The sequence below is a fragment of the Crinia signifera genome, chromosome 8 (assembly GCF_055691185.1).
Source record: "Crinia signifera chromosome 8, ASM5569118v1, whole genome shotgun sequence".
Lineage (NCBI taxonomy): Eukaryota > Metazoa > Chordata > Amphibia > Anura > Myobatrachidae > Crinia > Crinia signifera.
The window spans coordinates 51,284,045-51,356,133 of NC_139224.1; the positions used below are offsets into that span (position 1 = coordinate 51,284,045).

Consider the following 72,089-nt stretch of genomic DNA (forward strand, 5'->3'; position numbering starts at 1 on the left):
TATATGCCGGGTCAGTTAAAGTATTATAGATAGACCAAATGTATATAAATGATAATAATAATAATAATAATAATAATAAATTATATATATTAATATATATGCACACACACACACACACATACATACATATATATACATACAGGGGCGTCAACAGCAGTGTAGACCTCTGGGCATAGCAATGTATTGGGGCCCCTACCGAACCTCCAGCGGTAGGGGTGGGGGAAGCTTTGATGTCCCGCGGGTGGTAGGGGGTATTATATCAACCGCTCAGCATGTAGGGCCTGGATCAGTAATTTCCACTAATTACCCTTTACTGCACAGATGGTGGGAGATGGGGTGGGAGAAGGGGGAATTGGGCTGAAAGAAGGGGCCCTGATACATAACTTCCAGGGTGGTAGAGGATGTTTAATATGCAGAGGAGGGGTGTATAGTGGAGTGGGCTTATTATTCATAATTTTCTGGTGGGAGGACAGCTTGCTTGACTGCAGATATCTCCAGTTCCCGGAAATAGATTTCTTTGATTTTAAAGGAATTAACTAGAGAAACCCACCTACCAAATGGTATTGGGCAGCACATTTAACAGCCCTTGCAGTAAAAAAAAAAACACCTTATTTTTATTTTCATTAAAAAAAAAAGGCAGCTCCCCTGGTCTGAAACGGGACACATGGGGGCACCCCTGGAATTATACGGCACACATGCGGGCACCCCAGGACTGATACAGGACACATGGGGGCACCCATGGAATTATGTGGCACACATGCGGGCACCCCTGGACTGATACAGCATACATGTGGGCACCCCCTGGACAAATACAGCACACATGCGGGCACCCCTGGATGGATACAGTACACATGTGGGCACCCCTGGACTGATACAGCACAAATGTGGGCACCAATGGACAAATACAGCACACATGTGGGCACCCCTTGATATATACAGTACACATGCGGGCACCCCTGGACTGATGCAGCACACATGCGGGCACCCTAGGCACTGGCAGCAGTAATTAAAAAAAAATTTGCTTTGAATTTTTTTGTAGCACTAGCAGCCCCCTCTATGTATTAATCATCCCCCCCCCCAGCAGGATTCCCCCTCACACCCCTCAGCAGACAGCAGGGACACATCCGTGCTGTCTGACATCACCAGCCTGTTGGCGCCGACCGCCGGGAACTATATATCCCCAGGTCTCGCGAGAATCCGACGCGGGATGATGACGTTTTAGCCTCGATTTGGACTCGGAAAGATGGTGGGAACCGGCGAACTCCTCGGATCAGGCCTCGGATCAGGTAAGTTCGTGGGGGTTCTGATCTCTAGGATCCGAACCCGCTCATCTCTATTGTATACACATATCTATAGATTGTAAGCTTGCGAGCAGGGCCCTCTGTAAATTCCCAGTTTGTTGTTTCACTGGGGCAGATGTATCAATAATATTTTAACGTTAGTTAAATAACGAGTCCCGCTTCTCCTGCATAACGAGGAGAAGCGGGCACTCGTTATGGGGAGATGTATTAACATCCCCCAAGCCGATAAGGAGAGCCGTTATGCCCAGCGTTAACGGCTCTCCTTATCGGCTCCCTCGCCGCCCCGCACATGCGCACTCGCCGTCGCCCCCCCTGCCCGGCTTACTGGGCATGCGCGAGATCTCGCAAAAAACGCGAGATCTCCAGCGCAGCCCTAGCCAGAAGCAGGGCTAGCGTTGTCCCCACAGTGGGGGATAGGACAACGTTAGCCCTGAGCTGGCGAAGCGGCCGGGGCGAATTAACGCCTTGAAGGCTGTTAATACATCGCCCCGGCCGTTAATCCCTGGGGAAGATTGCAGGGACAGCCCCGCCGAGCGTAACTCGGCGGGCTGTCACTAGCGCACGTTAGGTGCGCTAGTAATACATTAGGGTCAGACGTAATCCCCCCCAGTTAACCAGCGTTAAGTGCATTTTTGCACTTAACGCTGGTTAATACATCTGCCCCATTGTCTCCTATTGTAAAGCGCAATGGAATATGCTGGGCTATATAAGAAACTGTGGTACTTATATGTTAGTTGGGCGCCCAATTAGCATACGTACGTTACCGTAGGGAAATTGCATCGCATCGCATCCGATGTTTTGCATGTGATGCGATTTTTCCATAGGGTTCTATGTTAGTGACTTTACTATACAATATTGGGTGCCATGGCATCCGATAATCGCATCACATCGCATCCGATGTTTCCGATGCGATGCGATTTTTCCATAGGGTTGTATGTTAGTGAATTTACTATACAATATCGGGTGCCATGGCATCCGATAATTGCATCGCATCCGATGTTTTGCATCCGATGTTTTGTATGCGAAACATCGGATGTGATGCAATGCGATTTTTCCATAGGGTTGTATGTTAGTGAATTTACTGTACAATATCGGGTGCCATGGCATCCGATAATCGCATCACATCCGATGTTTTGCATCCGATGTTTTGCAAGCGAAACATCGGATGCGATGCGATTTTTCCATAGGGTTGTATGTGAATTTACTGTACAATATCGGGTGCCATTCAGAGTGATAAACCACCAACCAATCATCTCCTGCCTGTCATTTTTCAAACACGGTCAGTGACATGGCATGTAGGAGCTGATTGGATGGCTGTTTATCACTCTCCATTTTATCACTTTTCAATCTTATTGTTTCTGGGCCCCAGTGTGGTGACTCCTGAGCACTAATATGTCACTTCCCACTGATTCCCCAACTGTGTTACTGTGTAATATTAGTGGGAAGATGATGTGGGTTATGGGGCAGAGAGACCAACTGCCATTTCCAACTGCTGCCCGCATGCCACATGCCAGGTATAAAACCTCAGTGTGCTGGCCTCTCACTGTCATTTCTTGAGCAGAGGCAGAGGTGAGTGCAAGAAAAAAAGACCCCCCCTAGAGAGAACCAGTTTTACAGAGTTTACTCCAGGTGATATCAGTGATCAGTGATCAGCGCACATTAACATCTGTGTTTCTTTTTTTTATTTTTTTGTGCACCTTTGGTGCAATTTACCACCAACGATGAGCCGGAGGGAATTGGCCCAGTTAACTGGAACTGGGCCATATCCGAACACCTCCTGGCTACGGTCAGGGCGCAGCAGACCATCTTCTGGTGTACCATCTGCAGCAGCCCCAACATCAGGAGGACCAGTAGCAGCAGCAGTGCCGTCCTCAGGAGCACCAGCAGTGGCAGGAGCACGAAGACCAGCAGTCATCCTTGCCCGCCTTCCATCCTACAGGAGATGCACCTTTACAGAAGGAGGCGCTGTAGAGTCCTGCCCCATCTGCATCTCCCAGTTTCGGATTGGAGAGGAAGTGGCAGTCACATCCTGCAGGCATGTTTTCCACATCTCATGCCTGACACAGTGGCTGGACATTAACACCATCTGCCCCCTGTGCCGCTCCCGATGCCTGAGCAGACTTTTCCTGCGTCATCTTTAGAGGAAATCCGAGGACGTAAGTACTGTTACAGCTGGTCGTGTCCTTGTTGTCTTGTCTCCCCCTGTCTACCCTACTCGGGGATTAGCTACTTGCTGCTGTTGTCAGCAGAGGTCTTGAGGGATTTTACCTTTTTTACCTGAACTGACGGACTTAATTTGGCTCATTGAAATTTGGCTAATTGGCAACAATTCAAATTCCTCAGTCCCTCAGCAGGGTTTTGGGTTCACCTCTTGCCGAGTTTTACTTGTGTTATCCTTTCTCTCCCCCAACCCCCTTTCCCCTCATGTGTCATTATATTGCTTCTGATTGGCTGTGAAGCTTGTCTTAATTCGACTAATTGGCATTCAATGAAACAAAAGATTTTTTTTTGTTTTTTTTTGGCAGATCATCCATTTAAGTTTTAATTTCTTTGGCAGCTATTCATGAAGCAGTGAAAGAGGGGAGAAGTGTGATTGGTTGCCATGGGTAACATCTCCTCTGGCTCACCCCTCCACTCTTCTCACTGATTCCCGAATAGGCCCCTTTGCCACCAAACTTTATATTTAAATAATCCTGATGTGTTTTAAATAAATTCCACCTTTTGTTCTGCCAAATCCATGTCTCCGAGTCTTTATTCATATTATGGTTACTTACGAGTGTGTGATTATATGGTATATATTATATGGTATATACATGGGACACCCCTCAGATGGTGGAAGGTTATGGACATCTTTGCCACCAGACATTTCCTAATCGATTTAATTATAATAAATAAATACCCATTACTGGCAATCACGGTGTCTGAGTCTTTCTGTTTATTAATGGTATTTTACTGTTATATTATTGTTTTGTGACTAGTGTCGCGGTCAGTTTAAAAGATGTTTAATCCTATTTTGCATATTGACTGTGTAAGGGTGAAGTGGGCGTTTGGGGTGGAAACCTGCCGTTTTCCAGGTGCCCAGGCATTTATGGGGAGGGTATGTGATGTCAGCGATGACCGCTTCCGCCCCGTCACAGTCATTAATTAGTGGAAGGGTCAGCGTTACTCCCAATTGCACAGACTGCAATATAGATGCAAGATTTGCATATTGCTGCCCATGTTCTCTCCCCCACATGGTCCCGTCACTCGCAGCACATGAATAGGCTGCTGATAATCGCTCATTCCAGCTGTTGTTCAACTACACATCCCAGCATGCCCTGCATCAGTTTTAGCATGGGCAAATAGCAAAACTGTAGCAGGGCATGCTGGGATGTGTAGTTCAACAACATCTGGAGTGTCAAGGTTAGCCATCACTGGCTTAGGTTGACACATGACATACGTCGACATGGTCGGAAGATCAAAAAAGCATTAGATCGAAAATGGGAAGTCAACAGTCAAAAGGTGGACATTAGTTTTTTAATTTTTTTGTCCCGAATGATGACGTAAGTCAACATGGATACCGTCTCTGTATACCGCGTCCCCTCGCATGGCTCAGTGCGCTCGCTATGCTTCGGACACTATTGTATTCTCCCTCCACGCCCTAATGGGTGTTAGGGTATGAAGTACCACCTGTTTTTTTTTTTATGTGAAAAACTCATTTTGACTGTCGACCTTTCCATTGTTGACCTAATGCTTGTGTCAACATTCAACCCTATCAGCCTTGCGTCGACCCTATTTCACGTGTCAACCTAAGCCAGGCATGTCCAAACTTTGTCCCTCCAGCTGTTGTGAAACTACACCTCCCAGCATGCCTTGCTATGGTTTTAGCATTCTCTAATAACCAAACTTACAAGGCATGATGGGACTTGTAGTTTTACAATAGCTAGAGGGCCATAGTTTGGACATGCCTGACCTTAGCCCTGTCCACCTTTAGTGGTCAACCTAAATTATGTCGACCTGCATAGTGTCGGCCTAGGGACCATATCCCTGGGCAGTGTAGTGTCCATGATTGAGCGATCTTATTCTAGTCACTACTCTATAATGCTATACAGCAGTGGTGTCAAACTTATGGCCCTCCAGCTGTTGTGAAACTACACATCCCAACATGCCCTGCCACAGTTTTAGCAATCCATTATATAAAATCTGTTGCAGGGCATGCTGGGATGTGTAGTTCCATAAAAGCTGGAGGGCCATGAGTTTGACACCACTGCTATACAGTATCCACAGTTTTCAGACACTTTCACCTTTGTCATTCTAATGAGCAGGAAATGGTCTCATTAGCACAATAGTGAAAGTCACTTTTTGTAGAAATCTTATTGTCCTTTTTTTCCATGTTACAATTTGATATTGCTATTTTGAAAACATAGAAACCTATCCTAGCGCATGTGGATTATTAGGTTTCCCGTTAGGTTGGCCATTATTGATCGACAGCGAGAATATCCACATAGGAAAAAGTGGACATGGACAAAATGTTGATACAAGCAAACGCCAATATGGAAATGGTCAACATGATTTTTTCCAGATGTTTTTGCATCTATGTCAACATCTGTCAACATGGACGCCCAATGAGTGGAACGCATACCCTCGCGTGGCTCTCTTCACTTGCCATGCTTCGTGTGTGGTGCCTTGCTTTGCACAGCACACTTTTCGGTTCCCAATTGTTCTCCACATGGATCGTAAAGTGTGAACAAGAGTGAAGAAAATCGTGAAAAGCTCCCTTCAACCTTTTCATGTGACGATCATTGCCATGTCAGCTTATTGCTTGTGTCGACCTTTTGTCAATGTTGACCCAGTTCATAACGGCCTTGTGACCATAATTGGCTGGTACTTTATCTATCTCCATGGCTTAGTAAATAGACCCCAAACTCTCTGATGCAAGGCCAGCAAAAGATGCAAACACTGCAGTGCCAGATCCGTGGCATTCAATTGTTCCTCTTCAAAGAATGTAAATAGTCGACATGTGAAAGGTAGACAGCGCTTAAGGTCCACAGGTTTACATTGTCTACATGACAATACTCAACACAAATTTGGTCTACACAAGTTCTTTATTTTTTTTTTTCATAATTATATATTCATAATCTATGGGGTGGGCAACAGGCGGCCCGCGGGCCACATGCGGCCCGCGAAACGCTCGCATCTGGCCCGCCACTCCTGCATGATTGTACCATCCCCACACAGCACAGGGACTTTTTAAAGTGCCTTCGTTGTTGCTCTGTGCTCTCCTAACTAGTTCCGCTGCCGCCGATGCATGACAGCGCCGCGCCATCCCCGCACAGCACTACTGGGAGTGTGGGAGGGGACGCGGTCACGCAGTGGCCACACCAACCAATGGCAGGGAGGCGGCTGCTGCATGACCGCATCCCCTCCCACACTCCCAGTAGTGCTGTGCGGGGATCGCGCGGCGCTGTCATGCATCGGCGGCAGCGGAAGCGGAACTAGTTAGGAGAGCACAGAGCAGCAACAAAGGCACTTTGATCAGGACAGGAGGATCCTGACTTTTTAATCAGGGATCCATCACTATACTTGGTTGGAGACACTCGTCTCAACCTCTGGCACACATGGATGTCTCTCCACTTAGTCCACAGGACAGCTCTCACCTTCCACTGAAGCACCAGGCAGTACTCGCTGTTCTGCTGCAGGACATCACACTGTACTGGTGATCTTCTCAATGCAGGTACACTACAGCCAAATGCATTCCCCTCTTGTCTTCTGCAAGGGCTCCTTCTCTCACTGTGTATCTCTTAGCACTGCCTACCATTATACTTTGGGGGACTCTTCACAGGGACCCTTTAACAAACAGAGCATCCCCTTCTGCTGTGATGTGGGGGACACTCTTGTATGCACCCATGGGCTCCTCGTAGTTGCTGGGTATTTCCTAATGCCGTCTGGGGCTTTGCCCCGCAGGCCGCCTGTTACCCACCCCTGTCCTATGTACTAGTCATCAATGCGTTATGCCTCCCAGGGATGTCACATATAAGCCACTAGGAGGGCAAAAGGGAAGCTGGCTAAATGAGGCATGGCCTGGCAGAACCTCCTGTCCTGACTGCCCTCTGGCAGGCTCCACCACAGTAAAAGTAACTCACTGCTGCAGCGTTCAATATGTATATGTATATATATATATATATATATATATATATATATACATACACACACATAATGTACATGGTTGTGTAGGTAGGGGCCCCACTGCACTGGGGGCAACACATAATGCTGTTAAGATGGCCCTGCCAACCTGTGCTGCCACTAAGAGAGCCGGGGTATTTCCTCCCTCCTCCTGTGATTTGAGTGACAAGCTGAGATGCTAGGAGGCAGGTGGGGCGGAGCCAAAGAGCCAGTCCTGGAAGACGCTGGGCGGCTTGTGGGGCAGCACTATGCTTTGATTGACAGATATTTTGTGTGCGGCCCTTGAATATTTATTGGAAGTGTAAAGCGGCCCCCCAGCCAAAATAGTTGCCCACCCCTGATCTATGTGGACTTTGAATGGGAATAGTAACCTGTACCATGTGCAGCTGCAGTGGTGTGTGGCTAATAACGTGAGCCACTGTTTAAACATGTTTCCAATCATTTGGAAAATTACAAAAAAAAAAGATAATTGTCCACCATTTGTTGGCAAAAAGAGATGTGAGTGTTCCCTTCTACAGGCGCCTGAGACCCCAATGAGAGAAAGAGTACCACCCTGTGTGTAAATAGGCGATCCTCTTCTCCGTAAAGGGGTCACTTGAGAGAAGACTATATCAAGATACTTCACTTCCCTCCAAATCTAGTAGCGTATCCTTTTCTCCGTAAACGTGTAAACATAAGATATCTTTTCACTCCTCACAGATATGGGTATTCATGAGAATTCACAAATCCAATCTCCAACGAATGACCCAAAACAGATGGAAACACAGGTATATGGTGCAATACCACTTTATTCACATCAAACCATATACAAACACGTAAAACAAAAAGGACATGAGTAAGATAGTGGCCAATTACCGGGATGGTGGAGAACTGGGGTAAGCAGCTCTCATCTGCGCTTGTTACAAGGAGGATTTACCCGGGGAATACCTCCAGAACTAGGCAGAACAGGCTATCGGTCCACGGTCCAACCCACGTTCCATAGGAATCCGACTAGAAGCTCCTTCAGCATCTGGATACTTCAGCAGCCTTTTTGTATTGATTCTCTATTGAGTGCATATTGAAGAAATAGACCTTGTCCGTGTCAGGGGCTGGCTGGCAACTTTTATGTAAGGAAAATGGCCCTGGCTTTTCTACCTGTGCACAGCAATATAAAAATGGGTGAGAGCTATTCATTACAAGAGAATCTCCGCTTCTGGCTGATGGGGCATAACTTGGCTACAACAGGCAATCTCACTTAAAGCTTAGTGAGGGTGTTCTGATGGAAATGAGGGCAACGGAGTAGACCTTGAACATACATATGCATGTTTCCGAGGACATCTTCTACAGCAAGATAGCTGTTTTTTGATGGAGTCTTTATTATGGGAGTAGGTCCTGGCATAGACTTATAAAAATGGACGATAGTGTCTCACTGACACTTTAGCTGCAGGCTAAAGCACAAAAGAGGAGAGGAAAGATTGTCAACAGATTCGTTAAGCCATGCCGCCCATCAGATGTCAGCTGGAGAGAATGGAGAGTAAGGTATCGGTCTAGTGCTGACCTGATGATTCAGTCCGGGGGGAAAGGAGCTAGTGGTATCCAGGACAGAGCTCCAGCTCATCGCTGAGTCCTCCAGTGTAGCAGACTGCAGCCACAGTGTGGTGCTTAATACGGCCATGTACAACCCACCTCTCAATTGAACCACAGTCTACATCTGACAAAGCTCAATTGCTATCAATCTCAGTGATGTTAAACATCTCCCTAACTTAATAAAGTAATACCCCAGAACTGGGGCCCAAACCGGACAACTACCCCCAATCCCTCCATGCAAATAATGCTCCATACCTAACACCCCCCTCTCATACTTATCCCTCATTGAAAAACAGTGCCAATCCTGAATACCCCCATCTCCTCAATGAAAAGTCTGCCCCAGAACTGTGTCATGATAACCCCCCTCCCTGTGTGATAAAGATTCATTTAGAATGAGATATAAAGGCCCCTACACTCTAGACGATGCCGATATTAACTGCGTCTGGGACCCGGCGGGGTGCCAGCATTGACAAGTGCATACAAACCTGCCGATGCCAGCTCTGAAGGGATCGACTCCGGTGTGGGGAGGGGTGGTGGTGTGGGGAGCGACTGGGACCTCCCTCATCTGAACATGCAGGATGAGGGAGGGGGGTCATTAATGATGCATGGGAGTGCTCATCATTACCTATATTGTGTGTACACACCCAAGCCTTCTCTGAGCGACATTGTTCACAATATCAGCTAGTGTGTATGGAGCTTAAGCTCTATGAGACAGACTAACACATCTAACCACTCTTCTTCAGTGCTGCAGTCCTTTCAGTCTGTGGGTCTCTGTGCGAGGTTGAGTGTTAATCAGAGGTGTAAGTTCTTCCCAGCAGACTGGAGGTAAGGTGAATAATTTAATATGTATGATCTGTAATATAAAACCCACACAATTTACAGAAATATATAGATCTCTCAGTCGGTCTACAAGGACCGGAGTCTGCAGTGAACTTACAGGGATCCAGCTAAACTGTGTGACAATGGCTGGTGGGTCAAACTCAAGAAATTCAGCCATCTGCAGCATGCAGATCCAGCTTTTACTGGCGGGTCCTTTCTCACAGTACAGCAGCAGCGGGTGCATCATTGCTTGCTGCAGAGAAGGCTGAGTGGTACCACTTGGGAGATTTATTAAGCCTGGTGAAGTGATAGTGAAGTGGCTGGTGATAATGCAGCAGCCAATCAGCTCCTACCTGCCAGGTTACAGGCTGATTTTGAAAAATGTCAATTAGGAACTGATTGGCTGCTGCGTTATGGCCTTTATCACTTCACCAGGATTAAAATCTGCCCCAGAGTTAATGAACTATGCAGCAGCATTGGATGCTGCACAGAGCTCCATTGGAGCTCTTATATCACTCTGGTGCTGTACATAAAGGTGTCCCTCCAGGCCTTGGCGGCAGGTGTCTCCGTTGCCTCTGAGAGTTATGCCTCTGCCTGGTGTCCCACTCTCTTGGGTGACTAAACTGGGATAGGTGACAGACTGCCAGTATAGTGCTCATGGTGGCCACAATGGAGAAAAGTACCCTATATGAGACTATCGGACAAAATGAGGCAGACAGCTACAGAAGGAAATACTGTTTATTCGTAAGGCACCACAGATCTCTGCTGCATCGAAAGCCATAATAGGAGATATCGTGCATAAAAACAAAATGAGCACACACTGAGCCTGGGAGAGAAGAGAGTGGAAGAAAGTACCCAACTTGACACGAAACCCTAGCCCCACATGGCATGTACAGTATGAGCAATGACTACATTGATACAGTGTATGTCTTGTTTAAAATGTATCAATGTACTACATTGTTCTGGGTTGTCTAAGTGCTACTAATGTACAGTATCATCACCAATATAAAGAACGCATGGCACTGGGTGCTTGCTTGTTGGAAGTTCTGTGATGTTGTGGGGTGCAAATTCATATCATGTTCTGGGTTCAGCCACTCCCTTAAAAGCAAGCATAATGTTTCTTTCCTGACAGGATGGGAGTCTCTCAGGATTACTGTGTTCTAGGGGCCTTCGAGCAGGGGCAGAATGCGCAGTGAGCATCTGCCTCCAGAGTAGAGAATATCAGAGCAGCCAGCAACATTCTCTTCCTGCTTCACAGTCAGCATCTACACAGGGAATGGCTGTCAGCATGCTGATTGGTGGATGGCAGGTGCTATCCTCCAATCAGAGTGCAACATTCTCCTCCTGCTTCCCAGCCTGCAGCCAAACAGTGAATGACTGTCAGCATGCTGGTTGGTGGATGGCTGGAGTTATCCACCAATCAGAGGGCTGACAGCCATTCACTGTATGGAAGAAAGTGGAGAAATGGTGCAGGACTGGAGCCCCCGTACATTGCTTTGCCTTGGGCCCATCCCCCAGAAGTACAACATTGCTATAGGAGTCTCCCAGAAGTACATTACTTTCCTGACTGGAAAGGGACAGGAATCTCCCAGCAGTGCAGCTGACTGGAATGGAAAATCCCAGAATTACACCATTACTTTCCTTTACTTTGCTGACAGGACGGGAGTGTTCCAGGATTACAGCGTTACTTTTCTGACAAGTCAGAAATCTCCCAGGATTACAGTGTTTCTTTCCTGACATGAGGGGAGTCTCTCAGGATTACAGTGTTTCTTTCCTGACATGAGGGGAGTCTCTCAGGATTACAGTGTTTCTATGTTGACATGAGGAGAGTCTCTCAGGGTTACAGTGTTTCTTTCCTGACATGAGGAGAGTCTCTCAGGGTTACAGTGTTTCTTTCCTGACATGAGGGGAGTCTCTCAGGATTACAGTGTTTCTATGTTGACATGAGGGGAGTCTCTCAGGATTACAGTGTTTCTTTCCTGACATGAGGGGAGTCTCTCAGGATTACAGTGTTTCTGTCTTGACATGAGGGGAGTCTCTCAGGGTTACAGTGTTTCTTTCCTGACATGAGGGGAGTCTCTCAGGGTTACAGTGTTTCTATGTTGACATGAGGAGAGTCTCTCAGGATTACAGTGTTTCTATGTTGACATGAGGAGAGTCTCTCAGGATTACAGTGTTTCTTTCCTGACATGAGGAGAGTCTCTCAGGGTTACAGTGTTTCTTTCCTGACATGAGGAGAGTCTCTCAGGATTACAGTGTTTCTTTCCTGACATGAGGAGAGTCTCTCAGGATTACAGTGTTTCTATGTTGACATGAGGAGAGTCTCTCAGGGTTACAGTGTTTCTTTCCTGACATGAGGAGAGTCTCTCAGGATTACAGTGTTTCTTTCCTGACATGAGGGGAGTCTCTCAGGATTACAGTGTTTCTATGTTGACATGAGGGGAGTCTCTCAGGGTTACAGTGTTTCTTTCCTGACATGAGGGGAGTCTCTCAGGGTTACAGTGTTTCTATGTTGACATGAGGAGAGTCTCTCAGGATTACAGTGTTTCTATGTTGACATGAGGAGAGTCTCTCAGGATTACAGTGTTTCTTTCCTGACATGAGGAGAGTCTCTCAGGGTTACAGTGTTTCTTTCCTGACATGAGGAGAGTCTCTCAGGATTACAGTGTTTCTTTCCTGACATGAGGAGAGTCTCTCAGGATTACAGTGTTTCTTTCCTGACATGAGGAGAGTCTCTCAGGATTACAGTGTTTCTATGTTGACATGAGGGGAGTCTCTCAGGATTACAGTGTTTCTTTCCTGACATGAGGGGAGTCTCTCAGGGTCACAGTGTTTCTTTCCTGACATGAGGAGAGTCTCTCAGGGTCACAGTGTTTCTATTTTGACATGAGGAGAGTCTCTCAGGGTCACCGTGTTTCTTTCCTGACATGAGGAGAGTCTCTCAGGGTCACCGTGTTTCTTTCCTGACATGAGGAGAGTCTCTCAGGATTACAGTGTTTCTATGTTGACATGAGGAGAGTCTCTCAGGGTTACAGTGTTTCTTTCCTGACATGAGGAGAGTCTCTCAGGATTACAGTGTTTCTTTCCTGACATGAGGAGAGTCTCTCAGGATTACAGTGTTTCTATGTTGACATGAGGGGAGTCTCTCAGGATTACAGTGTTTCTTTCCTGACATGAGGGGAGTCTCTCAGGATTACAGTGTTTCTGTCTTGACATGAGGGGAGTCTCTCAGGGTTACAGTGTTTCTTTCCTGACATGAGGAGAGTCTCTCAGGGTTACAGTGTTTCTTTCCTGACATGAGGAGAGTCTCTCAGGATTACAGTGTTTCTTTCCTGACATGAGGAGAGTCTCTCAGGATTACAGTGTTTCTATGTTGACATGAGGGGAGTCTCTCAGGATTACAGTGTTTCTTTCCTGACATGAGGGGAGTCTCTCAGGGTCACAGTGTTTCTTTCCTGACATGAGGAGAGTCTCTCAGGGTCACAGTGTTTCTATTTTGACATGAGGAGAGTCTCTCAGGGTCACCGTGTTTCTTTCCTGACATGAGGAGAGTCTCTCAGGGTCACCGTGTTTCTTTCCTGACATGAGGAGAGTCTCTCAGGGTCACAGTGTTTCTATGTTGACATGAGGAGAGTCTCTCAGGGTTACAGTGTTTCTTTCCTGACATGAGGAGAGTCTCTCAGGGTCACCGTGTTTCTTTCCTGACATGAGGAGAGTCTCTCAGGGTCACAGTGTTTCTATGTTGACATGAGGAGAGTCTCTCAGGGTTACAGTGTTTCTTTCCTGACATGAGGAGAGTCTCTCAGGGTTACAGTGTTTCTTTCCTGACATGAGGAGAGTCTCTCAGGATTACAGTGTTTCTATGTTGACATGAGGGGAGTCTCTCAGGGTTACACTGTTTCTGTCTTGACATGAGGAGAGTCTCTCAGGATTACAGTGTTTCTGTCTTGACATGAGGAGAGTCTCTCAGGGTTACAGTGTTTCTTTCCTGACATGAGGAGAGTCTCTCAGGGTCACCGTGTTTCTTTCCTGACATGAGGGGAGTCTCTCAGGGTCACCGTGTTTCTTTCCTGACATGACAACATTCTCCCTTGAATACGGTGTTAGTTCAGGGTTGCCGACTTTCTTATTCTCCTCTCCGGGAGAAGCCCGAAGAGGAGAGATTCAGTAGCCGCTCAGGGGGCGGGGCTTAAGTGTGACATCACTAAGCCCCGCCCCATGCTGTTAAACCAGCGAATTCAGGGATCTCCGTGGAGGGGGCGGGGCTAAAATGACGCGATTGTGTCATTTTAGCTCCGCCCCCTCCTCTGAGACCCGAGGATTGCGGCATTTTAATGCCGCGATCCGGGGGTCAGTGGGGGGTCCCCCCTGAACCCGGGAGGGTTGCCCACCCTTCCGGGGGGCCAGGAGGGGGCCCCGATTTTCGGGAGACTCCCGGAAATTCCGGGAGGGTCGGCAACCCTGTGTTAGTTATGTGACAATCCTCTTTTCCAAGAACTACAAATTGTCACCCCATGGATTGATGAGCCTAATCCCGAAGTTCTGCACGTGTCACAGCTTTTACAATCACCAGATCTGATCATAACCAAGCACTTATGGGCTATTCTGGAACACTGCAATAGACAGCATTTCCCACCACCATTACCTAGTCATCTGTGCGGCACTTTATTGCAGAAGAATGAGGCTGCACATTTGCAGAAGTTGGCAAAGTTTATGTCATGGACGCTTACAATCCTTACTAGCCATACTGTACATGGTAGCCCAACAACCTATTATGTGACTTTAGGCTGGTGCTTCCATTGTTTTACCATCTACTGCCCATTAATATGTTTTGATAGTGTATGTATCATATTAACAAAACCAATGGATAAAAAAACAAAAAACAAAACAATAATGACATGACAATAAGTTTGTAGCATCCTAAGTGCTGTACCATTGTATCAGATTTTTCTAACTGAACACATAGGATCAGGTTAGGCAATAAAGGAATTTTACAGCTTTAAGAAATCATTGGATGGGTTTATCATAGAAGTCCCAAAAATCATCCTCTTGTCTGGACTGTGTGACTGTGGGAGGGGCTACCTCTGGCTTCTTAGTTTTAGCCTGATGTCGCAGTTTTTTAGGCTTTTCTTTTAGTGGTGGCAGTGGTGCTGGGACATCTCTGCGGACCATATTCCGAATGGGCAGCGGCAAGGTGAGAGATGGTTGTGGCTGGCTCTGCAGGAGCTTGTCAATGGCATTTCTCTTCATTAGGATTTGAGACCAAATGGCTTATACAATGAGAACAACAGGTGTGAGTGATATATCGCATTGGAAGTGGATAGTAAGAAAGGCAGATTACTGCATGCTAAAAACCAACACTAGTTAGAACACTGTACTGTTCGCAGCACAATACGATCCACACCGCCACCGATATCATACACACTTGCCCAAACTGGTGGATGACGGCTGTGGTGGGGGAGCAGTGGCCATGCTGCATTCTGCGTGATGCTCATTAACGATCCACTCCATGGACTGTGTATGCACAGACAATGGAGGGGGACCTTAATGACCTGCAATAGCGCAGTGTGCTGACCGTAAACTTAAGCACAGATCACTCAGCACAGATCCTTCAGCACACTGCGATGCACCAGCGATGACTAGATTTATACTGCCTGTTGTATAAATCTCGTCAGGCGATAGCGGCACACGGGACCATGCATAGCTGTCGCTGGGGGCCATACACACGGAGCGATCCATGCTTTATTTCTAAGATTTAGTCAGATTGCTTAGAAATGGGGCTGTAATCGCCCCGTGTTTGTGGCCCAATATACACTGGGCAATAAAATGAGCGATATCGCTCAGAAGGGCTGAAATGAGCAATAAAGCAAAACTGTAACTTTCTTACTGATGTTTATATATCATTTAATTTACGGATCCATTTTGTTTGCAAAATTTTCTACAAATATTTTGAGTTAGTAACTAAGGCTGTATTGTATTGTACTATAACAGTAGCAGTAAATGAAGAAAATCAGACAGCTTTTATTTATGGAATTACTCCTCTCAGGCCCATCATTTTACCGGCGGACCCCAGTAAAAAAAAGGACGTGGCCAACTGGAGGGGCGTAACCAATGGGAGGGCGTGGCCACATCCCTTAAAAAATATTAGCAGGGGTGCAGGCCGACGAGCGGCCCGGGAGAGAGAAGAGAGGCTGCCACTGCAGCTGCTTCTTTCCCCCGCTCAGCACACGGCACTGAGCAGCGTGTGCTGAGCAGGAGAGAGAGGCTGTGCTGCAGCAGCCTGTCCTATACTCCCACTGCCCGGCTCCCTGCAGCGAAGGATGGGAGCGTGGGCTCCGAGCCACTCCATCAGACCTAGGCCGGGATGGGAAATTACATGCGCCCCCCCCCCCACACACACACACACCTCTTGCCGGCCCTCACCCCACTACTGGCAGATCAGCAGGGTTCTTGTGGGTGTCTATTGAAACTCTGTCTCCCGGGGTGCCAGACTCAACATCCCGGAAGCTCTGCATGATTACATCACTCAATTCAAATCATAAAACACAGACATGGAAACCCCACTGCTCTGCAAAAGTAGCTGAACTTCATCTTTCAGGAATATAGAATATGTTTTGGAAGAACAGAACAAAGGCTAAGAAAAATGAAAGTCTCTGGCAGGTTTGTTTTATTGACAGGCATCGCTTCCTTTAAGCCTTCCCGCTTTGCTGCCCTAGAGCCTTCTTTAGGTCCATGTAAATAAAGTTTCTTGCATGCCATTTGCCTAGGAAAAGCAAAAGATAGTGGTCATCTTCACTCCCATTCTCCATATTAATTCTTATGCCACATTTACTGCCATGTCATATGCAGGGCAGCTGAGAGGTATGCCGCCCCCGGGTAAAATTGTGGGGGTGTGGCCTAATTGTGGGAGGCGTGGTCACCTACCTCGGTTAGGCCATGCCCCCAAAAAATTTAGGGGTGAAAAAACACTTTTGGGGTTGAGGGGGGAGTGTTAATGTCACCCCGCGCAGCAGCAGCACCAGCACACACCTACATGCTGTTAGTGCGATGGTCATGCTGAGCCTACTGTCAGCACAGCACATGCTATAGACGTGTGCTGCCCAGGAGGGATGGCGAGGGAAGGCGGGGTTGGACCAGGGCCCCCTGCTGGGCCCCTCCAGCAAGCCGTGGCCTGGGTAATTGGTACCTCCCCCCCCCTTGGCAGCCCTGGTTATTTGTAACCTAGTAACATAGTAATTAAGGCTGAAAAAAGATGATGAAGACGTTAAAGACTGAAAAAAAGACGTTTAAGACTGAAAAAATATCCACAGCCCCCCCTTGTCGGGATTTTGGCGGTCGGGATTTAGTACTGAATCCAGTAAGTCATATCTATAGGATTCCCTTAGTGGCCAAAAACGGATCCAGTTTTGATTCAAATTCATTAACAGTAGTTGCTGTAATCACCCCCACTGGCAATGAGTTCCAGAATTTTACTGCTCTAAGGGCGGGATGTTATAACATCCGCGGCCCCCCTTCGCCGGACATCGCATTTTTAATAACGGCATATGCTATAACATATGCCGTTATTCATGCAAGGGACAGCTCTTGCGGTAAGAGCTGTCCCTTGCGATGCGGTGCCGGCACTGGACTTCCGGGTCTGTGACCCGGGAGTCCATCTGCGCATGCGCAGACCCCGGCGCCGGCCGCAGGGCACGCTGGGAGGGATCCGTGACGGATCCCTCAAACAGCGCTGCGGTAAGAAGCCCATAGGCTTCTGCAGGGATTCGCCAGCTTTAGCTGGCGATTCCCTCCGCAGCGCTGACACTGCGGAGGCGCCATATAGCATATAGAAATGCGGTAGAAACCCCGAAAACGGGGTTTTTACCGCATTTCTGCTATATAGCATCCCGCCCAATTGGTGAAGATTCAAGACCTTTTACTAGCTTAGTCACCCTTTTCTGTACCTGTTCCAATTCATTTATGTCCTTTTTAAGGTGCGGTGCCCCGAACTGAACACAATATTCCAAGTGTGGTCTCACCAATGCCTTGTAAAGAGGCACTATCACATTGGCCTCCCTTGAAATCATTCCCCTTTTAATGCATGCCAGTGTCCAGTGCTTTTGCTGCTGCACTTGAGCAGTGTGCACTATTACCCAATTTTTCATCTATGATGACCCCCAGGTCCTTCTCTACAGCAGAATTCCCTATAATAACTCCATTTAACCTATAAGTAGCTTGTTCATGTTTGTTCCCATAATGAATTACTTTACATTTATCTCATTAAAGTGCATTTCCACCTTTCCGCCCACCTTTCCAGTTTATTTAAGTCACATTGTAGTGTTTCCACATCCGCTCCCAAGTTAATTTCCTTTCTCATTTTCATGTCATCTGCAAATATTGCAATTTTACTCACTATGTCACTTCCAATATAATTAATAAATATATTAAACAAGGTGGGTCCCAATATTGAATCTTGTGGGACTCCACTTTGGACCTTACCCCAGCTTGAATGTGTGCCCTTAACCACCACTCTCTGTCCACAATTGTGCAATCAGTTTTTAATCCAATTACTAATTTTATCTCTTAACCCTAAATTAAGAGGCGGAACTACCATTGATGCAGCAGGTGAGGTGGAGTAGGGCCCCCGAGGACTAAGGGGCCCACTGCTGTCCCTGTCACCCTCTTCCTGTCACCCTCTATGTTTCCCTGTCCCATTCTGCCTCTACCTGTCACCCTATGCCTATCCCTGTCACCCACTGCCTTGTTGCATATGTGAACTTGGGTTGGGATGGAGGAGGGGGGCCCAAACTAAATTTTTTGCACCTGGACTCACCACCCACAAGTCCCACCATTGGTTTCACTGTTAAGTATTTGTATAAGAGTGACTTAAAATTTTAATGCACTTAATAAGATACATTTTGCAATCACATTTAATTCCACAAGTTATTAGTTTACATCTCCAGAAAGCCCAGCATAGCCAAATGCCAACTTTGGTTATGCTTTCACCCAAGGCTACAACTTGCCATTTAAAATATGATGGTTTGCCAACCTCAAGTGTTAAGCCAAAAAACAATAAAAAATTCAATTTATTTCTAAAAATAAGTGAGACAAATAAAGTGTCCCATACCCTCAAACTGTACTGTTTTGGCCGGTACACTACTGTTTTTTTATTACTTGTAACGCCCATCGGATATCTGGGTATCTGGAGTGTGACCATGCCCCTTTACTCATGGCCATGCACCCTTTTCCCGAATTTGTACCAACGTTGATTCTCTTAAAGTCTCTTGATAAGTCTCTTGAGTATTTGGTATAAATTAACAATTTAGAGCTGGGTAAACACTAGACAATGTGTGTACCCAGCAAGATTACGAGCAATGGAACACGGAGGGGGAACCGGCGTCGGTAAGTGCATACACACTTGCCAATGCCGGCAGCAATGGAGCTCTGATGACGCCTCTTCTTTCGGCCCTGCATGCAGGGACAATGGAGGATGTCATTGATGATGCACAGGAGCACGCATCCTCAGTGACAGCGACATAGCATGTACAAACTAGATGTAACCCATATGTCCATGTGATCCGCCGGATCGGACAACATATCTTCTAGCAGGGGCGGGCTGGGCCGGGGGGCAGAGTGCCACATGCCCCCCAGGCCGGTCTGACAATTTACTGGCTGGGCCGGCTGCCGCAGCCGTCCCTGCCGCAGCCGCCGGCCGCCTCCCTGTCCTGCAAACCCCGGCCGCATAAATGTAGAGTAGCCTAAGGCGACAGCCTCTCCAAAAATGGCCGCTGCCTTAGAGGAGACAGACACTAGAGGTACTGCCATACCTCTAGTGTCTGTCAGAAGAGAACAGCGCTGCCAGCGCTACCCGGAAGTACAGATTCGGGTAGAGCTGGTGCGCTATTGAAATTAACCCTTTGGTGCATGCATGTACCCTGGCTCCCCCTTGCAAAAAATATCACTCCCCATGGGCCATGGCAGAAACGAAACCCCTGGCATGAAGCATGTAACCCCTGGCAACAAGTGACGTTCCTTTGATAATGAGCATGTAGGTAAGCAGCAGTTATATAGTATAATATGTAATAGGCATTATTATATTTAATGGGCATTATGGTATTGGCATTATGTGTACTGGGCATTACGGTGTGTGGCATTATGTTTTATGTTGTTGGAATTATGTGTAGTGGGCATTACGGTGTGTGGCATTATACTTAATTGGCATTGCGGTGTTGGCATTATGTGTAATGGGCATTACACCGTTGGCATTATGTGTAATGAGCATTACGGGTGTGGCATTATATTTAATTGGCATTACGGTGTGGCATTATGTTTAATGGGCATTACGATGGCATTATGTGTAATGGCCATTACAGTGTGTGACATTATATTTAATTGGTATTACGGTGTGTGACATTATGTGTAATGGGCATTACGGTGTTGGCATTATGTGTAATGGGCATTACGGTGTTGGCATTATGTGTAATGGGCATTACAGTGTTGGCATTATGTGTAATGGGCATTACGGTTTTGGCATTATGTGTAATGGGCATTACAGTGATGGCTTTATGTGTAATGGGCATTACGGTGTGTGACATTATGTGTAATGGGCATTACAGTGATGGCTTTATGTGTAATGGGCATTACGGTGTGTGGTATTATGTGTAATGGGCATTACGGTGTTGGCATTATGTGTAATGGGCATTACGGTGTTGGCATTATTTGTAATGAGCATTACAGTGATGGCTTTTTGTGTAATGGGCATTACGGTGTGTGACATTATGTTTAATGGGCATTACAGTGATGGCTTTATGTGTAATGGGCATTATGGTGTGTGGTATTATGTGTAATGCACATTACGTGTTGGCATTATGTGTAATGGGCATTACGGTGTTGGCATTATGTGTAATGGGCATTACGGTGTGTGACATTATGTTTAATGAGCATTACAGTGATGGCTTTATGTGTAATGGGCATTATGGTGTGTGGTATTATGTGTAATGCACATTACGTGTTGGCATTATGTGTAATGGGCATTACGGTGTTGGCATTATGTGAAATGGGCATTACGGTGTGTGACATTATGTTTAATGAGCATTACAGTGATGGCTTTATGTGTAATGGGCATTATGGTGTGTGGTATTATGTGTAATGCACATTACGTGTTGGCATTCTGTGTAATGGGCATTACGGTGTTGGCATTATGTTTGGGCAATACAGTGATGGCTTTATGTGTAATGTGCATTACGGTGTTGGCATTATGTGTAATGGGCATTACAGTGATGGCTTCATGTGTAATGGGCATTACAGTGATGGCTTTATGTGTAATGGGCATTACGGTGTGGCATTATGTGTAGTGGGCATTATGGTGTATATTTTTGCAATGCGCCTTCGGCGCGCACTGTCCCCATTTCTGGTGTATGTGTGTGTGGGGGAAGGATTGTGTAAGCCCTTCTGCATACTAGAGGGACGGTGGGTAGGTTGGTGAAACAATGGCGATGGTGATGGGCCACTTGCTTGTGTTGCCCCCCAGGCTGAAAGTTGCCAGCTAGCCCCTGTCTTCTAGTGTGCATCCAACTTAAGGGAGCATCTGGGACAAATTGGCGCATACTAAAGGCTAAATTTACAGCAATACATTGTTTCTAATTGGTCAAGAAACCCTGCTATAAGATATTGTAAAGGAAAAAGTAAAACATTTCTTTCCGCAAACTGCTAATAAAGCAAGCGATATTCTTAATGCAAAATAATTTGCTGTGAGTTAATTAAGCAAGTCATGTTTATATGTTCCATATGGGAAACTAAGACATAAAAACAACAACACAGAAGGCTATAAATGACTAATGTCGGCATGAGGATAGCAGGTACCTAAGTCATCGGTCTTCTTTCCATACCACTGATGATTACTGTGTTTATCCAATATCCCCTTTTCATTCACTTCTGCAGTGTAGCAATCCTGCGCCAAGCTGTGCTGTATTATGGGCACCCCTGCAGGAGAAGTGGGCAGTAAGAGACATGGCATTATATGGATGAGATGAATAAATGCCAGGATTAGTAATGATGGTGGCTGCGGATGTAAGAAAAGTAAGAGGTTTACTATATGCAATTAGATATTTAGTATACGTGGGGGCGAGTTCTTGCATTATCAATGAAGTCAGCTGCAGCATTACACAGATGTGGCCAACTCGGATCAGCCCTTATATATTTACATACAAGCATTTCTATGCTTTATTCCAAACACCCCTATACTCACTCATCCTTTTATTTCATTATTCGCATACAAAATGTTAATGGACATAGGTAACGTAATACATTAACTGCCTAAAAAAAACAACAGAAGAGGCTTAATTCAAACGCTTGAACAGAAGAAAAAGAATAGTGTAAAACATAGAAAAATATTCCATCCAGTATAATGTTCACTGCTGACAACACCATCACATTCCCCGTTCCACAATTCTTGGGTGTCACTCTTGAATCCTCCCTGTACTCTGCCCCATGTGGTTCAATCCTGACGGTTCCAATATCCAATATCAGAGTGCGACTAACTCACTGGCCCTCAGTAACTTCACTGCTCCCTACAAACTACATACTCCCTGCCACCCCTTTCAGTTGGCCAATCACCATAACCTAGTCACTGCACCCAATGACCTGGTCACTGCACCCAATGATTTTGCCTGTGCTGCCCCCTTTACTGGAATGAGCTCCATTGCTTTATGACCATGCAAAGCTTCAAATGGGCACTGAATCCCTACCCGCCGCATCATGTCTTGGCCATCCATGCCCTGCTTGCTTACTGTCTTTAGCACCTCATGTCTGTTCCCCCCTTCTTTTAGATTGTAAGCTCCCTGGAGCAGGGCCCATTTTCCTCCTGTTCTCATAGCACTCTTCTCTCACACTTCAAATACAGATGATTCCTATTCAGCGACCGTCTATACACGTTCTGTCATTCGTTAAACTGTATAGTGCGTACAACCAAGCGTGGATGGTGCGGGGTGAAGGCAAATTGCCTCGTTGCACTGGGCATCATTTAGATGGGTACCCAGCAATAGTCTCATTCATGACTAATTGACAATTGTGTGCGGCTTGGCAATTGCCTTCAAACAGCTTCACCACAGAAATGTTACGTAAAGGCACAAATTACACACACACACACAAACACACACATACATATATATATTCTTCACAAAAGGATTTCTGGCAATGACCTTGTTGTGCAGCCCAGCCCAGGTCTAGGGCAGCCCAGGTCTAGATGATTTATCAACGCCAGAAACCTCAAGCAACAAACAAAAATAAATAACACAACTCAAAGGAAAATATGAATAAAATAATATTTCCAGTACTGTAGCATTCAGATTAGGCACACCTATGGTCAACTGATTATGGATGATAGAACAAGACCTGGGAAAAGATTACTGCGTAGGCATTGTCCTAATTCATTGTAGGCCTTGTCTGGACAGTCATCGCTGGTCCCGGATTTCATGCCACGTCTGGGTATATGACAATTTTGTGTATAGCGTGCTTCCTTCTGTTCTCTCAGGTAGCTTCTCACCTACATAGGACAGGCAGGAATCATGCAGTGAATCAGCAGAGATGCCAGATACAGAAAGATTTCCAACACCCTGGATCTTACCTTCTGTGGAGAGACAAGCTTTCTAATGACAGAGCTACCATACTTGTGCCTAATGTTGGCTGGTACAAGGCTCCTGATGTCTTCTTCTATGTTGTCCAAAGGTTTGTGTGATATGTTATTTCTGTTACTCATAGTTTCACCTCTTCTATGTTTATTGTCCCTGCTGCATGGACTTGCAGTATTCCACTTTGTGGTGTCCATTCCTATCTTCTCCTTATCAGGTAGGACTAAAGGAGAGGCCATTTACGGAAAGTGAAGTAGGACAATACCTGAAGACTGCAGAGAACATCTTAATTAATGGAGGGATTGCCAAAGATACAAATCAGGTAAATTCTAGGCAAATGTTGATATCAAAAGAGTAGACATATCTTCAGAGGGGCTGGGTGTGATATTCTAGAGATTAGCTTGCTGATACTTAGAATCCCATCAGTGGAATGCCAATATTCAAAATCCTAACTAATATTGGTAATTAATGTAACCATAACCTATCCTATACTTCAACCTAACCCTAACCACTATACTTACTGCTGGGTTTTTGAGCAGATATTGACTACATCCAGGGGCAAATTGGTAACTAATAATACAGGGAAGATCCCAGGTGGATGGGGTCGCCTGTGGCTGGGAGAGGTTGACAGTCTGCTGCTGTGGGTATGTTTAAGTGTAGACAGTGACACCTCCTAATGACACTATGGCATTTGTCACCAACCTAATGCTAGAGTGTACACTGACATGTTATAACTCACTAACAATGTCTTCAGGTTCCTTTAGTGACATTTAGCACCAGGAGTGGTAGAGTGTGTGCTCGCTGCACAATATTTCCCATTCACTGACAAGTGTTTTAAATATTAACCTTTAGTTCAAGTATTAAATTCAATCTAAAGGTCTATTAGCTTAGACCAGGGATGGGGAACCTTCGGCCTTCCAGGTGTTGTTGAACTACACATCCCAGCATGCCCTGCAACAGTTTTAGTATGACCAAATAGCAAAACTGTAGCAGGGTATGCTGGGATGTGTAGTTCAACAACAGATGGTGGGCCAAAGGTTCCCCATCCCTGGCTTCGACCTTTAAATGGTTGCCCCTTTTAAAACATTGGGCTAACTGGTCAGGTGCCTGCAAGTTGCTGCCTAGTACAGTTACTCCTATCAGTGGGTACACTTTGTACCAATTCCTTCGATGACTACAGTATGTTCTATGAGACAGCAGACCTCTATTATCCTCTCTGGTTCCCTGTACTGTTGTTGTACGTTTTCATTTTTTTTTTCTGATGAAATTAAATGCAAAGGGTTTTTTTTGCATGTAAAACAATAGTGACTTTGGGATAAATGACTGGTCGCAACATTTAGCAGATTTGAGCTACTAATTGGTGCCAGGCTGATCCATTGTAACACTTCTAGGGACTAGCAATCATTATTTAATCTAATAATTTTTTTTGCTATTGTATAAAGAATCTGTTGGTAAATGTATTCAGAATTGTTCGGGGAGTGGGGGGATATTCCTGTGTTGGCAAGGCAACCCAGCTGCTGTATCAGTGTACCATTGTTATGTCTACATTTATGAATGTGATAAAATGTCATTTTGAATCAACAACAGATGTTAGCTATAAAGACTTTTTGTTTAAAGGAAAATATTTGCTACAAATAACTTCCAATTTATACACCCGTCCTTTTAAATGATAAAGGAGCTTGAGAAATTCTTGATAAAATAAAATTTCTATCATGTTTAGTTAATATGGGTGAAATCTCAATATTCAAACTCAGTGCCTATGTTCAGTTCAGTTACATTAATAGTTTCAGCCTTTTATAAATATAATGGATAACAAAAAGGAGTATTTGGGTCTGCGTCCCGATATTTATCTCACCTGTGGTTTCAGACTTCAGGGTGATATCTGTAATCATCCAGAACACACATAGATTACACAATTCTTATTATTGTCTTTACTGTCACGCGTTGCTAAGCAGCTGGCGTTGTTATAGCATAGGTGAAGAAAACAACGCCAGGGATGTGAGGATAGTTTTCAGTGTTACCTCTAGGTGGCAGTGTCACATAGCAGTAGGAAGCACGGAGAATTATTCATGGGTGATACATTACTATAATATTGTTCTGGGAATTAAAATGACGGCTCCAACATTTATTAAGCGTTCAGTCACTTTTAATAAAACCTACGTTTTTTTCGGCAGCTATTTGGCAGACGCAGAAAATGTTAAAAGAAAATAATTTTTCAAACTATACTGCCCACTGGTTCGTTAATGGTTTATGGTGGAAAATGCAGAGTTGACAAAAGTTTTATTTGATTTTCAAGGGCACGGAAGTTAGGCGTGTGCAGTTTCACACAGTTTGCACTAATAGTTCAGGCATAAAGGCCTAATTCAACATCACTCAGAACGTTTTGATGTTTGGGGGTCTCCGCAGGGCTGGTGCTAGGGTGTCCTGAGCCCTCCTGCAAACTTTAAAATTGCACCCTCTCATACTTTACAAAGTGACTTCGCACCAGGGCCGGCGCCACCACTAGGCAGCTATAGGCATTTGCCTAGGGCGCCGGCACCTGGAGGGTGGCAGTTTGCCCCTCACCCCCAGCGAACTGTGTAAAAAAGTTGCTGCCCCGGCGTCCCTGCAGTGCTGGGGCGGTCAGGGGTGTCTGTGCCGTAGGGGTACCTGTGGCGCCGTCATGTGTATAAAGCTGGCTGCGGCCGGCGGGGTCCCTGTAGTGAATAGCAAATAACTAGCGCTATGCACGCGGCGGCGCAGGAAATTCTAGTTATTTGCTATTCACTACAGGGACCCCGCCGGCCGCAGCCAGCTTTATACACATGACGGCGCCACAGGTACCCCTACGGCACGGACACCCCTGACCGCCCCAGCACTGCAGGGACGCCGGGGCAGCAATTTTTTTACACAGGTACCACCCCCCCCCCCCCTCCCTCCCCCCGGCACCGGGGCACCCCCACCCCGACTCGCCTGGGGCGCTCCGGTGCCTTGCACCGGCCCTGCTTCGCACACCACATGTGGTCTCACAAGTAAGGGGAAAGGCGACACATTAGTAACCCATTTCAATTCACACCACACAGTAGCACTTTCTTATTCACATTACACAGCACCAGAGCTGTAACTAGCACTGTGCCAGAAAGCGAATTGGTGTCTCCTCACCACCACTGTCAAAATAGGGAGAGTGCGCGCTAAAGGCATGTGCAAAAAAATGTAGGGGTTTGGCTTCATGGTGAAGGGATAAAGCCACATAAAAGTACTGTATCAATAACATCGCAATGCCAATTACACATTATACCAAGTGCTATAATGCCCATTTAACATTATGCCTCACAGTAATGCCTATTACACATTATGCCACACATCATAATGCGCATTAGACAATATTCAGCACATTGTAATTAGGGATGAGCGGGTTCGGATCCTAGAGATCCGAACCCCCACGAACTTACCTTATCCGAGGACAGATCTGAGGAGTTCGCCGGGTCCCGCCATTTTCAGGAGTCCAAATCTAGGCCAAAATGTCATCATCCTGCGTCGGATTCGGATCTCTATAAAAGGTCCGGCTCCATAGAAGTCAGACAGCACGGATGTTGCCGTGCTGTCTGCACAGAATATAAACCTATGGGGGACAAAAAAACACTGTGGGGGGATATACTAAGGAGGTGCAACTAATGGGGGATCAAATAGAGGCTGCATAAACTGAGTGGGGCTGCTCAAGGGGGACAACTGTAAAAGTCGGGAATCTAAAGGTACATTTACTAATGGGGAACTAATGGTGCAGGAACTTTTGTACATCTACTAAAGGGGAACTACTAAGTGGAAAACTATTCAGGTTACAGCTACTAAGGGGGTATTACTAAGGCTACTACTAAAGGCTACTACTAAAGGGGGGCTGTTATATGGGACTACTGTGGGGGACATTTAAGGGGGGATCTCTGAAAAAAAAAAGTTTTTTGTTTTTTATTTCAATAAAAAAAGGTGTTTTTTTCCCCTTAACCTGCAAGGGGTGTTAAGTGTGCCATATCAGTCCAGCTGTGCTGCCCAGTGTCCCGTATCAGTCCAGGGGTGCCCGCATGTGTGCCGTATATATCCAGGGGTGCCCAGTGTCCCATATCAGTCCAGGGGTGCCTCCATGTGTGCCTTATAATTACTGTATATGGGTGCCGCCATGTGTCCCGTATCAGTTCAGGGGTGCCCCCATGTGTCCTGTATCAGACCAGGGGAGCTGCCCTTTTTTATGAAAAGAAAAAAAATGTGTTTTTTGTTTTTTTTTTTTTACTCCAAGGGCTGTTAAATGTGCTGTATCAGTTCAGGGGTGAGCCTATAATTCAAGTGGTGTTACTAAAGTCTGCCGTATTATTCCAGGTGTGCTGCTCTTTTTTTATTAATTAAAAGAATAAAAGTTTTTCTTTTTTTTTACAGCAGGAGTGTCGCCATCCATGCCTGCCGCCATGTGTGCCGTATCAGTCCAGGGGTGCCGCCATCTGTGCCGTATAATTCCATGTGTGCTGTATCAGGTCAGGGGTGCCCGCATGTGTGACGCATAATTCCTGGGGTGAGACAAATGTGTCATATAATTCATGGGTTGCTGCCAAGTCTTCTGTATAATTCATGGGGTGCTGCCAAGTGTGCTGTATTAGTCCAGGGGTGATGCTGTGTGCCATATCAGTCCAGGGGTGATGCTGTGTGCCATATCAGTCCAGGGGCGATGCTGTGTGCCGTATCAGTCCAGGGGTGCTATTAAGTGCGCCTTATCAGTCCAGGGGTGATGCTAAATGTGCCGTATCAGTCCTGGGGTGAGGCTGTGTGCCATATCAGTCCAGGGGTGATGCTGTGTGCCGTATCAGTCAAGGGGTGCTATTAAGTGTGCCGTATCAGTCCAGGGGTGATGCTAAATGTGCAGTATCAGTCCAGGGGTGATGCTACCTGTGCCATATCAGTCCAGGGGTAATTCTAGGTGTGCAGTATCAGCCTAGAGGGGATGCTAAGTGTGCCATATCAGTCTAGTGTTTGTGCCGCACACTTGTGTGGCTTATCTCAGTTATCCAGCTACCTTGGTGCAACCTTTTGCCCTAAAAACAATATTGTAAGGTGTGAGCTGTTCAGAATAGACTGGAAATGAGTGGAAATAAATGTTATTGAGGTTAATATAGCGTAGGAGCAAAAAATAAAACCCCAAATTCTGGGATTTTAGCAGTTTTTATGCTTTTTTAACAAAAAATCAGAAACCAAAACCCCAAAAATCCAAACACAAAACACTTAGAAGGTGTTTTGCAAAAACCCATTAGAACCCCAAACCTCAAGGTAATCAGAACCCAAAACCCGAAAAGTGTCCGGTGCACATCTCTAATTGTAATGCACATTACGCCACACACCGTAATTCCCCTTACACAATATGCTGTACACTTTCATTCCCATATTACATTATGCTACTCATATTAGTATAGTAGCAGTAGGAGCACTGCGTAACACCCACACCAATTGCCGACAGTAATAGCACTGCATACACCCACACCAGATACCAACAGTAGTAGCGTTGCTTATAACTAATGCCCACACAGTTGCCGACAGTGGTAGCGCTGCTTATAACTAACAGCCACACAGTTGCCGACAGTGGTAGCACTGCGTAACACCCACACCAGATGCTGACAGTACTAAAGCTGCTTATAACTAACGCCCACACTGGTTACCGACAGTAGTAGTGCTGTATAATACTTACACCCAATGGCAACAGTAGTAGCGCTGCTTATAACGAATGTCCACACCAAGTTGCCGACGTTAATAGCACTGGGTAATACCCACACCAGTTGCCGACAGTAGTAGAGCTGCGTAATGCCCATATCATTTGCCGACATTAGTAGCGCTACTTATAAGCAACATCCACACCAGATACTGAAAGTAGTAGCGCTGCTTATAACGGGTGCCGGACGACTCACCGACAGTCGGGATTCCGACAGTCAATACCCCGACGTCGGAATCCCGACTACTCCCTCGTGGGGGTCCACAACCCCCATAGAGGGAGAATAAAAAGGTGGCGAGCGCAGTGAGCCACTGTGCCCGCAGCATGGTGAGTGCAGCGAGCCCGCACATCGGGCTAATGACTGTTGGAATCCCGGCTGTCAGTGTGTTATACCACACCCCTTATAACTAATGCCCACGCCAGTTGCCGACAGTAGTAGTGCTGTGTAACACCCACACCAGATGCCGACACTAGTAGCGCTGCTTATGTGCAATGCCCACACCAGTTGCGGACAGTAGTAGCGCTGCTGATGACTATGCCCAAACCAGTTGCCAACAGTATTAGTCACTCTATCACACTTTATTTACCTTAAAACCTATCTCCGCCAGCTCATCCTTTCCTCCTTCCTTTCATGTGCAGATCGTGTGCACTAACAGATTGTGAGCCGATCGTACCATCGTCTTACGATCTTCTCACAGCCTGCATAATTCTGGTGTGTACCAGGGATAAGGGCAATGCTTAGAGGGATCTAATTGGATCCATCTCAGCTTCTTCCCTGTGACATGTGTGTCAGTAGACACAAGCACTGATAGGACTCCAACTCAAACCCGCAGAGGACACCTCTTACCACTGGGGCTGTCCCTTGTGATTTCTTCTTACTATACAGCATTTATTAAAGAATGCAAAGAGTGGCAGGATTGCAACACAAGAAAAATGCAATGCTTGATGCATCCCACTCTGTAATTCAACTTAGACAAGACCATCAAAACTACAATCAAGAAACAAAACACAACCAAATTGGGGGGGGGGGGGGGGGGGGGGGGGAGACACCCATGCAGCCAAAGTAATGGAAGAACAATAATTCTACCTAAAACCTATGTATGAGGTCTGCTCATACATAGGGGGTTATTCTGGTTCACTCCTTGTGGCAAATTCCTTCTTAGATGGACAAAACCATGTGCACTGCAGGTTGGGTAGATGTTGCTTGTGCAGAGAGAGTTAGATTTGGGTGGGGTTTTACTTCAAAGTGAGATCTATATTGCAGTGTAAAAATAAAGCAGTCAGGATTTTCCCTGCACAGAAACAAAATAACTCACCCAAATCTAATTCTCTCTGGACATTTTACATCTGCCCCCCCCCCCCACCCCCCCCCCCCCCCACCCCCCTGAAGTGCACATGGTTTTGTCCATCTAAGAAGGAATTTCCCAGAAGGAGTGAACCAGAATAACCCCCATAGAGAGAAAGCAGCAGTTAAATTGGACTAATACCGTATCCTAAAATTTTTGCAGATACAGTACAGTATGTACTAGACATATTGGCACAGTGCCAGAATCCTTTCTGCCTATGCTCCATATGTGCTAATGGTGTGAGTATTTTTAAGTTATATTCTCCTTTAAATACATTTTACACCGGGGTTGCCGACCCTCCCGGAATTTCCGGGAGTCTCCCGAAAATCGGGCCCCCTTCCGGCCCCCCGGAAGGGTGGGCAACCCTCCCGGATTCAGGGGGGACCCCCGCTGTCCCCCTGATCGCGGCATTAAGATGCCGCAATCCTCGGGTCTCAGAGGAGGGGGTGGAGCTAAAACGGCACAATCGCGTCATTTTAGCCCCGCCCCCTCCATGGAGATCCGTGAATTCCCTGCTTTACCAGCATGGGGGCGGGGCTTAGTGATGTCACTCGTAAGCTTAAAGTCGGCAACCCTGTTTTACACTCTTATTTGCAATAGAGATTATACAACAACCTAAGGGATAAGCATAGAGGCTGGGAAATGCATGATACATGGAAAAATAGGCATTTTTAATACAGTTGATCAATACTTTAAAACCGAAGTTCCCAGGGACTGATAGTTAAAACCATTGACTGTCCTAGTAAATGAGAGATAATTGGCAACTCAGCACAACCATAGCTCAGACCCTGCCTTCAACAGCTTTATCTGTTTGATAACAGCTTGTCGCAATGAAAAGCCGTGTTTACTCCTGGAACCTGAACAGTCTGGAATGATTAGAACACAGCACGTTTCTTTTCTGGCCAAGATATTGTCTGACAAAATGTGCTGATTTGTATCTGGCTGCAACTGGTGACAAAGGTCGTCATACGCTCTCCATAAGGCAAACTAAAATGAAATACTGTATATTTCTCTGACTCTGTAACCTTTCAATAAACTGGAAGTAATTCACTTGTGTCCTCTAAGGATCAGGATCCAGACTGTGCACCTGAATTACACATCATACTGTACTTATTTATAACAGATTTTTATATAGCGCACACATATTCCCCTTTCAGACAAGTCGGCTTAATGTATGGGGGCCTTTACTTTAATTGAGAGTGATCTGGAAGCTCATAATCGGCTCAAGACAGCAATACCGCCACTCACACAGGTGTTGGCAGTGTTGCATTTCTGCGCCTCAGGATCCTTCCAGCAAGTAGTGGCAGTACTTGTTGGGATATCCCAGCCTGCTTTCAGCAGAATCCTGAGGCATGTGAGGTCTGCCATGTTTAGGTGCAAGGGGCACTTCATGGCCATGTCTTTTGCCCAAGATATCCTTGATAGGAGTAAAGGCCCATACACACTTGAAGATTTTCATTTCAAAAGACTTTGCCAAAATCTCTGAAAGATATATTTGTTACCAAAGTAGTGCGTACACACTGAGCTATTTTCCCCAAAGAGCAAGAGATTTTCAGGAGGTGAAAAGGCCCATACACACTTGACGATTTTCACCTGAAAATCGTTCAAAACAGCCGTTTTGAGCGATTTTCAATTGAAAATTGCCTAGTGTGTATGCCCCACAGATTGCCTCCTAGCGATGATGCGCGCTCCCGCATCATCGCTAGCGAGGTCCCACGTCGGCTGGTTTTAACAGCATGCCAGCGATGATGGATGGTTTTTTTATCCATCATCGCTGTATGTGTACGCTGCACGGGCTGAAAGATTAACCACTTTCAGCCCGTGTGCCGCCCCGCCGCCTCCCCCTGCTCCCTCCCCCCTCCCCCTGCTCCCAGCACGGAGACGGAGCAGGGGGGAAAAGACTCACTCCCAGCAGCCGCAGCAAGCCCGCCGCTACGCAGCAGCTCTCGGTCCCCCCTGTCACCGTGACCTGTCCTCGTCTGTGTGCCGGCGGCAAAGTGCTCCCAAGTGTCCCCCTGCTGATATATATATATATATCCGGGCAGAGGCAATTTGCACACTACTGGTACACACCAGGCGGGTGCTCAAAAAACCATGTAAAAAGATTGTAGATGGACAATTAGAGGCTGGCACACCATTGCAAAAAAGAGAAGTCTTTTATAGTGAAAAACGTGAAAGCATTTTGCAGCAATTGAAGATAAAATACAACCGTCCATGCATCATGGTGAAACGGGATACATCACTGCAAACAGTCAGTCAGGCTCAACAGCTGTTTCGGCACGTGGTTGCCGTCGTCAGGAGCACAATAGACTGAACCTCAGTGCGCATATAGTGTCACTAATTAAGTCCCTAATGAATGAGTTAGCCCACCTGTATAAAGAACAGGTTAACACACATATTACTCACCTGTCCCGGGCGCCGGAAGTGACGCGACGCCGCTTCCCAGTGTGACTAGGTTACAGCGTCGATCTCCACGGCAACACAGAACAACATCAACGGAAGTGACGTGGCGCAGGGTGTCGGAATTAACCTCCCACCGCGTCCGTCACTACGGCAACTGTCCCGACAGTACTCAGCGCGTCACACTGACAACAGCCCGGTGATAAGCCGAATTGTGTCAGCAGACGTACATCAGCACAGTCAGAACTTGGGAGTCACGTTATGTCACGGTGATACCTATTGTTAAAGGCATCAACCGCTAACCACGGACTCCAGTGATAAAGTGAAAAAATTAAGGGCTTAAGAACAAAAAATTGGACATTATAGGACACTATGGCCCTTATTCAGATCGGTGCGGATATTCCCGCATTCTTACGGAGCGGTCCGCACGCCACGGTGTTTTGCCGCGTGCGGCCATCGTCCGTAGAAACGCCCACGTGTCCTCCGCATTCGGACGGACTCACTCTTTAAGAACAGGGCGTGTTTACGGACGACATACAAACCATGCGTGTGCGGGAGAAACACTCCGATTCTGCACGGTATTACTGAGTATTACAGAGTATGCTCGGAAATACCGCATCCGAACGGGAGCCAAGCGGTGCTACCGCCCGTAAGCGGAGTATTTACGCCAAACAACCCACTATTATGTCAATTCTGCAATACATCACATGACCCACTTATTCAATTACCTATCCTCATAAAAAACAGCTTATTTGGAATTGGAATCAATTAGATGCCAATATATCCTTCCAAGCATGCCTAACACATCCATTGCACACATTAACCCTTACAGCAATGTAAGTGCAATGGTTTGTATTACACCCTGTGTAAAAGATTATAAACAATCTACACATATACTGTTTCAAGTGCAAATAAAACCAACAACTGTGAACTTGCATAAAGAATTTATTTAAAATCACCATTAACATAAAAAATAAAATATAACATATAATAAATTAAAGCAGCAGATCGCGGATGTCCTGCAGGTCTGCTAGAAGGAGCCTTAAATGTTGCTCCGCTCGCAGGACGGCCCCACGCACCCCCTCATCTGCCGGTGTGGTGTCATCTGTGGGCATGTCAAAGGGGCAAAAATTAGTCATGTTATTCATGCATACATTTCACATACTGCGACATAAATTGCACAAATGCTAGGTGACATGTGTGTATATATATATATATCTATCTATGTAGAGAGATAGAGACAAACATAGATAAATAGATATGACACATACATATATACATACATGCTAACTTATTTACTACATACTGTCTTTTTTGGCCTCTACCCTTTACTCTGCAGAAGACATAACAGTCATATTGTTTCTTCTCTGTCACAACCCACCCATGACTAACCAATGACAAGCATGTCATGGCCTCCGTCAATCAGAACTTGTCACAATCTGCTCAGTCTAAGTTCAGTGATGGTTCGTGGCATGGGAGTTATGCAAATGTCAGGAATGCACAGTACACATCCTCAAAATCATAATTCTGTCTAAACCAACCTACAATTCTGTGAGGGCAAAAAAACAATCTGAACTACAGGGGGTGTTTAGGTAGAGGAGGCTCCTGGGACACTGGCAACTTGTGACTCCATTCCAAGGTAGGCCGGCCCATACTCCATTTATAGCATACATCCTATAGTTTAGAAATAACATTCACCAACAATATAGATTCCACTATTTGATGGGTCATAATCAACACTTGCAGCAGGTGAATTTAATCCACAAATGATCCACTCATCCCTTTACTCCAGGATCCTGTTTAACTACAACGGTTATGTGGCAGTCAAAATGGAGCTCCAACCCATCCCACAAACCTGTGTAATTCAGAGGTGTCCTGGATGAAAGGGATGCCTTGGACACCCCATCTAAGCCGTACCTGTATCTGTAGCTACCCACTTTGGGGTCTATATGAATAGTATGGGCCAAAAATTTGTTATCACCAGTGCTACATAACAAATACCAGTACAACTACTTCATTAATGATGCATTATGTTAACATACCGATCTGCTGGTACTCCGGGGCCTGGCACGCCTCCTCCCCCTCGTCATCAGACTCCTCCGGGGCAACCGTGGCCTCCTCAGCCCCCTCCTCCGGCACCTCCTCTGCCACAATAACCTCCTCCTCCAACTCCTCCTCCACCTCCTCCTCCTCCACCTCCTCCTCCTCCTCCTCCTTCTCCTCCTCCACCACCACCACCACCTCCTCCTCCACCTCCTCCTCCGCCACCAACACCTCCTCCTCCGCAACCAACTCCGCTTCCACATCCTCCTCCACCACCTCCTCACGCACCTCCTCCTCCTCCACCACCATCTCCTCCTCCTCCACTTCCTCCTCCTCCACCCTTGCCGCCACCTCCTCCTCCGGGTCTTGGGCCTCCTCCTGGCCCAGGGCTGCCTCCGCCTCTTCACGGGCCTGTCGGGCTTGGGCTCGTGCTGTGTGGTAGAAAAAAACATCATGGTCAATGTCGGGTCATTGGGGCACATGTATTAATCCATAACAAGACATACATGGAAGGGTGATAATGATGGCAAACGATGCAGGAAAGTAGCTCCTTACTGTTAATGGATTCCAAATTGTGACATGTAAATTATTATGTGATTGTTAGTAATTTGTTCACACATTACAACCCAGGCATTTATCAATGTGTAACACATATTAGATCTGGCACATTGTATGCATCAGAATCCTCAATGCTATGGCATTACATATAAAAGCCACATGACTGCATGTTAACCAGGAAGAAGCACACATAACAGTCTATGGACTTTTAAACCCATGGACACCCACTTATCATGAAACACATTTTATTGTTTATATATGCTATGTTGTAAGTGCGAAATTTCATAGCTAAAATACTCACAATCAGCAATTTCGCTCCTGAGTTGCTGGAGCAGCTGGGGCTGGCGCCTGCGGAGGTCCGACCACCGCCTCTCAAGCTGCCCGAGGGACCTCCGCACCCGAGTGCGGGCGTAAATTCGGCGCCCTGCCGCAGCATAGGCCCTCCGCTTATGGCGGTTTGTGATAAACGGCCCCGCACGGCCCAGCCTTGTCTCCATGACGGAGACAAGAACCCTCAGCTCCGCATGTGTGAAGGGTTCTGCCCTTCGTGTCTCCGCCATGTTGACAATGGCATCTATCAACCAATCAGGTGGTGGCATTGGTTGATCACAGTTATTTGTGTTAATAACTTTATTGTTCATCTTTACATGAACAGCGTCTCTGCGCCAACACAAATGGTGACAAATTCGCATGCCTTCAAAACAGTAGTGTTGATGTATGGCAATGAACAAATCTGATATATATAAAACACAGTGTGTATGCACTTAGCAAATCCAATGACGCCTCGCTCCGCCAAGCAACGCGTGCTATAGCTTAGCAACGCCTAGCTGTACTTAGCATTATTTACTCTATGCATCTATGTGTATGCGTACATTTATGTGTAAAAGACACATACACACACTTGCAGGTATCCTGAGACCAGCATTATACACCAGCCCTGCCTGCCTGCCTGCCTGCCTGGCTGCCTGCTCCTTGAAATGTTGAAACATGTGAATAAATTCTAATATCATATATATATATATATATATCTGCAAACAAATCAGACATCAACACATGAAAAAATCCCAAACACATTACAGAATAAATCAATGTACTCACCAGTCATCAGGGATAGTATCAACTACAATAATGAAGATATAACAAACACATAAGATCCCTTGAACAAGGTATAATAATTAGCACCTATATTTAACTTCCCCCAAAACTAAGCACATATGATAAATATCTCCTATTTCTTTGCCATTAGGAGGGCAGGCTGGCTAATTTTCGTGTTGTAACACTGACAACTAACACACTGTACTTATTTGAAGAGGTGATTTTTACAATAATTGGTGTGTTCTGTCAACTCGATAACATGTACCTGAAGTATCTTTGCGCCACAGAGTCCCGCAGCTGGTATCCCCTCCGGCATTCAGGGGCGCGGGATGGGCGCATGGGCGGATCTTGCGGCTCAGATGGTACCTCCCACTCATCAAAGGGTATCTCACGCCGCACAGCAATGTTGTGGAAAAATATACACAGGCCCACGATCCTCGACACCATTTCAGGCGCATATTGTAAGTCACCACCAGTGCGGTGGAGCACTCTAAATCGACCTTTTAAAAGGCCAATTGAGCGCTCCACCACTTGCCTGGTGGCAACATGCGCCCGATTGAATGCCTCCTGTGGGCCCGGTGCTGGGTAGCTGTACGGCGTAAGTAGCCAGGGCGTACATGGGTAACCGGAGTCACCCAGAACCCACACATCACGGCCTTCCAGCTCTTGGAGTCTTTGCCATATCCCGGTTTGTCGGATGACATGAGAGTCATGGGCACTTCCGGGAAACTTCGAGTTGAAGGCGAGAATCTCCATGGATGGGCCACATACCACCATCACGTTCAGTGAGTGGAACAATTTGCGGTTCCTATATATCTTCTCACTTCGAGATGGAGGCACAAATGGTACATGGGTGCCATCCACAGCCCCTATCACATTAGGGAAGCCAGCAATTTGATGGAAGGCCTGCTGGCTTCTGCGCAGGGTCTCGGTGGCAAATGTCATGGCCATGAAGTGCCCCTTGCGCCTGAACATGGCCGACGTCACACGCCTCAGGATTCGGCAGAAGGCCGGCTGAGATATTCCAGCAAGTACTGCCACTACTTGTTGGAATGATCCTGAGGCGCAGAAATGCAACACCGCCAGCAGCTGTGTGTGAGGCGGAATTGCTGTCGTGATCCCGTGTAGAGGTTCCAGATCGCTCTGAATTAAGGTGAGCAGATCCAGAATTACATGTGGCGGTAACCGGTACCTAGTAAGTACCTCATCATCGGGCATAGCAAACAGAGTCACCCGTGTGCGATAGATTCGAGCACGTCCTGGCCTCCTTGGCCGACGAGTGGGGAGAGCCGCAAGTGCCCTTAGCCTCCTCTCCATGTAGCGCATAATAGCTTCAGCAACCTATAAAGAAATGAACATAAATACTGATGCACCTATGCACATAATGGGCATATCCCACTACAAATAGATTTGTAGCCTTCAATACGTACAATAGATGGCCGCCCCGTGAAATCCCGCAGATCCATTTGACTCTCTAATGATGACACAATAATATGAACTCAATACACACCGTCCAAAACACACAGATAAAGGTGTCAGCATTTTTTGCCGACATCATGTACTATGACACATTTCATCTATTGCTGGGACATGTTGTCCTGCAATAGATGAACCCACACAGGTTTAAGACCTGTGAGTGAAATAGTGAACATGTGACATGTTGCAATAATGATACACCCACTTTGCTGGCCCAACAATCTGTAGTCAGTGAGGCAATGGTGCATACATTCATACACTTACTTGTTAATAGATATCATATCTACAAGGAGCATGGAAGAGCTTACCTTAGACCCTGACAAGTCCAGATCTGGAGACAAATGATTCTAGCAGGAAGTCACTATTTATAGGGCTCTCACATGTGTGGTCTATAACAGTAGAGATGAGTATTGCATGACTTGTGGCCTGGATTCTCTAAGGGATTGGGCTACTTTTAGCTTGCACTAAAACGCCACAATACCACAGTAGTCATGAATCAAATGTCATGTCATGCTAGCAAATAGCATGTGTATTGTGCAATAGTCACAGGTGTATCAGAAGATTCTATGCAATGTTAGCATTGGTGCCCAGTATTTCATGTAGAACTTTCGCCAGGTTTTACACAATGGAATTTCCGCCACCGTATGCGGCGCGAAAAAACAGCGACGTACGCACACGCACGGAACGCAGCTGCCGCTGATGTCCGCCAAACAGGATACACAAACAGTATATAAAGGTGTATTAGAAGGTGACAATGTTGTTGCTAACATGTCTGGATCACAACCAGAGGTGGACCCAGTGCTGCAGCAACTATTTGACCAGATGGACTCCAGCACCACCTATGTGCCACTGCACATGCGGCCAGTGGGTAATGAGGAGGCTGCTGGCCCTTCTACAGCAGGGGAACCTGCACCTGACCATTCTACAGCAGGGCAACCTACACCTGGCCCTTCTGCAGCAGGCCAACCTGCAGCTGGCTCATATGCACCATCAGCAGAATTGTTTGGAACACAACCGGGGACTTCACAAGGTAGTACCATGGCCAGCACTTCAAGTGCAGCGACACGTGACAGGGGGCGTGGCCAAGGACGTGGCAAGGGGAGAGCCAGGGCAACAGAGGAACCAACTACAAGAAATAAGGCATATGAAGCACAGGAGCTTGCCATCCTGGTTCCCCGAGCACGTGATTGGATTGAGTGTCCATCGGAGAAGCTGACACACACACGCAGATGGAAGATTTGGGAACAGATAACGGCAGAGATTAATGAAGTAGCGCCACAAGTTCGTGAGACGGACCATGTGAAGAAGAGGCAAGTTGTTTTGTGATACATGTGGCCAGTAATAGCCAAGTAATGATTGAATTGATGCTTAGATGCATTTAGCAAATGGGCCGTGAGGTTGTTACGATACACATACATTATTGCCATGTTATTTCGTTGAGAGTTAGAGTAGGGTGATTGTGAATGTGTATTGTAACGGTTGATATCATAGTTGCATGTAATATTATATATGGGACATTAATCACATGTTGTAATATGTAGCACAGAGCAATGGCTGCAACAGCTAACATTGGGAGTGACATGTATTAATATGTCAACTTACATTGCAGGTGGCAGGACTTCAAAACCAACCTGAAGAGGAAGATGACCAAGCGGTGGGAACACAGCCAGACATCTGGGGCCGGGCCCATGCCATCAGGGCTAGAGCTCACCCCCCTGGAGGTGATGGCCGAGAGCTGTATATCAGTTGAGGAGATCAGGGGGGTGAGCACGATGGATAGCGAGGCCCCAGCTGAAGTGTTTGCGTCTTTTCTGGAAGGTAAATATTGGTCATGCCATAAACTTGTGCAAGTAATTATCGTAGAATGTCTCCTAATTGGGTTTATCTTTTCCCACAGACACCCCACCGCTTGGTGACGACTCTGCTCAGGAGGTGGAGGAGTCCGTGCCACCTGGCCCCAGAGGTAGGCCTGTGCAGCAGCAGGCATCGGCCCAAGCCGATTTGGCCGCCTTGGCCCAGGTGCTTGGGGACATCAACCAGCAGGGAGACTTGGCATCAGAACGGGTGCGTAGGACCGAGGAGATCCTGGCGAGCTTGGTCAGCACCCAGCAGTCCATGGCTGCGAGCATGCAGGCCATGGCTGCAAGTGCTCAGGTGCTGGCCGAGCAAGCCACCCGCCAAAATGATCTCCTCCTCCACCATAATGAGCTTATGGTGGAGCTGGTTACCAGCAACAGGGTCCTAATGTCATCCGTTTCTGGTGCATTACCACCGGCAACACTCCCTGCTGGCAGGAGGGGTAGACCAGCCAACCCCTCCACATCATCTGCTCCACCTGCCCCAGCATCTGGCCGTCCACGAAGAGCTGCTGCACAGGCCAAGGAGCCTACCAAGGCCAAACGTGGTCGGAAATGAACTTGTGGCTGCATTAATCTCCGCCGTTATGTGTTCCCAAATCTTCCATTGTGCTGTGTGTGTCAGCTTCTTGTGTCCAATCACGTGCTGAGGGTAACCAGATGAGCCCTTGCTTCATATGTCCTTTGTGGTTCCCCTGTTGCCCTCTTTTGCCTGCCATTACTGTCAGCTGTACTTGAAGTGATGGCCATGGTACTATCTTGTGAAGTCCCCGGTTGTGTTCCAAATGATTCTGCTGATGGTGCATATGAGCCAGCTGCAGGTTGGCCTGCTGCAGAAGGGCCAGGTGTAGGGTGCCCTGCTGTTGAATGGTCAGGTGCAGCTTGCCCTGCTGTAGAAGGGCCAGCAGCCTCCTCATTTCCCACTGGCTGCATGTGCAGTGGCACATAGGAGGTGCTGGAGTCCATCTGTGTGCAATTATATTTGTTTTGTATTATTATTTATTTTGATGCATTCCTGCCATGTTGTTTATTGTTTGTATGTATTATTTTAGGGTCATTGCATCACACTGGCATTGACTGTGACATGAATATAAATAAATGTGTTTACTTTACCCTAAATGTGTGGTTTCATGAGTACATGTCAAATACACATGTGTATTGATAGTATTAATATTCTGTCATGTCCATTGTTAGCAGTTTGAAAGTGTCTGACAAGTACAGCATATGTGGGGAACTAGTAAGGTTTCCTTGAAGCAGCAATGGTTTCAATTAAAGCACTGACAAGCGGCCTATTAGTGAGTAATGAGTAAAGGAGTAGATTCTATTGGGTTCAGGTGTTAATGGTTGTAGTCATTAGGCGTACGTTCGCCTACCGCATGAACGAGTGGTGTCCGCAAAGCAATAGTACACTTGTGGACACCGCACATTTCTGCCCTTTTTGATCGCGTGCATTCGGAGTGGTTTCCGAATGTACGCCCCCCAACATAAGTGTACTCCCCCGTGTCCGCCCATGTTTCCGCCCCGTTTTGCCCACTTTGAAACTACGCCCATGTGTCATTCCGCATGACGCCCATAATACGCCCCTATTTCCCGAATGATAGCGGTGAACAGTTCTGGACGGGATTTGGCCGAACTGGTACCGAGTCAAGGCGTGGCACATGCGCGTTGCGTTCTCCACGCATGCGCAGACGCCGTAAAGACGCGATCCGAAAGTATGCGGTAAAGTCCGCGTCAATCAGAATAAGGGCCTATATTATTAGCGCAGAGAAGTGTACAATTAAAGTGACAGTGCATACAAATGGAATTCAAACATATAGCAAATAATCAAAAAATCGAAAAACAGAGTACATAATCGGGCAAGGGAATAATTCATATGAAACAATGAAATAATTCATATGAAACAATGAAAGGACAGTTCTTCATTTAGTCCAGTGGGGGCAATACTGTTAATCCTGTGGATCCAATAGCATTCTTTTTGTAGCAATAATTTACCACGATCGCCTCCCCTCCGTAATGGTGGAATGTGGTCAAGAGCAACAAAGTGGAAGTCTTTGAAAGTATGTTTTTTGTATCCAAAGTGTTTAGCCACAGGTGGAGTATTGGAGTCCATGGTTAGTAAAGCTTTTTTAATTGAAGAACGGTGCATAGCAAGTCTCTCCTTAAGTGTCCGTATAGTTTTTCCGATATAGATCATCGGACAGGAACAGACAATCGCGTAGACAACATATCGACTGTCACAATCGAGATGATGATTGATATTGTGACTTTGGTTAGTGAGGGGATCCACAAATTTAGGACCTGTAAGAGCAAATTGGCAGTTCACACACTTAGAACATTTGAAGAATCCATTTTTTGGAGTTAGACATGAAGATTTTTTGACTGATTGTATATCCGATTTAGCGATAATATCTTTGATGTTGTGACTTTTTTTATAACAAAATAACGGATTTTCATGACAAAACTGTCCCATGGTCTCGTCTGAACGCAAGATGTGCCAGTGCCTCAAAAAAATGTGTTTGATCCGTTCGGATGCAATTGAAAAAGTAGAAACAAATGTTAAACGATTTGCATTAGATTTCTTGCTCTGTCCAACCAGCAAGTCATCTTGAGCATAATTCATACATTGTTCAATAGCATTGTCTATCTCAATTTTAGGATACCCTCGTTCCACAAATCTTTCACCCATCTCACAAAGAGAGACATGGCGTTCATTGACATCAGAAGTGATACGCACCACCCTCATAAATTGTGATAGAGGTAACCCCTTTTTTAAGGGCCATGGGTGAAAACTCTCATTATTTAATAGCGTGTTTTTATCTGTAGTTTTTCTATAGAGTTTGGTGCTTAACACTCCCCTGTCATTACAAACATTGACATCCAAAAAACTTAGAATCGTATCACTAAATGCCATGGTAAACCTTATGGTGGTATCAAGGGAATTCAAATGGTCTAAAAATTCAGTCAGAAGTTTGGCACCGCCAGTCCAAATCATAAATAAATCATCAATATATCGAACGTAAAAAAATATATGGGATGAAAATAAACCGTTTGCCATAATATATTGATTCTCGTACATATGCATAAATAAATTTGCATATGCTGGGGCCATATTACTCCCCATAGCAGTGCCTTGGGTCTGCAAATAAAAAGAATTTTCAAAAAGAAAATAATTTTTTGTTAACACAATCTCCATTAGTAATAATAGAAAATTAATGTTGGGGCCTGCATAATGAGGGCTGGCGGTAACCAAACTTCTGACTGCATCAAGTCCATCTTTGTGTCTTATGTTAGTATACAAACTGGCCACATCCATTGTGACCAGTAGGGAGGAGTTAGGCAGAGTGCCCAGATTTTTCAATTTTACAATAAAGTCAGTTGTGTCTTTAAGATAGTAATTAGTCTTTTGTACAATTGGCTGTAGCCAAAAATCAGCAAACTGCGAGAGGGGTTGGCATAGTGATCCACATGATGACACTATGGGTCGACCAGGGGGCTTTATTAACGTCTTGTGGATTTTAGGCAAAACGTATATGATTGGAATTCTAGGATGATTTTGCCTAAGAAAAAATGCAGTAGGTTCATCTATCCACCCGTTCCCCAAGCCTAGTCCAATAATAGCGTCGATTTCCTTTTTATAATTGTAGGTGGGGTCATAAGTAAGTTTTTTTTAACAGGTATTATCGTTCAACTGTCTATTAATTTCATATTAATTATTTCATTGTTTCATATGAATTATTCCCTTGCCCGATTATGTACTCTGTTTTTCGATTTTTTTATTATTTGCTATATGTTTGAATTCCATTTGTATGCACTGTCACTTTAATTGTACACTTCTCTGCGCTAATAATATAGTGTCCTACAATGTCCAATTTTTTGTTCTTAAGCCCTTAATTTTTTCACTTTATCACTGGAGTCCGTGGTTAGCAGTTGATGCCTTTAACAATAGGTATCACCGTGACATAACGTGACTCCCAAGTTCTGACTGTGCTGATGTACGTCTGCTGACACAATTCGGCTTATCGCCGGGCTGTTGTCAGTGTGACGCGCTGAGTACTGTCGGGACAGTTGCCGTAGTGACGGACGCGGTGGGAGGTTAATTCCGACACCCTGCGCCACGTCACTTCCGGTGATGTTGTTCTGTGTTGCCGTGGAGATCGACGCTGTAACCTAGTCACACTGGGAAGCGGCGTCGCGTCACTTCCGGCGCCCGGGACAGGTGAGTAATATGTGTGTTAACCTGTTCTTTATACAGGTGGGCTAACTCATTCATTAGGGACTTAATTAGTGACACTATATGCGCACTGAGGTTCAGTCTATTGTGCTCCTGACGACGGCAACCACGTGCCGAAACAGCTGTTGAGCCTGACTGACTGTTTGCAGTGATGTATCCCGTTTCACCATGATGCATGGACGGTTGTATTTTATCTTCAATTGCTGCAAAATGCTTTCACGTTTTTCACTATAAAAGACTTCTCTTTTTTGCAATGGTGTGCCAGCCTCTAATTGTCCATCTACAATCTTTTTACATGGTTTTTTGAGCACCCGCCTGGTGTGTACCAGTAGTGTGCAAATTGCCTCTGCCCGGATCTACATTTATATGCAATTGAGCACCTTGAATATGTCCTTGTTTGTTTGTTATATGTAATTGGTTATATTAGTGTGTTCTTGTTTGTGCTCTTTACTGGATGTGACCAGTTATTGTTACATGCTTACAAATGGATTTAGATAACACTGTTGATGATTTGTCAGGTACTAAGCGATTTGATCAGAGAGATGCAGCCAGAATATTGTTTGCTAACACAGATACGTTGGCTTTCGATGTTGAAACCCCTGGGGAAATTTATACTGATTTATTAAAATTAAGGAAAAGGAAAGTTGAGTTGTCCCTTCATGGGTTAACCCTTTCCCAGTATTATAAAGAGAAAATTATACCCAGGGGGTTTCGCATTCGCAACCAACCAACTATAGGTAGGACTAATACTACCTTTTGCAAACAATGGTGCCAGATTCTGAACGATTGTTCTTTTCAATTGATGCTTCTTGTAATTGATCAGGTAAACACTGACTTATCATTGTTAGATTCAGAGATTAACACCTGTACTGAAACTGGGATTGAGATACTTAAAAATGATCCATCTGGGGACTTAACTGTGAAACTTGAGGAATCCATTGCTGCATTTCATGCAGATTTGTTGTCGTTTAAGAAAAGCAAATATAAAATTGTAAAAGAGGATTATAAAGAACAAAGAGTCTATGGGTGGATATTTGGCAATGAGCCCAAATATTCATGGCGTGATAACATCAGGTCTAGAAAGAGACGCCCCAATAGAAATGAAAAATTCTCTGAAGTAGATACACATACATCAGCATCTGATTCAGACCACTCTTATAGACAGGTTTTTTCCAAGGGGACAATAACACGCTCAAAACACAAGGGCGACCCCATAGGAAATCCTGTAGAAGGGGAAGGTCTAGATTACAGGCACACAGGGAGAAGGGGAAAAGGGAAAATGTGATATTTAATCTGTCACATTATACCCCCAATGATGACGAATTGGAAGTTCTGACGAAGGGTCTTTCTTTCGTGAGAACTTTCAAACAGAAATCCTTTGATTTTGAGGTGGAGTTCTACAGATTTATACGTTTACTAAAACTAAAAGACCATTTTAGCAAGCATCCAGGTTCTAATATTATTAAAACTAATTTCAAACCTGCAAGTACATTTGATCCCCCTTGCAATAATGCTGCTATAGCAATGTTTGCTAAACTCATCAAAAGAGATACATTACCATTCATAGATTCCCAAAAAATCTCGTATTCAAATTTAACTAGACAACAGAATCTAGCAATAGACTCCCTGAAAAATAATAATTCAGTAATAATACGCCCCGCTGATAAGGGGGGAGGGGTGGTCTTGCTTAATCGAGATGACTATGTTGATGAAATTAATAGACAGTTGAACGATAATACCTGTTATAAAAAACTTACTTATGACCCCACCTACAATTATAAAAAGGAAATCGACGCTATTATTGGACTAGGCTTGGGGAACGGGTGGATAGATGAACCTACTGCATTTTTTCTTAGGCAAAATCATCCTAGAATTCCAATCATATACGTTTTGCCTAAAATCCACAAGACGTTAATAAAGCCCCCTGGTCGACCCATAGTGTCATCATGTGGATCACTATGCCAACCCCTCTCGCAGTTTGCTGATTTTTGGCTACAGCCAATTGTACAAAAGACTAATTACTATCTTAAAGACACAACTGACTTTATTGTAAAATTGAAAAATCTGGGCACTCTGCCTAACTCCTCCCTACTGGTCACAATGGATGTGGCCAGTTTGTATACTAACATAAGACACAAAGATGGACTTGATGCAGTCAGAAGTTTGGTTACCGCCAGCCCTCATTATGCAGGCCCCAACATTAATTTTCTATTATTACTAATGGAGATTGTGTTAACAAAAAATTATTTTCTTTTTGAAAATTCTTTTTATTTTCAGACCCAAGGCACTGCTATGGGGAGTAATATGGCCCCAGCATATGCAAATTTATTTATGCATATGTACGAGAATCAATATATTATGGCAAACGGTTTATTTTCATCCCATATATTTTTTTACGTTCGATATATTGATGATTTATTTATGATTTGGACTGGCGGTGCCAAACTTCTGACTGAATTTTTAGACCATTTGAATTCCCTTGATACCACCATAAGGTTTACCATGGCATTTAGTGATACGATTCTAAGTTTTTTGGATGTCAATGTTTGTAATGACAGGGGAGTGTTAAGCACCAAACTCTATAGAAAAACTACAGATAAAAACACGCTATTAAATAATATGAGTTTTCACCCATGGCCCTTAAAAAAGGGGTTACCTCTATCACAATTTATGAGGGTGGTGCGTATCACTTCTGATGTCAATGAACGCCATGTCTCTCTTTGTGAGATGGGTGAAAGATTTGTGGAACGAGGGTATCCTAAAATTGAGATAGACAATGCTATTGAACAATGTATGAATTATGCTCAAGATGACTTGCTGGTTGGACAGAGCAAGAAATCTAATGCAAATCGTTTAACATTTGTTTCTACTTTTTCAATTGCATCCGAACGGATCAAACACATTTTTTTGAGGCACTGGCACATCTTGCGTTCAGACGAGACCATGGGACAGTTTTGTCATGAAAATCCGTTATTTTGTTATAAAAAAAGTCACAACATCAAAGATATTATCGCTAAATCGGATATACAATCAGTCAAAAAATCTTCATGTCTAACTCCAAAAAATGGATTCTTCAAATGTTCTAAGTGTGTGAACTGCCAATTTGCTCTTACAGGTCCTAAATTTGTGGATCCCCTCACTAACCAAAGTCACAATATCAATCATCATCTCGATTGTGACAGTCGATATGTTGTCTACGCGATTGTCTGTTCCTGTCCGATGATCTATATCGGAAAAACTATACGGACACTTAAGGAGAGACTTGCTATGCACCGTTCTTCAATTAAAAAAGCTTTACTAACCATGGACTCCAATACTCCACCTGTGGCTAAACACTTTGGATACAAAAAACATACTTTCAAAGACTTCCACTTTGTTGCTCTTGACCACATTCCACCATTACGGAGGGGAGGCGATCGTGGTAAATTATTGCTACAAAAAGAATGCTATTGGATCCACAGGATTAACAGTATTGCCCCCACTGGACTAAATGAAGAACTGTCCTTTCATTGTTTCATATGAATTATTTCATTGTTTCATATGAATTATTCCCTTGCCCGATTATGTACTCTGTTTTTCGATTTTTTTATTATTTGCTATATGTTTGAATTCCATTTGTATGCACTGTCACTTTAATTGTACACTTCTCTGCGCTAATAATATAGTGTCCTATAATGTCCAATTTTTTGTTCTTAAGCCCTTAATTTTTTCACTTTATCACTGGAGTCCGTGGTTAGCGGTTGATGCCTTTAACAATAGGTATCACCGTGACATAACGTGACTCCCAAGTTCTGACTGTGCTGATGTACGTCTGCTGACACAATTCGGCTTATCACCGGGCTGTTGTCAGTGTGACGCGCTGAGTACTGTCGGGACAGTTGCCGTAGTGACGGACGCGGTGGGAGGTTAATTCCGACACCCTGCGCCACGTCACTTCCGTTGATGTTGTTCTGTGTTGCCGTGGAGATCGACGCTGTAACCTAGTCACACTGGGAAGCGGCGTCGCGTCACTTCCGGCTCCCGGGACAGGTGAGTAATACGTGTGTGTTAACCTGTTCTTTATACAGGTGGGCTAACTCATTCATTAGGGACTTAATTAGTGACACTATATGCGCACTGAGGTTCAGTCTATTGTGCTCCTGACGACGGCAACCACGTGCCGAAACAGCTGTTGAGCCTGACTGACTGTTTGCAGTGATGTATCCCGTTTCACCATGATGCATGGACGGTTGTATTTTATCTTCAATTGCTGCAAAATGCTTTCACGTTTTTCACTATAAAAGACTTCTCTTTTTTGCAATGGTGTGCCAGCCTCTAATTGTCCATCTATATATATATATATATATATATATATATATAATAAATAAATGACCACTGCCACAATGCAAGGCTATATATATATATATATATATATATATATATATATATATGTATATATATATACATATATATATATATATATATATATTTATTATAACCACTGACACCAATGCAAGGCTTCCTAATAATATGTGTGTGTATACTGTGTGTATCTGGATATATCGATATATATCTCGATATATCGATATATATCTCGATATATTGATATATCTCGATATATTGATATATATCGATATATAGATATATATCGATATATAGATATATATCGAGATATATCGAGATATATCGAGATATACACAGTATACACACACATATTATTAGGAAGCCTTGCATTGGTGTCAGTGGTTATAATAAATATAAATATATATATATATATATATATATATACACACGGTGTATGGTGTATGGATATGCAATAAAGCATTTTGAAAATCTTTATGAAGTCTCAGAGTGCCGCCCTCGCTACAAGATTGTTCTATATATATATATATATATATATATATATATGATTCGGTATGGAATCCCGGCGGTCGGAATCCCGACCGCCGAAATCCCAACAGGGGGGGACATGGATTGCCCCCCCTTGCGGGCTCGCCACGCAGCGGGCCCGATGCCTCGCTACGCTCGGGACGCTAATTTATTCTCCCTCTATGGGTGTCGTGGACACCAACGGAGGGAGAAAGTTTCAGGATTTCGGCGGTCGGGATTCCAGCGTTGGGATTTTGACCGCCGGGAATCAGACCGCCGGGAAATTAACCGCATCCCATATATATATGCCCACCAATGTATATTATAGCGGTAACGGCCAGGGCGGCGTTTACCTGATCGCTGGGCTCCCAATATACGCAGCCCAGCGATCAGTTCTGAATCAGGACCCAAGAACAGAAACGCACTGAAATTAAAGGGCCCCTGCTCCCACTCTTGGAATATAAACCCCGCCCATTATGTTAATATCCTTTTATAATGAAAGATTTTCATCAAAGTCTTTCGCCGGCTGAAAATCTCTCGGTCTTTGGTGAAAATAGCTCAGTATGTACGAACTACTTTGGTGAAAGATATATCTTTCAGAGATTTTGGCAAAGTCTTTTGAAATGAAAATCTTTAAGTGTGTATGGGCCTAAAGACTTTGCTGAAAATCTTTCATTTAAAAGGCTATTTACATAATGGGCAGGGTTTGTATTCCAAGGGTGGGAGCAGGGGCCATTTTATTCAGTGCATTTCTGTTCTAGGGGCCTGATTCAGAACTGATCGCTGGGCTGTGTATATTCGGAGCCCAGCAAACAGGTAAACGCTACCTGACTCTGCTCCGACTGGGCAAAATCCCGCCCATGTGCACAACTACCATTTAATTTGCCACCGTGCACGTAGGGAGAAATCCATTCACCTTCCCCAGCAATGTATACATTACCGCCACAACAAAATATACATTGGGGGGCAGTGGCGGTGGTAACATATACATTGTTGACCTGCGCCGGCAGTGTATACATTAATGCCATAAAAATATACATTGATGGCCAGTGGCAGTGGTCTCATATACATTGCTGGTCTGCTCCAGCAGTGTTTACATTAATAACTATTATCACTATACATTAGTGCGCAGCAGTGCCTAAAGTGGAGAAATTTGCTTCCCTGACTCTTCCCCCCCCCCCCCCCCCCCCATTATGTCACAACCACACAGTCAGGAAAAGAATAATGTGTCCACATAATACCACTCCTGATTCAAATGATGCCCCACAGTGCAAAACAACCCAACACCTAATAAAAACTGAACATTTTGTGCCAAAAATTTTAGGGCATGGCTTTATGGGTCAGGGACACAGAAATGCACACAGTAATGCCAATTACACATTATGCCACACACCATAATGTCCATTATACTATATGCCAAACATGGTAATGCCCATTTCACAATATGCCAAACATGGTAATGCCCATTTTTTATTATGCCACATAAGTGCCGCTTACATACATGCTCATTGCCAGGTATTACATTCTCAGTGCCAGGGGTAACATGCCCAGTGCCAGAGGTGTGCACTGTGTGGGAAAGGAGACAGCAGGGCAGAGCGGTGGGAAACCCGGATGTCTCAGAACAGGTCCGTCCGTCCGTGGTGCGGCTATTTCAAATGACTTGCGAGCCAATCGGTGCTCGCGGCCCGGCAGCTCCTCATTTGTTGCTGTCCCGCGAGCTCTGATTGGCTCACGAGCCGTGAGTTGGCACATAATTTTAAAATAGCTACGCCACAGACGGATCAACCTGCTCTGAGACATCCTGATTTCCCACTGCTCTGCCTGGCTGTCAGCTGTTTAGCGATGCGGACGGAGGCGGAATCATCCAAAATAAAACTGATGTAACGCAGTTCCGCCCAGTTCCTGCTCCCTTTAACCCTGGTGGGCAGTGGTGCCCATAATATATACATTGCTGGCCTGTGTCAACAATGTATATATTACTGGCTTGTAAGTAACATTGGTGGGCAGTGATGCCACTAAAATATACATTGCTGGCATGTGCCAGCAATGTATATATTACTGGCTAATTCATAATTATTTGTGGGCAGCAAGCAAATTAATAATCATTGGTGCCCAGTGGTGCCAATAATATATACATTGCTGGCCTGTGCCAGCAATGTATATATTACTGGCTTATAAGTAACATTACATTGGTGGCAAGTGGTGCTAGCAATATATACATTGCTGGCATGTGCCAGCAATGTATATATTACTGCCTTAAAAATGTAACATTGGTGCCCAGTGGTGCTAGCAATATATACATTGCTGGCTTATGCCAGCAATGTATATATTACTGCCTTAAAAATGTAACATTGGTGCCCAGTGGTTACAGCAATATATACATTGCTGGCATATGCCAGCAATGTATATATTACTGCTTTAAACATTAAACATTGGTGGCCAGCAGTGCCCCCTGCTCTCAGTGCTCTGTGTTAAGCATAGCAGGGGGGGCGTGGCCAGCAGAGTGTGTTGCCGGGTGAGGGAGAAGTGCTCCGTGGTGAGCACTGAGCAGGAGGGCGGGACAAGCAGACAGGCAGGGACTCGGAGCAGGATGCATGGAGCCGGCGCAGCAGCACTTGGACAGGGTGAGTATTATGACAGGCGGGGGCAGGGGGCGGCGCGGCGGTCCGCCGGGCTGAAAGTGGTTAATCTTTCAGCCCGGCAGGCGTACACACATGGCGATGATGGATGAAAAACCATCCATCATCGCCACATCTGCTGGTAAAACCAGCAGATGAACCACTTTCCTAGCGATGATGCGGGAGCGCGCATCATCGCTAGTCGGCAATCTCCGGGGCATACACACTGGGCGATTTTCGACCGCAAATCGCTCAAAACTGCTGTTTTGAGCGATTTTCAGCTGAAAATCGTCAAGTGTGTATGGGCCTTAAGCTTGCATTTTAACAACTTGAAGGCGTAATGTTCCCTTTCGCAAGTCGGAAGTAACAACATCTGAGCCGCGAGACATTGCCCTGCGCCCATCCCCAGTGCCAGATTAAGCCTTCGGGGGTCCCGGGGTACTTTAGCCAGGGGGGCCCCCTTGCACTTGTCATTACTGGCCGCACACTGCATGGGAGAATATTACACTGTCAAAACACAGAGTAAAGGCAGTATAAACTTGGTCAATGGTTAACTGTGTGTGTGTGTGTGTGTGTGTGTGTATATATATGTGTATATATATATATATATATACACACACACACATACACATAAATACATACCATATGAAAAGCCTATGTTTGTCCCTCTGTACCTTACTCTGTAGGAGACCTCACAGTCCTAGTGCTGCCTTTGATTAAAACCCTCCCATGACTAAGCTGCTGCTGCTGTTCTCCATGGGCATGTAATGAGCTCCACCAATTAGAGCTCAGCACAAACCTCTCAGCCTCTGCACTCTGGTTTAAAGTGTCATGAGACTTAGTCAACTCCCAGTAATGCACTGCACACTTGTGCAATCAGTGCGCCTTGGCTCCTGATGCTCAGCACCATTAATCATTGTCACATTGGCAGACAGGTGAAGCTGCAGCACTACCCCACTCCCATGCACAAAACCTTTAGCTAAAAAAAAAAAAAATTTTTTTAAATACATACCAACCACAGGGGGCCCCTAGCTAGTGGGGGGCCCAGGGGCACTGACCCCTTGTGCCTCCATTATAATCCGGCCCTGCCCATCCCGCACCCCTGAAAGCATCCGGGGATACCATCTGCGGGACTCTGTGGTGGCACGCTACTTCAGGTATCTGGGTGAATGGACAACATCCGATATCATCTCTTAAACTACTCGATTACGTTATAAATACAGAAGCAATTCTAAATGTGTTAAAAAGGTCACATCACGGATTCTTTGTCATTGATGAACAATGCACCTGTAGGCTACATACTGATTGTGGTGTAATGGTTTTGGGGCCCAGTCATGTGTGAACTGGGTGATGTTTTGCATGTTCTGACAATTTCCTAACATTTATTTAGTCATTTCTCTATATAGCTGATTATTGACGCCATGTCAGGTGAGTTGATTAGTATGTGTATTCTACTGTAACAGTCATGTTGGTATGTGTTTTGTGTGTTTGTTGAAGGTAGGTATTATATGGTGGTTAAGATTGTACAAATGTCCAAACTACTAGTTTAGTGGGTATACAGTCAGGCAGCTATGGTCAGCAGTCTAAACAATAAAATCATGTAGGCAGGAGACATGCACATATGTGTATGGGTATATTTATGTAAATAGACGCATATACATACATGCATAGAGTAAGTATTGCAATCCATTCCGATCGCCGTGGCGCGAGAAATGTCGCATACATACTGTTAATTTAACTATTATCAATAAAGTTAATACCAAATAAGAATGTTAACAACCAATCAGAGAACACCATTATAATATATGTCCCTGCATTTGTTTAACCCCTTACCGCCGCAGCCTGTTTTTGCCTTCCTGACAGAGCCCTTTTTTTCAAATCTGACATGTATCACTTAAGTGGGGATAACTTTTTTTTGCTTTTACTTATCCCAGTGATTTTGAGATTGTTTTCTCGTGACACATTGTACTTCAAGTTAGTGGTAAATTTTGGTCGATACAGTCTGTGTTTTTTTGTGAAAAATACCAAAATGTCGTAAAAAAATGGAAAATTTTGCAATTTTCAAAATGTTAAATTTTCTGCTTGTGAGACAAATAATCATACCACTCAAAATAGTTAATAACTAACAAAGACCATATGTCTACTTTATGTTGCCATCATTATTTCAACCTCCTTTTAATTTTTTTGGACACTAGGAGGCTTAAAATATGAATAGCAAATTCTCAAATTTTCAAGAAAATTTCAAACACTGATTTTTTTAGGGACCAGTTCAGTTCTGATGTGACTTTGAGGGACTTGTATGTGAGACACCCCCATAAATGATGCCATTTCAAAAACTGCACCCCTCACAGTATTCAAAACAGCATTTTGGAAGTTTGTTAACCCTTTAGGTGTTTCACAGGAATTAAAACAAAGTGTAGGTGAAATTTCAAAATTTCATTTTTTTTGCAGATTTTCAATTTTAATACATTTTTCTAAGGAACACAGTAGATTTTACTAGAGAAATGTGACTAAAAATTGATTCCCCCAATTCTTTTGTTTTCATAAATATCCTATATGTGGCCCTAGTGTGCACGTTGACCAAACCACATGCTTCATAATAGAAGGAGCACCTACTTGATTTTGGAGCCTCCTTTTTATGAGATTATTTTTTAGGCACCATGTAGGTTTCTAGGCACCATAAGATGCTAAAAGTTAGGAACCCCCCCACAAGTGACCTCATTTTGCAAACTACACCCCTCAGGGAATTCATCTAGGGGTATAGTGTACATTTCAAACCCCCAGGGGTTTCACCAATTTTGGTACAACTGGGCTGTGAAAATGAAAAATTACATTTTTTTACACAAAAATGCAGTTCTGGCTCAAAATTTTTCATTTTCACAAGGAATGAAGGAGACAAAGCACCCCAAAATCTGTGCCGCAATTTCTCCCGAGTACGGCAATGCCTCATATGTGACCAAAAAATACCATTTGGGTGCATGGCAGGACTCAGAAGGGAAGGAGTGATATTTGGATTTTGCAGCACACATTCTGGTGGAATGAATGGTGGGTGCTATGTCGCATTAGCAAGACCCCCGAAGCACCAATACAGTGGAATCCCCCCACAAGTGACCCCATTTTGCAAACTACACCCTCAGGGAATTCATCTATGGGTATAGTGTACATTTCAAACCCCCAGGGGTTTCACCAATTGTGGTACAACTGGGCTGTGAAAATGAAAAATTAAATTTTTTACACAAAAATGCAGTTCTGGCTCAAAATTTTTCATTTTCACAAGAAATGAAGGAGACAAAGCACCCCAAAATCTGTGCCCCAATTTCTCCCGAGTACGGCAATGCCTCATATGTGACCAAAAAATACCATTTGGGTGCATGGCAGGACTCAGAAGGGAAGGAGTGATATTTGGATTTTGCAGCACACATTCTGGTGGAATGAATGGTGGGTGCTATGTTGCATTAGCAAGACCCCCGAAGCACCAATACAGTGGAACCCCCCACAAGTGACCCCATTTTGCAAACTACACCCCTCAGGGAATTCATCTAGGGGTATAGTGTACATTTCAAACCCCCAGGGGTTTCACCAATTGTGGTACAACTGGGCTGTGAAAATGAAAAATTAAATTTTTTACACAAAAATGCAGTTCTGGCTCAAAATTTTTCATTTTCACAAGAAATGAAGGAGACAAAGCACCCCAAAATCTGTGCCCCAATTTCTCCCGAGTACGGCAATGCCTCATATGTGACCAAAAAATACCATTTGGGTGCATGGCAGGACTCAGAAGGGAAGGAGTGATATTTGGATTTTGCAGCACAGATTCTGGTGGAATGAATGGTGGGTGCTATGTCGCATTAGCAAGACCCCCGAAGCACCAATACAGTGGAACACCCCCACAAGTGACCCCATTTTGCAAACTACACCCCTCAGGAAATTCATCTAGGGGTATAGTGTACATTTCAAACCCCCAGGGGTTTCACCAATTGTGGTACAACTGGGCTGTGAAAATGAAAAATTACATTTTTTTACACAAAAATGCAGTTCTGGCTCAAAATTTTTCATTTTCACAAGGAATGAAGGAGACAAAGCACCCCAAAATCTGTGCCCCAATTTCTCCCGAGTACGGCAATGCCTCATATGTGACCAAAAAATGTCAGGACTCAGAAGGGAAGCAGTGATATTTGGATTTTGCAGCACACATTCTGGTGGAATGAATGGTGGGTGCTATGTTGCATTAGCAAGACCCCCGAAGCACCAATACAGTGGAACCTCCCCACAAGTGACCCCATTTTGCAAACTACACCCCTCAGGGAATTCATCTAGGGGTATAGTGTACATTTCAAACCCCCAGGGGTTTCACCAATTGTGGTACAACTGGGCTGTGAAAATGAAAAATTAAATTTTTTTACACAAAAATGCAGTTCTGGCTCAAAATATTTCATTTTCACAAGGAATGAAGGAGACAAAGCACCCCAAAATCTGTGCCCCAATTTCTCCCGAGTACGGCAATGCCTCATATGTGACCAAAAAATACCATTTGGGTGCATGGCAGAACTCAGAAGGGAAGGAGTGATATTTGGATTTTGCAGCACAGATTCTGGTGGAATGAATGGTGGGTGCTATGTCGCATTAGCAAGACCCCCGAAGCACGGTGAAATGATGAACCTAATAATCCATAGATGTGTGGTATATTTTAAAGCACTCCTTCATACATAGGCCGGGTTTGTCGGGGCAAGTTTCACAGTGGAAAATAGTTTGCTTTCGTATTCCCTTTTTATAGCAAACTTTGCACCTTTTTGTGTCCTGCCCTTTTTTCCAGTGGAGGGGATTTCGTTAGGAAAATGCTGCCCTGATATAATACGGGGGCCAGTACTAGAAGTACTGGGGCCAGTACTAGAAGTACTGGGGCCCTCTGCCTGCTGGTTCCCAAATATTAGGCCCTTTATGACTTCCTCTTGAAAGTGCATAAATGTCCCCGTCTGGCTGGTAGAACGGAATAGTACGTAAGCGTTATACAGTGCCATCTGGATGATATACACGGCCAGCTTCTTATACCATATTTTTGTTTTCCGCAGGGCACTGTACGGCTTCAGTACCTGATCTGAAAGATCCACTCCGCCCATGTACTTATTGTAATCTAGGATACAAATAGGTTTTGAGGTGTGGGTACTGGTACCTCGTACAGGGACGGAGGTGGTACTGTGTCCGTGAATTGTTGTCAGTATAAGGACATCCCCCTTGTCCTTATATTTGACCAACAACATATTTTCGGTGCATATTGCCCTGCTTTCACCCTTTCTCAGTAATTGGGCAACGTGCGTTTTTGGGAGGCCTCTTTGGTTCTTGCGCACAGTACCGCAAGCTGCTGTACCTCTTGAACCAAGGGCCTTAAACAGGGGGATGCTGGTGTAAAAGTTATCCACATAGAGGTGATAACCCTTATCCAGGAAGGGGTGCACTAAATCCCAGACAATCTTTCCACTAACACCTACGAGGGAGGGGGGGCATTCTGGCGGTTCAATTCTTGTGTCCTTCCCTTCATATACCCTAAAACTGTGGGTGTACCCTGAGGTACTTTCGCACAGCTTATACATTTTTATGCCATACCTTGCCCTCTTATTGGGAAGGTACTGGCGGAATTTAACCCTTCCTTTAAAATGTATAAGTGACTCGTCTACACAAATGAATTTTTGGGGGATGTACATCTCAGCAAATTTGGCGCTGAAATGATCAATGACCGGCCTGACTTTGAATAGCCGGTCAAAGGTGGGATCATCTCTGGGTGGGCACTGTGCATTATCGTTGTAATGCAAAAATTTAAGGATCGTCTCAAAACGAGTCCGGGTCATGGCCATACGATGAAGTGGGGTGCTGTACAGAACATCTGTACTCCAATATTGCCTAATTTCTGGCTTTTTAACTATGCCCATATGTAACACCAGACCCCAAAACGTCATCATCTCTACTGCATCTACAGGGGTCCACTTAGCAAATGATGACGTGGGGTTTTGGGCAATAAACTGCTGGGCATATAAATTACTTTGGTCCACCATAAAATTTATAAAATCATCAGAGAGAAAGACTTTGAAAAAGTCAATTTCTTTGAGGCCTGTACTATCAAATTGGATTCCTGGGTTGGCCAAAAACTCAGGAACCTGGGGCTCAAAATTGTCTGGTGGTGGGGTCCTTACGAGATCAATCATTGGGGGGGGGTCTCAGCTGCTCTACGGGGGCATCTTTGAGGGGGTCCCTCATCACTAGAGGAGGAAGAGGAGCTTAAGACAAATGCCAATTCATCGCTTAATTCACTGGCTGTGTCAGTGTCAGAGGCAAGAAGGGCATATGCCTCCTCCGCTGAAAACAGTCTTTGCGATGATTGGGACATTTTTATTATTTTTAAGTGTAGTGTTTCAACACGTGTATAGTGTAGGGGGGGGGTACAAACTTTATTTCAACACGGGGGGTATGTAGTGTGTATGTAGTGCTTTAACACGTGTAAGTTTAAAAGAAAAAAAAAAAAGCTCCTGCGCCAAAAATTGAGCACAGATGTTGGTCAGTAACGTCCGTCACTGATCAGCGCTCAGCGGGCACAGGACACCCACAAAAGCACCGTGGGTGTAAAAACTATTTAAAAAAAAAACCCACAGCACTCTCCAAAAAAATAAAATAAAAAAAAACTGCTGATGACTCAAAGGCAACAGAAATTTGATAAAAAAAAAAAAAATTAGATCAACCCTGTGCCAAAAATGCTGATCAGTGATGTACGTCACTGATCAGCGCTCAGCGGCCACAGGACACCCACAAAAGCACCGTGGGTGTAAAAACAATAAAAAAAAAAAAACCCACAGCACTCTCCAAAAAAAAAAACTGCTGATCAGTGATGCAACACTGATTAGCAGTGAGGGGCAGCAGGCACACAACTGTGGGTGCAACCTGACAGGGTAAAAAAAAAAAAAACCACAGCACTCTCCAAAAAAATAAAATAAAAAAAAACTGCTGAAAAAAAATTATATCAACCCTGTGCCAAAAATGCTGTTCAGTGATGTACGTCACTGATCAGCGCTCAGCGGCCACAGGACACCCACAAAAGCACCGTGGGTGTAAAAACAATTTAAAAAAAAAACCCACAGCACTCTCCAAAAAAATAAAATAAAAAAAAACTGCTGATGACTCAAAGGCAACAGAAATTTGATAAAAAAAAAAAAAATTAGATCAACCCTGTGCCAAAAATGCTGATCAGTGATGTACGTCACTGATCAGCGCTCAGCGGCCACAGGACACCCACAAAAGCACCGTGGGTGTAAAAACAATAAAAAAAAAAAAACCCACAGCACTCTCCAAAAAAAAAAACTGCTGATCAGTGATGCAACACTGATTAGCAGTGAGGGGCAGCAGGCACACAACTGTGGGTGCAACCTGACAGGGTATATATATATAAAAAAAAAAACCCGGCACCCCAAAAAAGGTGCTGATCACTTAGTTTATAGTGATCAGCACATAAGGGGGGCAGCAGGGGGCAGCAGATACAAAATTATAGCACACAATTTAAATCTCTGACACAATGACGCTGCTGCAGCAGCAGCACAAGGAAGTCACACCAGGAGCTGGCAGCACGGATGACACCAACGCTGATCAGGTCAGTATAGGGCACAGATGGGCACGGAGACCGCTCTGCACGCTGCTCCTGATCGGAATGGCGGCTGCAGGGCTGTCTCCGTTATTTCATCTGAGGTGAAATGGCTGTGATTGGTCCGTCGGTCCGACGGACCAATCACAGCCTTTGGGGGCAGGTGGGGTGAGGTGGGGTGACCATAAGGAGCCCGTCCCTGCAATGTGCTCAGCCAAGAGCCGTGAGGGTCTGCGCATGCGCGATTATCGCTGACCCCCGCCGACCTCACTGCCCCGGCGGCAGTTCGGTATGTAGGCCATAGGCTACAATGGGCTACCGCCGTCTCAGAATGTTGATACATTGGGCAGTTTTGCATCTCCCATAGTAACCTATGGGGGATGTGGCCGGCGGTGGTGCAGGAGGGATCAGAGATTCTTACTGCGGTCCCTCAATACATTCAGGTGATACTTAATATTTGGGGATATTTGTGGGTGTTTTCGGGGATTGAGCCACAAATATGAAATTATAAATGGGCCCCAATAAAACAGATTACTATTATCCAGACTGCTCAGATCCCACTGGCCCTAGCTAGGTTCTGCAATGGAATTAGTTCTTGTGCTTTGCCGTTCTGCAGAATGCCATTCTATACAATTAGTACAAGTATATGACTTTATAACCTATGACGTGCACCGTTCATTCTGTTCATAATCTGCACAGTGGGATCCAGCAGTGGGGGGCAAGCGGACTGAAATGGCCATTGCTGCAGACCTTATAAAAGACAAGGCCCAGGTAATTAGTTCCCCCAATTCCCTCTCTCGGTGCCCCAGTGTTTAGGAACAATTAAGTCAAAATTCCTCCATTAAAATGAGCAAAATGTATCTTTCAAAAGAAGAATAAGGATAATGGACCTTATTCTGGTTCACTCTCAGAGGCAAATTCCTTCTCAAATGGACAAAACCATGTGCACTGCAGGTGGGGCAGATGTAACATGTGCAGATAGAGTTAGATTTGGGTGGGGTTTTTCTAGAAAGTGAGATCTATATTGCAGTGTAGAAATAAAGCAGTCAGTATTTTCTCTGCACAGAAACAAAATAACTCACCCAAATCTGATTCTCTCTGCACATGTTACATCTGCCCCACCTGCAATGCACATGGTTTTGTCCATTTGAGAAGGAATTTGCCTCTGAGAGTGAACCAGAATAAGGCCCAATGTTCTGAGGCATAAACTGTATTATATTTGCTGTATCAGCATTGCACTACTGGCAACAACATGACCACATCAAAAAGTTTATTGAATCTGTTTTTGAGGTTTTCCTGAAACATGATTAAACACTGTGGAACTCCATTTATGTGCATGGAAGGGTTACAAAGTTCACATATAGTAGCCACTAGTATAGTATAACATTAACTTATCTGCAAACACTGATTATGAGTGACATACATTCTCTAGAGATCAGGCAGGTATTTATGACAGGATTATAAATCGATACTCAGAAATCAATCTTTATCAGTCACAGTGCTTTCTCTGTGACCAAACTGGCCCTGTAAACACCACATACAAAACAAAGGGGTGAGCGGGTCCAGTTCTCCGAGATGCCCAGTCTTCTCTGGTTTATCATTCCAGGGCTTCCCTGTGTGCTCTTCTGTATCGGTTCAGGGGTGCCCAGTCTGCTTTGCTGTATTGGCCAGTGGTGCCCAGTCTGCTCTGCTGTATCAGTCCAGGGGTGCTGCCCTGTCTGCCATATAGTCGAGGGGTGCTGCCCTGTCTGTCGTATAAGTCAAGGGGTGCTTCTAAGTCTGATGTATCAGTCAAGGGGTGCTGCCAAATCTGCCATATAAGTCATGGGTTGCTTATAAGTCTGATGTATCAGTCAAGGGGTGCTGCTAAGTCTGCCGTATAAGTCAAGGGGTGCTGCTAAGTCTGATGCAGGGCCGGATTATAATGGGGGCACAAGGGGTCAGTGCCCCTGGGCCCCCCTCTAGCTAGGGGCCATCTGTGGTTGGCATGTATTTTTAAAATGGGAGTGGGGTAGTGCTGCAGCTTCACCTATCTGCCAATGATTAATGGTGCTGAGCATTGGGAGCCAAATGTGCAGTGCAGATGACTTCCGGAAGAGGCCGGGGATGGTCGCATGCATGTGGAGCTCCGTCCCCATCCACGGAGCTTCCACCATCCCTGGCCTCAGGAGCAGCGTGCGGCGGAGGGGACAGAGGCAGAGGAGGTGGGCAGGCAGTGGTGGACGGTGGAAGAGGAGGAAGCGTGCACCGCAATCCGAGGACGATGTGGCTGAGCTGGGAGAAGGCTGACCCACGCGCCCGCCGCAGTTCACCTGCACTGGGCGGGTGTGTAATCAGCCCAGGCGCCACTCAACCCCTTCGCCCCCCCCCCCCCCCGGGACCCGCCAAGCATTCTGACGCGGCCGCCGAGCTAACTGCGGCCTCCGGAAAATTGAGGCCTGGACCAAGTGGCGCAGCCGCGGCCTCTCCTGCCGGCTCTGACGCGGCCCCTGCATCACGGGTGACGCGGCCGGCGCACCGTGGCTGAGAAGTGAGCGGATGCCCCCGGCAACACCACTGGCCGGGGGGGGACACCCTGGGACCACCTCCACTGCCCATGGACGCAGTGCCGGGCTAAAGAAGACCAGCAGACCCGGTGAGAAGGGACCCATCCCCCCCCGCCAGCTAGGACAGGAGGCAGATCAGCCAGGGGGACCCCCGGCAATTCATCCAGAGGCCGGTAGTATCCCCCCCCCCAACAGGCCGCACCAGCCCCGGGTAACTCTGTGGCAGCTCCGCACCCTCCCCCCCCCCACCTCCACTGACTCTCCCCCGGCCTCACTGACTTTACCCCTCCCCCCACCATCACCACCACCCACGGCTCTCCCACAGGAAGATTCAAGATGGCGCCGCAAATGGCTGCCTAGGAACTGTGCATATGTATCATGTGTTAAGTGTACTGTCCCTGCTTAACTGTACTGTCCCTGCTTAACTGTAGTGTCCCTGTTAACTGTACTGTCCCTGCTTATATTGCTACCTACCTGGCTGCCGCAACGACCAGTGGCGCCGCTGATGACTGCCTAGGCACTGTACAGCTCGGCGGGTACATGTCCCTTATGTGATAAATGTACTGTTCCTGCTTATATTGCTACCTACCTGGCTGCTGCAACGACGAGTGGCGCCGCTGATGGCTGCCTAGGCGCTGTACAGCTCGGCGGGTACATGTCCCTTATGTGATAAATGTACTGTCCCTGCTTATATTGCTACCTACCTGGCTGCTGCAACGACGAGTGGCGCCGCTGATGGCTGCCTAGGCGCTGTGCAGCTCGGCGGGCATGTGATCCCCGCAAGTGATGTCTAAATGTTCTCAATGTAATGCGTATAATGTCTCAATGGAATGCATGTAATGTCCCCCCCCCCCATTTCATCCCTGCTTGATGCTGCACTGTAATCCACAAAAAATTCCTAGTGTGCGCAAGCACACATGGCCAATAAAGTTGATTCTATTCTATTCTATTACTGAGAGTTGACACTTTGCACCAGAGGGCAGAGGCTGAGACGTTTGTGCTGAGCTCTGATTGGTGGAGCTCATTACATGCTTCTTAGGCCCATGGATAACAGCAGCAGCAGCCTAGTCATGGGAGGGTTTTTAATTAGAGGCAGCACTGGGACTGTGAGGTCTCCTACAGAGTAAGGTGCAGAGGGACAAACACAAGCTTTTCATGTGGTATGTATGTAATGTATGTATGTATGTATGTATGTATGTATATATATATATATCCCCTGAAGTTACCCATTGACCAAGTTTATTCTGCCTTTACTCTGTGATTTGACAGTGTAATATTCCCCAAAGCAGTTTGCGGCCAGTAATGACAAGTGCAAGGGGGCCCCCCTGTCTAAAGTGCCCCGGGCCCCCCTGAAGGCTTAATCTGGCACTGGTCTGATGTATAAGTCAAGGGTTGCTTATAAGTCTGATGTATCAGTCAAGGGGTGCTGCTAAGTCTGCCGTATATCGGTTATTCTAGTGTCGAACTTTGCGCAACTTTTTCCTGGTCGCTAAAATCATTTTGCATTACATCCCAGCTATAGTATTCTGAGACTGCATACACACTGAGCTGCTTTCCCCCGGCCCCGATTGAGGGGGGAGGACGGCGTTGCACAGTGGAGCGCTATGCAAAGCCGTCCTGAAAGCCGCTATCTGCTGGTATAACCAGCAGATGTACGGCTTTCCCGGCAATGTTGTGGGAGCGCGCAGTAGCGCTCATCACTCATGGCTGGGCCATACACACTGGGCGGCTTTGAGCTGAAAGCCGCTCAAACCTGCTGTTTTGAGCGACTTTCAGCTCAAAGTCTCCCAGTGTGTATGGGCCTTTAAATGTGGAGGTAGAAATATTGCATACTATTAATAAAAAGTCAATGTAAAAAAATGTATTTATTATCAAATCAATATAAACCTATATAATAAAACATTTGATTTTTTTTAGCATCCCTGAGTAAAATAAAACTATAACTCATTTGGCATTTATAGATGAGGTTCTAATGTGCCTCAACACATTCTCCTTGTATTCTAACAAGGTATGACTTTATTTTCTGGTTTGGCTCGGTGAAACCATTCAAACCATGATCCATCGTAGATGGCAGTATCTTCCTTCCCCAAAATGTAGGAAGCCATGGCCAGCTGACAAGCAGTCACTCCACGGCGACAAGTAATAGTCAGGGGCTTGGACAGGTCAATGCCTTTCTCCTGAAACAGCTGACGGATTTCATCGGGGGACTTCTCAAAGCCTTCACTTGTGAGAAAGCTGGTGAATGGAAGGCTTATTGAACCAGGGATATGACCAGCGGTAATCACTGTAAATGAGACAAAACAGCTTAATGTAAATGTGCAAATATTAAATACATGATCACTGGCTAATCTAGAAAACACACACACACACACACATGCACACAGTATATGGCGTACACAGCTGCACTCTTTACTGACTGACACAATATAAATGATCTACAGGTGGAGCTAATTACTTCACTTATGATTCTGTGAGGAGACCTGGAAAACATTAAAGGTGCGTACACACGGGGGAGATATATTGCTAGCAATATATTGCTTGCAATATATTGCTGAGCAATATATTGCTCAGTGTCTCCTTTTCAACAAGCGACCAGAGATGGTCGCTGTTGAAAACGAACCTCTGCTGGGGGTGCCGCAGAGGTAATTAGCTGGTCGCAGGAGCAAGCTCCTGCGACCAGCGATTACAATGGGGCAGAAAACGGGAGCGTGCACCCGGCGATTTATTGCCGGGGCACACTCCCAATCACTGGCAATATGGTCGCCTGCGACCATATTCCCAGCGATTATAGCCCCTATCTCCCCCGTGTGTACACAGCATAACTGTTGGTAGCTCTCGAGGACTGGAGTTGGCTACCCCTGGGCTAAATACTCCTCACCTTTGAAGCACCTCAAGGGACCACTAGAGGCCAGTCGGTGGACCGAATGACTCCTTAACAGAAAGTGAAAGCAAAATGATCTGTTATAGACTTGCTGGATATGGAGAGAAGGAGCAGTGCAGAGATTGGAGGTAGGAGCAGAGAGGGACTAAGCCGTCATTTTGACAGGCTTTTAACTAGTCCCATCTAAACCATCTTTATATATGTATATACATCTATACATCATTTATATATATGAGGAAAATATACAGTTCAATGATGCCAAGATGAGAATTCCAACAGCAGATCAGTTAATGGAAACGTAACGGAAGTTATAGCAACCTGATGCAGACGTTAAATAGACCAGAGCATAAATGAAGGAACCAGTCTAAGGGCCTGATTCGGACCTGATTGCTCATCTGCAAAATTGCAGATGACTGCGTGTACATAGACAGAAAGAACCCCCCCCCCCCCCCGTGTAAATTTGCAAGAGAACTGCGAATGGATCGCTATTCCATACAAAATACACAAATAATCGAATCATCAGTCTGTGCAAGTATGAGCAAGTCTGACCCTTCCACAACTCTGCAACTGAGATTGGCTGACCCTCCCTGAAAACGCCTGCATTATTTCTGACACTCCCAGACGGCGGATGAGGTTATGGGTGCAGTGCCCATTATAGATAAGCACATGTCTTTTATTATATGCGGTACACATGAGAGCCCCTACATTTGCCATTAGTGCAGCAATAATTGTATACTTGCCTACGTTTGAAAACTAGTTTCAGGGAGATAATAGATGGTAGTAGAATTTTGCAAAGTGCCCCATTGAGAGGATGTGCCATGCTCCACAGACAGGGCATGTCTATTTCCATATATGTAGAGATTGTGAAAACAGATTGTGAACGTGGCACCTAGAAGCGGGAGTATGTACTTCTACATCTGAGAGGAATCCTTTAAAAGGACTTATGCTGTGTACACACGGTGCAATATGATTGCTGGCGATATATTGCTAGCAATATATCGCCAGCAATCATATTGCTCATGTCTCCTTTTCACTGCTACAGGGGGTTACAGAGACGAGACAGAGACGAAGGCAGGAGGGAGGGAGAAGTGGCACGGGCGGAGGGGGGGCAGTTTGTATGGTATGGATCCGCCTTCCCCGTGACGTATGCTGGAGGCGGGGTGTATCGGGTACACACTGCCGCCGGGGTTATTATTATGTTACAGTCAGACATGGCCCCCGTACGTTCCGTGCACGCAGCAGCAGCAGCCGCCGCTGTGTATGTGTCACAGAGAAGGGGGGAAGAAGCAGCAGCGCTGATCTCTCCGGCGCTGACATCCTGCTCAGCGCCGGGGGAAGTCGCTGGTCGAAGGAGCATGCTCCTGCAACCAGCAACCATTAGGGAGTGCACACGGGAGCGCGCAGCTGGCGATTTATCGCCAGCAGCACTCCAAATCCCTGGCACTATGGTCGCTCAGCGACCATATTCCCAGCGATTTCACCCAATATTGCCCCCGTGTGTACACACCTTTACTGTATATCCAAATGTCAATGAGCTCCAAAGCAGTTAGTAAGAGCTAATATACTTGCTAAAGTGCTGGGAAATGGTGCTAATTAATCAATGTAAATGTATCTAGCTCTCATTCCTTTTCCCCCAAAAAATGTAACAGTGTAATGTGGGCTAGGTGACATGAGGGAGATTGCTGGACTAATGAGGGAGAGAGAAATATTGCTGTTATTTCAGAGAGTCTCCTGCAGGAGGGTAGGCAACTATGAATAATTGCAGTGAATAATTATGATACAATTGCCACAATACACGTGCCTACGTATGCACACGTGCACTGTTCTCGCACCCACAATCAATAGCTTTGCATGGTGTGAATACTCCCATGAACAGGTAGCAAGCAAGGGCAAATAATCCCAATCACGATGCATGTGACCCGTTCAGGAGAAAGGTGAGGGCTATCACATCTGTATGTACTCTATGATACTGAGTGAGACACAAATTCCTCCTATATACATTTGATCTTCACATGCAGTATTGTGGCTGTACCTGTTTGGCATGTTATGGCAGGATTTATTTGGGTAATGTATGTTATTTAAAAAATGTAACAAAAACAAAATATTTAAAAAACTAAATGTCAAACGTTTCCAATTCTGTAAAGGACTTGCACACACATAGATATATTGATATTGTCAGAAGCATTGCATGCACTGTGTATAGTGTACACATGATCTTCTCAACTTGCATGGGGCTGCAATAAATTCAAAAACGAGAGTCGCTCACCAGTCTGATTCATCTGTAAATAAACCTTTATTCCTAACAATCAGAGCTGCTGGATCCAATGGCTACGACTGTTATAGAGTTAAATGCTTGTTTACAGTTGTACCACAGAGTGGTGAATGCACATTACAACACATCCTGTTCAAGAAACAGAAGGAGATACTGTATAGACACAACCGAGGGGGGTCACTGTCACACTACAGCCCCTACACACAGGGAGATTTCAGCATGATTTGCCGGAGATATAGTTGCTGGGTGACCATGTCCCCGTGTGTACATGGTGACAGTCGCCGAGAGCGCGCTACCACGACCAGCCCTGAAGTTATCGGTGGTTGTAGAGTGTCTCGTTTTCATCAGCAACCATCGCTGGTTGCTGATGGAAATGGGACACGGCAATATGCTCACTGAGGGGGCGATTCTGTAACACAGAAATGCGGTAAAAACCCCGTTATCGGGGGTTTTTACCGCATTTCTGTATGCTGTATTAGCCCACCGTAGTGTTAGCACTGCGGAGGGAATCGCCCTCAAAAGCTGGCGATTCCCTGCAGAAGCCTATGGGCTTCTTACTGCAGCGCTGTGTGAGGATCCCTCCCAGCGTGCCCTGCGGCCGGGGTCTGCGCATGAGCAGATGGACACCCGGGTCACAGACTCGGAAGTCCAGTGTCGCATCGCAAGTGACAGCTCTTATCGCAAGAGCTGTCCCTTGCGTTAATAACGGCATATGTTACAGCATATGCCGTTATTAAAATTGCGGTAGCCGGCGAAGGCGGCCACGGATGTTACAACATCCCGCCCTCAGCGATAATTGCTTAGCGAGCATCTAGCACAGTGTGTATGGGGCTTAAGCTATGCACATACAGACTAGGAGTGGAGGGGATCACACTAATGCATATACAATAGTTGCCTACCCTCCTGCATTCTGCAGGAGACTCCCTGAAATAGCAGCAATCTCCCTCTCCCTCATTAGTCTAGCATTCTCACTCATTTCACCTAGCCCACATTGGACTGCTGCTTTGAAGTTGGAGATCTCCAGTTCCCCAGGGCCGATTTAAAAAATTCTGGTATCCCTGGAAAATGAGATCCTCAGCTATCAGCATAGGGCCCTTACACACCTGGGGCCTCTGGGCAAGTGCCCATTGAGCCCATACGAAAAGACGGCCCTGGGTTAGGGAGGGCACACTGATGTACATACAGACTAGGAGGGCACACTGATGCACACACACACTAGGAGGGCAGGGAGGGCACACTGATGCACACACAGACTAGGAGGGCAGGGAGGGCACACTGATGAACATACAGACTAGGAGGTTAGGGAAGGCACACTGATGCACATACAGACTAGGAGGGTAGGGAAGGCACACTGATGCACATACAGACTAGGAGGGTAGGGAGGGCACACTGATGCACATACAGACTAGGAGGGTAGGGAGGGCACACTGATGCACATACAGACTAGGAAGGTAGGGAGGGCACACTGATGCACATACAGACTAGGAGGGTAGGGAGGGCACACTGATGTACATACAGACTAGGAGGGCACACTGATGCACATACAGACTAGGAGGGCAGGGAGGGCACACTGATGCACATACAGACTAGGAGGGTAGGGAGGGCACACTGATGCACATACAGACTAGGAGGTTAGGGAAGGCACACTGATGTACATACAGACTAGGAGTGTAGGGAAGGCACACTGATGCACACACAGACTAGGAGGGCAGGGAGGGCACACTGATGCACATACAGACTAGGAGGGCAGGGAGGGCACACTGATGTACATACAGACTAGGAGGGCAGGGAGGGCACACTGATGTACATACAGACTAGGAGGGCAGGGAGGGCACACTGACGCACATACAGACTAGGATTTTAGGGAGGGCACACTGACGCACATACAGACTAGGAGGTTAGGGAAGGCACACTGATGTACATACAGAGTAGGAGGGTAGGGAGGGCACACTGATGCACATACAGACTAGGAGGGCACACTGATGCACATACAGACTAGGAGGGCACACTGATGCACATACAGACTAGGAGGGCACACTGATGCACATACAGACTAGGAGGGCAGGGAGGGCACACTGATGCACATACAGACTAGGAGGTTAGGGAAGGCACGCTGATGTACATACAGACTAGGAGGTTAGGGAGGGCACACTGATGCACATACAGCATAGGAGGGTAGGGAGGGCACACTGATGCACATACAGACTAGGAGGGTAGGGAGGGCACACTGATGCACATACAGACTAGGAGGGCACACTGATGCACATACAGACTAGGAGGGCACACTAATGCACATACAGACTAGGAGGGTAGGGAGGGCACACTAATGAACATACAGACGAACCATGGCAGAAAACCTCATAGAGGTGCAGACTGGAGCAGCGTTAGCCTTATATTATATAGGATACTTCCCAGATTCTTTTCCCCTAAAGAAAGTTGATAAGAGTTTATCACTGTTGAAGGCGGGGACAGGCATTAAGCAAAGCACAAAATTAATATATCAGGTGAGGTTAGGTGATGTGCATCATTGTGAAAGGAAGACTGGTCCCGGGGGTAATGAGGTGGCATGCATGGCTTAATAAAAGAGAGCGCAGTCACGCCCCCTTTAAACCTGTACACGGGGTGGGGCTGAGCTGTGAATGACAGCTCAGCCTGTGAAAGGGGCGGGGCATCCCATTTCTAGATCTTACACACAGTGGATGGGATTCTCCAAAGCAGAAATGCAGTAAAACCCCCGGTATCAGGGTTTTTACCGCATTTCTGTATTCTCTGTTGCCCCTCTGCAGTGTCAGCTCTGCGGAGGGAATTGCCAGCGAAAACTGGCGATTCCTTGCAGAAGCCTATGGGCTTCTTACCGCAGCGCTGTGTGAGGGATCCGTCACGGATCCCTCCCAGCATGCCCTGCAGCCGGCTCCAGCGCTCTGCGCATTCAGACTCCCGGGTCTCAGACCCGGAAGTCCAGCGCCGTGGCCGCATCGCGTTAATGATCGCATATGATAGAGCATATGCGATCATTAACAATGCGAAGCCCGGCGGAGGGGGGGCGTTAGAGGGCTGCGGATGTTAGCACATCAGCCCAGTATCTGTAAAAGGGTGAAGTGTTGACATTTATCTTTCTATATAGATTGTCATCCTTCAAAGTAAAACTATCATCAAATCTGCGTTTTACAAGCTGTTCTCATATTTATACAGAACTGAAAGCTGCAATTTATTAAATTACTAAATTGGCAGCATGATGCATAGCATATGTGGTGTTATGTAATAATATAATGTTCCCTGATAACTGACAGGCCTACTTTAATTAAGCAGACATGGAAACCTCTAATTATGTACACAGCATTTAATGATGTACACGGTATATTTATTGTCCCTACGCTACTGAAGAATACTAACCAGCTGCTTTATTGAGTAAAGGGGTGAACACACAGGCTCGGGCTGGGCGATTCTGACTACATAGATTTGGCTTGGTCAAAATGAAGATGTAGTTAGCCATCAGAGAGGGGTGGCCGTCATCCCCAGCTGCAAAAGCCAAATACACTGTTTGCGGCAGCTAAGTCAAAATTGCCTTGCCTGCACAGCCTATTTGGTTGGGCGATGGCATCGCCACGGGGCTGGGCATCGCTTTCGCTTGCAATGTACACATGGGGTGATTCTGTATAACCTTCTAGACAATTTTGACTATCTAGTCTAAATCTCCTGGCCAAATCGCACCGTGTGTACATGGCTTTGATCATGAAATTATGGGGGTTATTCTGATGTGCACGCAGGAGGGCTGCGTTCGCGTCGGGACCAATGCTTTTGTTATGCGCATGTGCATTTCTGCTCATGCGCATATGCAGGGCGTGTGCACCTACGGCAAAATTCTGGACAGCGGACGGGGGCGGAGAGGGGCGTGAGGCTCCGGGCAGCCACCTTAGCATATGGGAATGCCCAGCTTTTCATGGGCATTCCCACGAGAACACTGGGCATTCTCATGGTAATGAGGCCGAGACGGATCACCGTATGTCAGCTGGCCGCCGATATCCGTCCCAGCATGCACGCATATGTAAGTGACTTTTATATGCATGCACCTTCCACATCTTTGGATGGTCAGCAACCATGCAAAGATGTGGGTGTTCCCCGCAGCATGCCAATGGATGTTTATGTTAAACATCAGTTTGCAGCCTGTGCATGGGGACACACGCTGCGAGGGGGGGCGGCCAGCCCAGCATTCGTTGGGAGGGGTTTGGTGAACTCGCAAGGCTGCAAATCAACCAGAATTACCCCCTATGATTCATTATCTGTGTGTAGATATACTGCACTTCTGTTATCTGTCTAAGGTTAATAGATAGCTTTCAGGAATGTTTTTTTGTTATTTTCTGCTGCAAAGTGCTTACGAATGTTTTCAATATAATAATGGAATGAAGAAAAAATGCAATTTAAGAGTCAAAAGAATAGATACTGTACTTTGGGTGTAAATTGCATATGATTGCAAACATTACATGTTATCGGGAAAATAAATGAATCTTGCTTCCTGTGCAGAGTTAAAGCTGGGTACACACTGGGCAATATATCGTTAACAATATGCAGAGGCTTAACTCTGGGAGACAATGGAGTAATTTGCCCCTGGGCTCCTGCTCCCAATGGGACACCCTCTCATCTCACCACCCTGCCAGTTTGAATCAATTTATTGAAAGCTGTTTATATTGTTTCTGTAGCCGACTCCCTCTCCTAGCAGGACCTTAGTCATCACACTTTCTTTATTTGATATATATATATATATATATATAAAATACATACAGTACATACACACACACACACATGCATGCATATATTAATATAAGGTGGTGTGTGTATGTTTGTGGGGCACGAATATTTATCTTGCCTTCGGGCAACTGGGAGAAACTTCACTGATGATATGCACGATTCCGATTTCGTTAACGATATATTGTGGTCACCATACCTCCCAACTTGTGAGTTGAAGAAATAGGGACACTCGCGCAGCTTCGCGGCGCAAGCGCCCGAAAAGGGGGCAGGGCGTATGCAAATGAGGTCGTGGCTTATGCTAATTAGCCGCAACCTCATTTTCATACGAGAATAGACACAGCGTCTATTCTATTAGATTGGGGGGGTCTCCCAACT

The 72,089-nt window shown here is 45.7% G+C and overlaps 2 protein-coding genes across 4 annotated transcripts in view; both read right to left on the reverse strand.

Annotated features, from left to right (window-relative positions):
• Window positions 1–14,387: 14,387 nt before the first annotated feature.
• CIMIP4 (ciliary microtubule inner protein 4) lies at window positions 14,388–27,004 on the reverse strand. Of its 3 annotated transcripts, none has more exons than XM_083158027.1 (5): window positions 26,887–27,004; window positions 23,452–23,727; window positions 23,220–23,370; window positions 21,690–21,809; window positions 14,388–15,118 (listed from the first exon to the last, which is right to left on the reverse strand). In XM_083158027.1, exons 2-5 carry the CDS (start codon window positions 23,692–23,694, stop codon window positions 14,856–14,858), a joined length of 777 nt encoding a protein of 258 aa, XP_083014153.1. In that variant the 5' UTR covers window positions 23,695–23,727; window positions 26,887–27,004; the 3' UTR covers window positions 14,388–14,855. The 3 variants fall into 3 exon arrangements, with proteins under 3 accessions (XP_083014153.1, XP_083014152.1, XP_083014154.1); XM_083158026.1 differs by lacking the exon at window positions 26,887–27,004 and adding an exon at window positions 25,311–25,642; XM_083158028.1 differs by lacking the exons at window positions 14,388–15,118; window positions 26,887–27,004 and adding exons at window positions 16,499–16,611; window positions 25,311–25,604.
• Window positions 27,005–63,661: 36,657 nt separating this feature from the next.
• TST (thiosulfate sulfurtransferase) overlaps window positions 63,662–72,089 on the reverse strand; it is a 10,903-nt gene continuing 2,475 nt past the window's right edge. Inside the window, exon 2 of the mRNA XM_083156354.1 lies at window positions 63,662–64,099. Within this exon, the coding sequence (XP_083012480.1) occupies window positions 63,816–64,099 (284 nt within the window). The 3' untranslated portion in view covers window positions 63,662–63,815. The remainder of the gene's footprint in view (window positions 64,100–72,089) is intronic.

What these genes read in the sequence shown, in the direction of transcription:
- CIMIP4 (XM_083158027.1), bottom strand. Translation starts at nt 23,694, where the DNA reads ATGGCCTCTCCTTTAGTCCTACCTGATAAGGAGAAGATAGGAATGGAC. An exon ending in ACGCAGTAATCTTTTCCCAG is followed by an intron (nt 21,810 to 23,219) that starts GTCTTGTTCTAT and finishes CTTCTCCTGCAG; the next exon opens with GGGTGCCCATAATACAGCAC. An exon ending in AAAGAAGACCGATGACTTAG is followed by an intron (nt 15,119 to 21,689) that starts GTACCTGCTATC and finishes TCATTGTATAAG; the next exon opens with CCATTTGGTCTCAAATCCTA.